Here is a 56,271-nt window from a genome sequence, read left to right as displayed (position 1 = left end):
TTTGTAGTTTTAAAAAAGGCCCAAGCTGTTATAGACACAGTTGTTTTGCTGGTTCTTTACTGTATCTACCTGTCAAATCTCACCTCGTCTTCCTCTCTTGTCTTTATCTTTGCCCTGCTTTTCTCCAGCCTGACCCAGGTAACTATACGTCTCCGTGACAGGAATGTTATATATGGAGGAGCGTGTCTCAGCAGGTTGGCGTTGCTTGTATTGAAATGTTTGAGTAAAATTAAGATGCATCCATCATCACTGCAATGTAGGACAGTGTAACATCTGAGGGGCGGTGGGTGAAGTTTATCAAGTTCCTGCAGGAAAGATGATTTATGAAGCTCATTCATAATGTATCAGTTTGACTCATGAAGTGTGTTTTTATGAATTGGCAGCCTCATAGTTCAACTGATGCTGCATGGTTTAACAGTAATTTGTATTTCACATACAGGGGAGAAAAGGTATTTTACAGGGTCAGTTCACCCAAGAACATAGTGATACTTTCAATGGCATTTGGTTTGTGCTCTTTTTGTTCCCTAAACTCGCTATAAAAAACATTTGCACAGTCATAAACCACAGATGTTGTTTTGAAACTGTCCATCTCCAAGGAGAGATCTTTGAATATCATCTTGTTATACTGAGACTGCTGCAAACTTACTGTACCATTGCTGAGCCCCTTTGTGTTTAGATGAATTATATCCAATATCTTTATTCTCAGCAAATCCGTCTGAAGCTTTTTAGATACTTTGATGTCACTTGGAAAAAGTTTTATTGTGTTTGTGTGTGAAGAGACATCACAGAAAGCAGAAATACTGTACTCTTAACTCTTATTCCACCTTGACCACATCTCTTCTCCCCAAGACCTTGAGGGTCAAACACGCCTCAACAGGCAGAATCATCCTCAGTGTTAACGTACAAATAGCAGGTCTTTACTCCTGACCAAAGACATTCCCTCCGAAACATGAAATTCAATGTTTGCTGGCAAACTTGAGGAATTCCACAGTCCGTCGACAGCTTTGTAAGGACCATAAGTCATTTCGTGTTGATTAAGGCTCACAGACGGCTTTGCTGTAGTTACAGAAAGCATGAAATGAGAGTTTCACAGAGGATAAGAGCAAGTTTAGAGCATTACCTCATGTGTTGTCAAGGAATGTGCTTCCAAGGTGAAAAACCCTTTGCCTCGAGCCATATTATACAGCAACGATTGAAAAGGAGGAATGGGGTGGGCGAGAGCTGCACGACAGACCTCAAACCTTTTAATCAAAGTCCGTAAGACTAATGTACGTGCAGCTATTTAATCTGGTTCATCACTTCCATAACAGAATGTTGTATCTGCTTTGACTGCATCTTTTCTTCTCTCTTACACATATGCTTGCATTTTCATGGAAATTAACACTCTTGCTCCATGCACATACACACACACACACACACACACGCACACATACACATACACACACACACACGCACATATAGCACAAACACCTGCCTGTGGAGCTCCCTGTTTTCTTGCTGAGGTAATGTAGGAGGGAAAAGCATTCCTCAGCCCTTTCTTCTTCTCTCCTCCCCTCACAGCATTTCATGTCTTTTCAGACATAAACTCACTCTTTCTGTCTTATCTGTGTCATGCAGCTTACAAGCACTGAATCGCCTCAGCTGGATATTTGTGTCCCTCCCGCTTTCTTCAGGCTGCTGCGCTGGATGTGTTCTCGGATGATACAGCTTCTGTACAAAAACATCTGGTATGTTGAAATATGAATTCTGTGTTTCTTTAAAACTTCCTATAGAATATTTTTGTCAAGAAAATGTTCAACATGACAAATGCCCCTTTTATGTTAATTAAATAATTATTGGCATTAATTGAATAACAGTTACCATGTGACTGTACAGTAATATTTCTCCACAGACTGGCTGACACATGGCCTGGGAACAAACATCTCTTTGTTTGCGAGTGTGTACTATGAAGCTCTTGTAGGAAAGGACTCGTATGTTTTTTACACACACATGCCGTCTGAGCTGCAGAGTTATAGAATTGTCCAGGATTTTAAAACCCACCACTGTGTGTTTGAACGACAAAGAAAACATGTCAGGCAAGGAAAGGGTGTGTTGGCTGCGGCCAAAAATATCCACCAGGAAAAAACAATGTGTTTGAGCAAAATGCATTTTGTCAAAAAAAAAAAAAAAAAAAACTGTGACAGCTACAGAGTGGTGCGCTGTGCGGTTGTTATGAAGACGAACTTTGTTGACTTTGGCGTGAGCCAATCACATTGACATTTGTGGTTTTTCTGGCCCAAAAAATTATATACAGTACAAACTAGAGCATCACTATTTCAAAATAATGGAAAAATTACAATTAAGATTACATTACATTAAAATCATTAAAAACATTTTTCGTTTATGTTTTGCATCATAAATATATTTTTCTTTACAATTTATACTTTATACTTTAGCAAATTCAGTATAATGAGCTATTTTTTTTTTTTACAAATTTATTTTAAACTTTACTGCATCTAACGACAGTAGAGTTGAAACCCTGCAGTAGATTGTTAAACTGGAGTACAGAGCCACATCTCACTGCCCAGAGGTCTATATGTTTAGAGACAAGAATGATTGATTTAATGGATAGATAAATCTGCCTAAGCAGTAATTTAATCCTTCTTAAGCAACACACTTGAATCCAGGCTATTTACCCATTTACCACGAACACTGGATTATACATGCATATATTCTTTAGTGTGCATGTGTGAACATTAATCAATTTGTCCAAATTTACATTGGGTCTCTTTCTGTCTCTCCTTCTCACTCCAGCTCAGACATCAAAGGAATTTTCTGGGGGATTCAAATATGGGCCAAAGTGTAAAATATTAACCACTCATAGCTTCATTTTAGCAGCTGCCTGATTGATCAATTCATCAGGCTCAACATTAGAAATACAGAAAAGAACTTCCGGATGAGGACTGGTTCCCTCGTAATGCATGAAGGCCCAGTAGCTGCACTGCCTGTTCAGCAGCAGCCTGACAGGCATATTTACCCCCAGGCTGTGGGTGACCCTCTGGATGACCTCCAAGGTCAAGTTCCCCTCCTGATCCAAAGCTCCAACAACCACAGAGGAAGCATGTCTGAACCTGTTCCTCTGCTAAGTTGCGCTTTAGATCCTGTGGCCCGTCATGCTCAAAGATGGACGGAGCTGGAGACGGACAGCTGCTCCTCTTGTGATACAACTAAGCCTGATTTCAAGCAGAATGGACACTGTGGAAGCAGCCAGAGCTCAGACAAGGCTCCTGGAAGAGGTCAGGACATGGAGGTGTCACAGGGTGACGGAGCTGCTGTTGGCAGTAAATCTCAGATGGAGGCACATTGTGGAGCCACACTACCTCAGCAACAAGAAGGGAGCCCCACAGAGACCTCCTGTCCTGATGAGTTGCTTCCTGCCTCTTTACCAGCTCTGGATAAAAGTAGCCAAAGCCATCTGCCAGCGTCTGTGGATGCATCAGAGGACTGCTCATTGGATCTGCTCAGAATAGTAAAGCACCACCCGAGCGCCATTGTGTTCTGCGATTATAAAAACCAGGCGAGCTTTGCCAGTGGCAGCTCTGATGGTGGGGAGTCCTCCTCATCCAACACTGAAGAGGGAGAGGATGACGATGATGATGAGGATGAGGATGATGTTTTTCAGGAGACATTACAATATAAGGAATTCCTGGTCAGCCGTCGCCGTAGGAACTTGAGCAGGAACAGGAAGTGCTTGAGGAAGAGACAGGATGCCCAGCCTAACAGCTCTGCTGCATCTGGCTGGCAAAAGCCCACCGACAAGGGCAAACAGGAGTTCACAGGTAGCCAGGAGGAAGAGGAGAACAATGGCAAACAGGTAAGAAAAACAAGACAGGAGCAGTGTGATAACACAGACAAAGAAGTCTTATTCATTGTGTAGAACTGCCAGGCAAAGCACTTAAGTGGCTGCATGTCTGTGTTACAGATTGGCCGGTTTCACAGCTGGACATCTGTCTTGTCATTGTAGGAAAAGCACAGGTTTTTACATTAATGATTCAGGTTTCCCAGTAAGCCATGACGGTGTGAGCCAGCAGCGCGCTCAATATCAGTGATTTTATTATTGACACCTGTGCTTTTCTCACTGCCACATGCCAAGTATGTAAAAAAAAAAATCCAATTCTGCAAAACCCTCCCTGCACCACCAGAGGGCAGCAATGTCAAATTGTTTCATTTGTTTTGATCAGCATGAGCTTGTTGTGAAGGTTTTTTTTTTTCTTTTTTTCTGCTATCTACTGAATAGCAGATGGTCTCCAAATACCAAATCACAGCTATGACGTCTTTGCTGAAATGAATTTACCCGACTTAGCAGGATATTTTTCCTTTTTGCAGACATGGTCACAATGTCCCTGGTTCTGACTGGGCATCTCATAATTATCCTATTCTCATATTCTCCTCATGTTTCCTATATGTCTCTACTGTTGGTCTGTTGCAGGAGCTGTAATCCAGTGCAGACACCCTCTTGTTTTCTTACATAATACATATTATGCTGCTAAATGTGGAGATAATAGCTTCAGTATCATTTGAATTCTTTGCTATATGAGTAAACTGTGTGTTTATATGTTGAAAAAAAAGCAGTACCTGAACAAGAGGGAATATTTTGGCAGAGATACCCTCAATCATAAATTCCTCTCATTTCTTTTTTTCTCCTGGCCCACGCTGGTATCTCCACCTCCCAGCATGCACTTCACCAGCGGGCATCGTTTAGTCTGAGCGTGCCCCCTGACTGTGTTCTCACACCTGTCAGTGCAGCCCTCAGCCTCTGGCACGTTCCCATAACGGTCCTCTGGCACTCTGCACACTGTTCTCCCTCTCCTTGGACTGAAATGAAAGGATTTGTTCTCCCCGTGCTCCTTTTGTGATGTCGTTCTCAGAGTTTGACCAAGTAGCTTTTAAAGTCACTTATGGACAGGCTTAGGCCAATGCTCATTTGAATACCTGTTAAGTCAAAGAGGCCCCTTTGTGCCTCCGCATTCTTGGAATATCTTGGCTCGGGCACTTTCGTCACACTCCTCGATGTGGGTTAACAACTTTGCCAAATGAAATAATTTGAAGAATTTGGAGTAAGAAACAAGTTATTAAACAGCATTTAAAGTGAAATGAGGCTTAGGATCTTGGCTGTACTGCTAGAGTCTCATCTCATGACAGTTTCTCTGTCATGTCCCAGATCTGTAGCTTTCAGCCCTGCTCACTGGGTGTTTGGCCACATTACTGTAAAACCAAGTCAGCTTTTCATCAAATCAAAAAAAATGTTACAGAAAATTGATTATTTTTTTCTTACTTGAGTATGATATGTTATAATAGTTGAATAAAGGCATGACTAGGGCATCTTAAAGGGTTGTCCTCTTATTTCCATGTGATGTGGTATAGTTAGCCTCATAACAGGAATGTGCCACATGATTCTCTGGATTTGGAAATCATCAGAATTAGTTATACATATTTTGGCAAATGTCTATTATATATTCGCAGCTTTATAACAGGCAGTACGACTGGAGAATTCCTGTTTTGATGTTTAAATCCAGTTGATGATTGTGTTTGAGGTTCTGGAGGCAGAAAACAGCTAACCCTCAAATGACAGAATAGAGTTTTGAGTGGAAGCTGGTTTAATCCTGCTTCAGACTTGGACCAGGTTGCTGATTTGATTTGTCAGTTTTAGTTCTTACCTATAGTCTTGACCGTCTTTGAACTCGGTCTTTAACATGTCTTGGACTGGACTTAAAGGTCCCATATAGTATAAAGTGAGATGTCCATGTCTTTTTGGTTATAAAGCAGGTCTATGTTCTATATTAATACTGTGAAAGTATCAAAGTGCTCAGTCTACAGAGAAATGCACGCAGCTTGTATTCAGAAACTGAACCTTAAAATGAGGCGTCTGGACTTTTGTAAATTTGTGATGTCACAACAAAGCAGTCAATGCCCTCAGTCATGTCCCAAGCTCAGCCCATCCAGCCCCACCATCCAACCTCACAGGATTTGGTTTGTCTTGAGTATATACCTGAAATCTGCTATATTTTTATTTATTCACTCAGAAAACAGTCGGCCAATCAGAGAGCCTCTCCTCCGATTGGCTCGCCGACCTGTTACTATAGAGCTCCAGAGAAAAGCCTGAGAGAGGAGATGTAAAACTACATTGAGATGGTCTTTGGTTCTTAAAACAACAAATATATCTTCTTATGGATCAACACTTCAAATAAAACACAGGGAAAGTGTAAAATAAGGGACCTTTAAATGGTGCTGACAGTGGCTGCTGCTGCTTTCAAGATCACAAAGAGTGAGAATACTGAGTAAATTATTTCACCTGGATTCAGCTGAAGGAAAAACTCTGTCATTCTTGGTAAATTCTACACATATTCTTTTCCATGTTTCCTCTCCTCTGTAGAACAAGATGTCAACGTAATTATTAGTTTCACTTCAGAGCACTAATAGACTGAGGGTACACTTCTTTAGCTATTCATACTGAGATGCATCACGATAATAGGCGCCCCAGCCTGTCCAAGACACTTCAGACAAATAATGAAATGCTCTTGAAGCGTAGATACAGTGATGCATTAAGAGCTCTATCCTCTGTAAACACTTTAGACTGAAGCCTATTAACATTTCATGAACTTTGAGAGCACTGTGCTGTCAAAACTGAATGTGTGCAAGTGTGTGTCTGTGTGTGTGTACGCAGTGGTGTGCACTTGTGTTCACATTTGCACATTTACTTGCAGCTCTCTCTCTCTCTCTCTCTGTGTTTGCGAGTGTTCATGTTTGCAGTCACTCGTGCCACTGAAAAGCCTCCACTCCCCATGTTCTCCCCTGGCCCCGGCTCTGTCCCCCATAGTGAGGGTAAAAATAGCACCCTGCTGCACATAGGCAGCCTTCTGTGTTCCTGTGTGTAGGAATCTGGAGATGTGGGGGCTGTAACGCACAGGAAATGGCTTCACTGCCAAAGCCGTTACTGCAGATATTTTTTAAACTGGTCAACATGATGGGGTTTTGGGAATAGGAGTGGACAGAAGGGTGTGTTTGTGTGTGTGAGTGGGTGGGTTGGTGGGTGGGTGTGGGTGAGGGCATGCTTGTGTGTATGCATGTATGTGTGTGAGTGAGGGGGCTGTTTTTGGACTTCAAGCTCCTCAAAGGGGCCCTATGTGCTGCTATCAGCCACTGGGACTCTGGGATTGGCAGCACATAGGGCCTAGAGACAAAGCAGTTTGTTCATTTCCTGGAAGGCCAGTGAACAAGTGTTTCAGTCAGAGTCCACGACCAATGGGTGGAGAGGGAAAGAGAGGGAAAGCGAGGGTTTAGGTATGTGCATAGCTATGACATGGACAGTTACAACAGATTTACATGACGTACATTGGGTACGTTGCTGTTTTTAAATGTAGCAAATGGCAGCTTATTCTTCACTAGCTGCTATCTTTATCCATATGCTGTATATTTTTCTCGTCTCTTCTCTTCTTGCTCTACAATAATCTCATTGAGAAGGTATCACCCCCTCCTCCACAGTGTAGGGTACACTGTGTACCCCTAGGCAGGCTGAAAAAGCCCAATGTTCATCTGCAAGGAGCCTGCAGGCAATGAAGGGTGGAGTAGGTGGATGGGGAAGAGGAGTGTGTGTGTGTGTGTGTGTGTGTGTGTGTGTGTGTGTGTGTGTGTGTGTGTGTGTGTGTGTGTGTGTGTGTGTGTGTGTGTGTGTGTGTGTGTGTGTGTGTGTGTGTGGAGTGAGGTTCAGCAGATCCCTCTCTCTCAGCACACATGAAAGGCCTTGGTGCAAGGTGTTAACAGAGTTTCCCCTTGAGCCATATTTACCTGCGTCTGTGTCTCTTGACCCGTACGTTCAGGCTGCTGCGTGTGACTCCATGACCCTGCTGATGAACAAGTTGGATCAGCTCAGTGAGGGGATCCGAGAAGTCCGAAGCGCTGATTCCTCCCACCCGGACGAGGCCTGCGCTGAGCAGGAGCAACAGAGCACCGTGGTGAGTAAAGCACAGTTGACCTGAAGGATAAAAAATAGTGATAAAAAATTAAGATTTAAAAAAAGGTTGAAGGAACAATTAACAGACAATCACAAAGATGATGTATACAGATATCATATGTAAGGTTCCTTAAGTTAAGTATAATTTGAAAAGAAGACAACATGAATTGGACAGTTTTTGAACTTTTTGACGAGCAAATGCATTGACCCACCTTCTGAGTAACCAATACAAATATTTTATGACCATTACTCAAAGGGGATTAATCATACCTAAATGGGGAATCATAGCTTAATGAAATTAAGTTTTTAAATGTGAAAACTGTATGTATATTAATTTAGAAAAAAGTTAGTTAATTTTATACAAATATAATTATAGACGAGTGTGATTTAGAACTTCCTTATGAGTTGCTATAACATAATTAATCACCACTTGAAAACCAAATGAAAATCTCGTAGGACCTCCACATGAGTCGATCAGACAGTTAGAGTGGCTGTCTGACGTGCTGCTGTCAGTTTTAACTGAGGGCACCTTACGTTTAGAAATCACATAAAAGGATTGCATGAAATTTGAATTAGAATCAAAAATGAATGATGTCTATTATATAGTTTTGATCAGACTGCAGAACAGTCTAATGAAAGTACCAGAGTGCCTTTATTTTCAGCCATACTGTATGTTGGCTACTCACACACCAGCAAAATTTACCATCAAGTCAAACAGCGTACCACACACATGTTGGACAGAGAGCCTACTCAGGAGAATGGGTTGCTAGGCTTGCAGTCTCTCCCACTATTTAATATGGGGTGGATTCATTAAGAAGAACAGTTTGGATGGTTTCCAGGCCTGTTGTTTTTCTGCCATTAAAGCCTTTCATAAATCAGGTAGTTTCTGATTCGTCTGGCATCCATCTGGAAATAAGCGCTGAGCTTATTCCAGCATATTATTATTTAAAGGTGTATTTAACATAACTTCTGGAGGAGAAACAGTCTGGAGATGGCTGCTGTGCTGTGCTCCTCTGTTCTCCTCTCACAGGGCATTCCAGCTGCCTCATTATGCTTACCAAGTGTAAATCTGGTAACCTCAAATAGCTCTTAAACCAACAGCACAGAAGTTTAGGAATTCGTATAAAAAGACTGTATTTAATCAAGCTAATCTTAATCAAACTGTCTGGCAAGCCAGAAAAACAGCCATAAAATAGACATGCTTAGCTGTGTGTATCACATTCTCTGTATTTTTATGTCACAGTAAAGTACTTTTTTTTTTCTTTTTTTTTTTTTGTTGCAGTAAGCCATCATGGTAAAATACACAATACAGCACAATATGATGATGAATGAAAAGGAAAATCAATAAAAATGACCAGAGGAGGAGAAGAGCAGCAGAGAGACCATTTATTCCAAAAATGTCAAATATTTATGGGGTAATTAAGATTAAATGATCTCAGCCCAGAAGAGTAAGACAGCAGCAGCAGAAGCAGGAGAAAGCTTTTCTTCTTTGGCAGTAGAAGACATTCAGGGTTGGGTGCAGGGCAGAGTGATAAGGAATTAAGATTTGTTTGAATTCACCAGTAGTGAAATATCAGAAGTTGCTCTTAAACACCCTCAAGATAGTCTGTTTAAATACAGTAACAAAGAAGTTTCAGTCAGAGGAAGCTTAACATATAACAACTCTTTAAATAACACAATCGTTCCAAACAATGTTTCTGATTGTCTTTTAATTCTTTCCTCACTCACTGCACTCAGATCAGACAACATCCTTTAACCACGCCTTTCATTATGCTAATTACATTTTTAAATAAAAGTGAATTCTTTTGTCATTCAGATGTAATGTCTGTCTGTCAGCTTTCAACTTTGGTCTAGACTGAAATATCTCCACAGCTCTTGGGTGGATCCCTGTGACATTTTGCACAGACGGACATGGTTCCCAGACAATTAATCATCATGATGTGATCATCTGATTCTTCCTCTAGCGCCACCATGATGTTCGCGTGTGAGGGTTTTAGGGAAATGTCTCAATATCTCAACAAATAGTGGATGGATTATCATGAAATTTGGTCCATACATTCATGCCTCCTTCTGGATAAATAACTTTAGCGACCCCTTAACTTTTCATCTAAAATTTCAATTTATATGACCTAAAAAAAACTTTTCCATCAGCCTCTGCTGTACTTTGTGATAATTAGTGCTAGACAGAGATAGATAGATAGATAGATAGATAGATAGATAGATAGATAGATAGATAGATAGATAGATAGATAGATAGATAGATAGATTGGACATGGTAAACATTAGCCTATACCTGCTAAACATCAACATTATTCTGAGCATGTTAGCATGCTAATGTTTAGCATTGATTTGGCTCAAAGCAACACTGTGCTTCAGTACAGCCTCTCAATGCCACCAACATGGCTGCAGACTCCAAGTCTCCTCTGTTACATGGACTTTCCACTGTGGGAATTTTCTCCATTAAATTCCTATTAGTTGAATGAGAACAAATGGAACAGAACACTTATTAATTAAAAGTAGCAAATAGGGAAATACAGTTCAGATGAGACATTCACTAAGTTTCAGTTTGAACTGCACTTTGTTTTGGAGACACAGTGTCCTTCATGTTGTTATCTAACTGTGACCGCACAGTTAGGAAATTAGCCACAGCACCATGCCATCTCTGTGATGGAAATGCTCTACAGGGTCAGAGAGGGAGCTTTCTACACAGGGAAGCATTGTATGTATGTGATGAAGGGAAAATGTGTCTCTCCACGCCTGCATTTGTGGATTGGATTCTTGGTTGAGAAAAAAAAGCATGCTGTTTACAGAAATTAATGCCATTCCTCCTTCACTTTCAGTTACACACACACACACACACACTCACATTTGCACACATATCCATGTTATCAGCTCAGTGTGGGACGGGAGGGGAAAGCGGGAAGCGCAACGAGCGCTGAAGTGGGTACAGTAGTTGAGTCATGAGGTCAAGCCGGGACGGACTTTCCAATGTTGCTACTGAGCTGACATACAGAGGGGACGAGGATGGTCAGAGATGATAAGGATTTTTCTGAATGAGAGGAGGGCAGGCACGTCCATCGTCAGCAGTGTCTTATATCGTCAAACAATCCCCACATACACCAGCTCCAGCTACACCAGCTAGATACTCCACAGAAACCACACAGAGATACAGGGAGCTGCTGAAGAGGCAGGTGACATGAAGACAGGGACTGGGGTAAGAGACTGAAGGAGACACAGCCGCATAGAGACCGTAACTAAAGACACTGCGGTGTGTGTTGAATTAGCATAAAAGCATTCATTTTGAGAGACAGCTGCAGCTAATATAAGACAACAGAAGAATGAACAGCAGCAACAGATGGAGACTGATGTTCTTACAGCTGTCACAGTTTCTTACATAGTGAAAGTAAATAAATTCAAGATGTTCTGTTTGTATTTTCATGACCACTTGGCAACTTCATCTGCTGAGTAAAGATCACGCCTCCAGAAGAGATCCTGAGTGAAACTCATGGTCACGTAGATTTTGTCAGATCGAGAATGAACTTTCAATCTCAGCGTCTCATGTGGGATTCGTAGGATCACATTTGACTAATTCTCCTCCGTCCTCCCAGCAGGGTGCTCCCGCTGTGAGCAGGATGGCGAGCCGAGCCCTGAGCCAGGATCAGGGAGCCATCAGAGCTTCAGACATACCTGAACCACTCACCAGACGGCGCTCGCGACCTCTGACCCGCAGCAGACCTCTGACCCGTTCGTCCCTCTCGTCCCCTACACACCTCCATGCTCGACGGACCAGGGTGAGCCACACTGCGCCTCTGTGTGTGTTAGCCGTTTAGCTAGCTGTATGTTTGTAGTGGCCTTCAGTATATGTGGTCGCTGCTTCCTGGTTATCCCTCTATACACATTATAGATAAGATGGTAGAAAGCTGTTTGGAAGGAAACAATTGCGCATTCATTTGTCAAAAAACTTTTTGTGTCCTGATTCTTTGTTTAATCACAAATGCAGTTGCACTACAGTCTCCTGCACTTTCTCCTGTGGGAAACCACTGTGGCCCAGAGTTTACTTAGATCACCATTACAAGCAGATATGATGGTATCTGCAATGTACCTCAGTTTGATCAGCTCACAGATTGAGTTCAAACCTGAAGTCTTGGCCGCTGTTAACTAAGTCTTTAGAAACAACGTGCACGTTGGTTTGGAGCTAAACCAGCGTCTAACACTTTGCAGCTGACCAGGCAGACAGGAGCTTCAGAGGCATGTCTGATTGATATAAGTTGATCAGTTGATCGTCTGAGGAAATGTTTTGATGTCTACCAAACTCAATTTGAAACGTCTTCTGAAGGCTCAGACCTGTTTTGTGCAGTGTGATTGTGGTCAGCGATCTGTTGTTTTTTCAGGCGTACTATGCTGAAAGGAATGAGCATTTTATTTTTGCCTTGTCAGAGCTGCTTCTCTCTTCCTAAACATGTGGATCTCTCATTCCCCTTTGCACTGCCTTGTTATATTTCATGTCTGTCCTATGCTCTTTCCAGGAAAGTAGGTGTTTTCTTCATTTTCTCTTTTGACTTTTTCTTTAAAAACCTCAGTTTACTTCCTTCCTTTCGTCTGTCATCGTCCTCCCTTTCCCTTGGCTCCTGTACAGTCTGCATGTTTCCTGCTGTTGTGTAAATAAGGTGAAAGTAAAGGGATGTGGCAGCTCAGTATTACGCAAGGTCACCTTTTTCTGAGTCAGCACTATGGCAAACAACAAAAACCACCTCAAATAAAAAAACAAACAAAAAAACACAGACAACAGTCAGACAGATGACGGGAGGTAAAGAGCAAGAAAATGGGGAAATTAGTTTAATTGGTGACAGGGTTCAAAAGTCCACCAATCATGTTTTATCAAGAATGAATACACTTTGGAACTGACCTTGGAAAAAGTAGATTGATCAACCAATCCCAGCTCACATGGCCTTCATCAGCATGGAGTTTTGTCACTTGTCCTGGATCTGCTGTCATGCAAACTCAGGAGCTGTTAGCGCTTCTAAGGCTTCTCGTCCACGTTGTCTTAAAAGTTATGTTCATTTCTGATCTTGCAAATAGTAGTTTGACAAAACGTGTTACTGAAAACACTGGGAAAACAGAGTAAGTGGACGTTGAGTTGAGATAGTTTTGCCAGACCATAAAAATAATATCTATATGTACGATATATATCAGGAGCATTTCATTATTAAAACATTTAATTTTCATCCTCAAAACAGAAAGAAAAAGAAAAGAAAAGTTCAAACCAAACCAAACAAACATGAAACAAACGTGGATGTTCTCAAAGACCGACCGTGCTGGGAAAAGTGTGGAGCCAGCTCTCTTTGTTTCTCAATAGAGGCGTAGTAGTAAAGGCTCACTGTTCTGCTTCCACAAGAGATGGCATGCCTCTGCAGAGTATAGTGGAACATGCCTTTGGTTGGTGTGTAGTTGGTCCTGAAGTGTCAGAATTATTGGTCCTGTGTGTGTGTGTGTGTGTGTGTGTGTGTGTGTGTGTGTGTGTGTGTGTGTGTGTGTGTGTGTGTGTGTGTGTGTGTGTGTGTGTGTGTGTGTGTGTGTGTGTGTGTGTGTGTGTGTGTGTGTGTGTGTGTGTGTGTGTGTGTGTGTGTGTGTGTGGGTAGGTAGAGAGAGCAGCAGGGGCCGTGGGATCAGACTGATGCTAAGGAGTGGGTTTATTTTTCGCCTAACCGTGACTGATAAAGTACAGCTGTCCAAACTGACATGGACGCACACACACACGCACACACACGTAGATACGTAGCTGATTCTCAGCTCCAAATTTAGACCACATTTTGTGTTACAGGAATTTGTAAAAGAATTGCAGTAATTCAGCAGCAGCAACATTTTTTTAATATTGTTGTCCTTGTTTTCTTATTTGTCACCGTGTGTAATGAATGTTTCGCTGTTCAGTTTTCATATTGTCACTTCACAAGAGCAACATTCAGATCAAAGACTGAGCGTGGACTTATAGGAAGATGTAGTGTGTTTGTATAATCCAGCAGCATGAAGTATTTGCTACTTGTGCACCTTCAGGCTTTCAGTGGGATGGGAAGATTAGATGTGTAAACGATGAGGCTGTCATGTCTATACAGTGTTAGGAACTGACAGATGGGGAGTTTAACTGGAGACTGAGACATTTTCGAAGGATGTGACCTTTTCTTTTGTTTTCCTCTGGTGAGATCTTTGCTATTTTACAGCCGCTGTTTGCTGAACCTCTCTATTATCCTGGACCAATGATGTTCACAGTCGGAGTCCGTCAGCGCTGCTGCAGTGGTTACCTTTAGTTGACTAAAAGTTGAAACCCAACTAACAGCGCAGATGACTCTCCACAGATACTGTGGTGGTAATTTTAGGGCTGTGTCTGCTTAAATATTGATACAAAATGAAAGATTTATGAGAGTGAGATATTTTGTCATTTCCTGCTATTTAAAAGAACGGCTTAAAATTAACACCGGAAGTTTCAGACTTGTGAAACTAAATGTAAATCATTCAACTTTTTGTCCTTTTTCAACCTTGAAATGACAGGTGATAGTTTGTGTGGTAATTTACGGCGTACACTATGACCTTGAGGTAAACCTGTGTGCATCATGCAGAGTTTCCTGCGCAATTGCGAAACTAAAGGTGGCTCGTTTGGTAAAGCCCAAGCTTCTTTGTAAGGATGTGGGGTTTTTCCTGTGACAGTGGCAGCATTCATGATGCCAAATCTGTGCTGGGATAATGTTTCATACACAGGTTAGGAAATTAATCTGGCCCAGACATAAATTCCCTGATCTTTGTCAGTTCCTGTGATCATGAGGAGTACATCACAAACACACATACATTTAAAAAGTCCCAGAGTCCAGAGTCTATAAGCTTCAATTTCCTGTGTAGTTTTAAGTCATGTGGTTGTTGCTGGTGGATTTTACTGTTCTCAACCTTATTGTCCTTCACTCTTTTTTCTTCTACCCTTGTTATTTATTTATTTATTTTTACCTCAGTTAGCACCATCTATTTTGATTGACCTTTTCTGTTGCGTCCTCTTTTTCTCCTTCTCATCTTTCCAAACCAGCTCACAGACTCTCAAGAGGACGAACAAACACACACACATAGACACAAACACACACACACACACATGCAATATCCTTTCCAATTTCCTCTAATTTAATCGCATCATTTATTATGATTTAAGTTGTTTTTCCAGAGGGAGCTTCAGCCTCATTCATCAAGCGGATGTCACCCAGTTAAACAAAATAATATTCACATGTATTTTTTTCTCTTCTTTTGATTCCAGTGAATCTGGTTGATAGTGCAACAAATAAGCCGTTTGGGTCTTGATAGGTTTTCATATGATCGAGCGAGATGAACACTCATGAAATCTGTTTCTGTTGGTTGAACCAGATTTAGAATTTGAGTCATTTTCCCAGTGTAGCTGCGTATGAGGGAAACTGAGTCATTGTCTTTGGCGAATATTGAGTTTACATTCTCCAAAACTCGAGTCTTTGTGTTCATGTATATTTTATTGCTTTTATTTTGCTACTCACTGTGTTTTCCTTTTCTTCCTCTCTCTCTTTTTTCATTTCAGGCGGCTGCAAGGATCACCAGTGGATCAGCAGGTATGATAACCCTTAAGTGAAAGTGTGTGTGTGTGTGTGTGTGTGTGTATTTGTGTGACAGGGGAGGTTTGTGTTCATTCACTATCCTTTCTGTTGGATTGTTTGCATTCCCACTTTGGGATAAAACCGGACTTCTGGGAATGTCTCCCACAGGATTCCTAGCCTGAACGTCAAACCTCAACCACCCAGAAGTAATGATATAGTGTTTCTACTATAACACACACACACACACACACACACATACACACACAGCCTCGCCTGGACACATACACAACATGTGCATATTCAGGTGCATAAACACAGATATTTGGGTGAGTTCATACAAAAAAAAACAAACAAAAAATAATAATAATATGAACGCCCACAAACGCTTTGTGCTTTGAAGTCATGACTCGGTGGAATTCGTTGATAACACACAGAAGCTTATCTTCTCCTTCACCAGAACAAAAACAAAGCTCTTCTGATTGAAAATATCAGTCATGTTAAACGGAACATTAATATAATGTTTCCCCTCTGGTCCTGATTTTTTTTTTTTTTTTTTGTCTTTACTCTCTTTTCCTTCTGGGACTCAAGTTCCCAGACACTGTGATAGAAGAGTCTGAGAAGATGATTAATGAGTCCAACTCTGACCCCCTGTCCATATCTCCTATCCTCAGAGTGTGTCCCTTTTGATTGACATGCACAGGCGTCATGGCGACTGTAGTTAAGTGCAACCTGGGGAGATGTCTTGGCGACAGGCTTGCATTCACTGCGTTGCCGGATTGTTTATTTTTGTATGTTTTGTCTGCGTGTTTGTGTGTGTGTGTGTGTGTGTGTGTGTGTGTGTGTGTGTGTGTGTGTGTGTGTGTGTGTGTACATGCCGTAACAGTTGGGGTGTCTCCGATGTTGCACCATCTTCAACAAGGGTCACATTACTGTCAACGGGAGTCCACGGAGGAGAGGTGCAGTAGGAGGGTGATTGGGGGGGTAATGAGGCCCCAGAGAGCTGCAGGGAGGTCAGAGGTGATGCCGTCTGTGGCATACGATGAGAGTGAGAGTGTGTGTGTGTGTGTGTGTGTGTGTGTGTGTGTGTGTACGTGCCCTAGAGTAAGACATGTTGCATCCGAACACGACAGCGCTCAGGGAGGAGTGTAGATTAGTTTCAGTGTTTGGGCTCTCGTGCTTCAGGTTTGTTTTCTCACTTGAGCGTGTTTATTTTCTCCTCTGATATGAGGAAACACTTTGGCTGTTTGACAGGAATCCCGTCTAATCAATCAGTGTTTGTCGGCCTGTGTGGTCTGTGTCTTCGCTGCAAAGCGACAAGATATGATATGCACATATCTGTGCTCACATAGTTGACATTCACTCCGCTGTCTGCCAGATAAACGTGGAATCCATACCTGTTCTCTGCACGGGGGTCTTCTTATTCTTATCTGACTGTATTTTTCTAATCACATATCTTTGATGTGTTTCTTTAGTGTGCCTTTTTTTTCTTGAACATGTGTGTGTGTGTGTGTGAAAGGGAATTCATGCCGAGACGGTATTTGGTTTATAAAACGAATCTGCCCTCAGGCCACTGAGGAAAATGTTTTAATCCCTGCAAAGATGAAAGGATTTATTTTCAATACTTTTTTTTTTTCTGGAGAATTAATGTGTAATAACAGATGAGTATTTTTGTATAGATGCTTAAGCGCTTTATTTGATCTCAAGTTTGTTTGTATTTCAATGATCTCTTAATCTGAGAGGTCACCCCCACGGTGCCTGTGCTGTTTTACCTCAGTCATACTGCACAATTCACAAAAAGGCTTACGACAATTTACTTCGCCTGCTTGATTTGGCTGCTCTGTTGAATGACCTGTCAAACATCTGTGGTGCCTCATTAGTTCTACATTCAGTCCTCATTTACTCTCCAAGTCAGGTTATTATTGTCCAACAGGGATAAAGGAAAAATGTCTTTCCTTACCAAATCAGCAAAGGTAAATCTGACTAGATTAACTTCTGCGTAAGATTCATATGGTTATGCTTTTTACTAAACACGCAACTGAGGGGGTTGGTGTTCTTGTATTTTGTGGAACATTTGTAAGTAATGAAAACCTGATGTACCTAGAACCTCAGGAGATTGTATGATCCCAGGTTGAGGCCTCACCCTCGTGATTTAGGACCCACCTTTAATAGTATGATTCGACCTAAATCGCTATGGAAAAAAAAGAAAATCACTTGCTCCATAACATGTAAAAAGTAATTTTTCACTGTCAGGGAACAAAGCAGCTGCTACTGAACACACTGGAAAGTATTTGTACTTGTGTCATGAGTAGGAGATATACAATATGATGCCTTCCTGGTTGTTACACATAGTGAACAGGACCAGCAGTGAGATGCTGCAGACAAAGGACTCACCTAAAATAACCTGGAGCCACATGCGCTGCAAGCAGATGACTAATGTTTTTTACACAGTATATCATAACTATAGTTTTCTGTAGTGAGCAGAGGCTGCTGTATGCTGCAGTAGGATCTGAGTCATGTACCAAGTGGCTACTAACTCGACTTTGACTTTGAGAGCAAATCATCTCTGTGTTTTTCTCTGAATACTTTGAATATTAAATTTCGAATGAATGTGACAGCAGCCAATCACAGTGCTCAAGCTGGAGGGAAAGACAAAGCGGTGTCGAAACACTCAACAAATCAATGAAGGTGCTCTGAAATAATACAAATGTGCAGGGTATGGAGCACTGGGTTTAGGGCTTGGACTTGGAGCTTTGCTCCTCTTTACTTGGGACACGACTCGGACCTCAATGGCCGAGAGTTGATACTGTGTTTGCAGTTTAACACATGTACATTCGCTTTTAAAGCTCTGAGACTTTGCTAGATTTCATTATTGGGTCTTTTGAATCCGGCGTGAATTCCAGCTCTCCATGTTTTCAGACGAGCTAGATGAGTGCACTACAGTACTACTGCTGTGGTGAACTTTACCACTCGCAGATATTTTAGATGTTGTGCTGCTATTTTAGAACAGCTGGTAAGCTACAAATGACCTTGGCCTGAACTAAACACACACATTCTTAACATTTTCACTCAAGTCCAGGATTATAAAAAAACATATAATCCGTCAGAATTTACACATTATTAGAAAGTGCTCGGGGAGGCTGCAGCTAATCTCGACCTATGGCCCGTGGATCCTTTTAGTGTGTCCCTTGCATGTCTGTAATATGTTTTTAATATGTTGGACTGGAGGGATTCAGCTGATATATGGCTCCGGCAGGCTTCTGACGCACATTTTCCTCGAGGCAGCATCATGCTGACATTTAACGTCCATTTAATGTCCGTCTCTCATTTTAGTGGAGTCACACACTTCCTTGATTTTCGTCTTTTTAACTTGTGCCCAAATTGACAGAGGTTTCAGTCTGTCCATGTGTAACTGTGAATGTGTGTGTGTGTGTGTGTGTGTGTGTGTGTGTGTGTGTGTGTGTGTATATGTGTGTGTGACTGTGTGAAGAAAACCTCTACTGTTGCTGCTGTGTGTTATTCATAAGATACCTGACACAGAAAAGCAGTTGGCTCAGTGATTAACTGTCAATAAATCTTTATAACTTAATCATGGTGACTTGTTGGTGTTAACGTGTGTGTGTGTGTGTGTGTGTGTGTGTGTGTTTGTGTGTATGCATTGTGTGTGTTTGTAGTTGTGATGTAGACCCACCAGATTGCATACATTAAAGATTTGTGATGCTCGGAGGGTCCTTATTAACTCAGTGTGTGTGTGTGTGTGTGTGTGTGTGTGTGTGTGTGTGTGTGTGTGTGGTAAATATTGCAGCAGTGCTTTAACAAGTCTGGAAGTGGATTTGGCTGTAGTCCCAGTCTCTCCCTCTGTTTCTTCCTTCACATCTCCCTTTTCATTTTTCCTCTGTCTTTCTGCCCTCTGCTGTCTCTTCTGACCATTCAAACTGTAACTCGACCCGCACTGTGATTTGTTTTTTTGTTTTTTTGTTTCCATGTCTATTTTCCACCTTGATTTGTTTCACGGTAGCTGTTTGCTGTATTCCAGTCTGTGTGATACTTAAACCTCACTATGAATCCTTTGTGTCGCTCGCATGTGGAAAGAACATGCGACAAGACTTGTAAATGCATCAGTACACAAAGTCAACACATATTTACTGTTGAAACTTTGACTTTACACCAAAGTCCCAAACCAGCATCTTGCTGAAACCTCGTTTTGGTAGAAAAGTTTTCATACACCTGTTTGGTTCCTTCTTATTTTGAATTTGCACAGAAAGAAACTGAGTATAAATAACAGAAATGTGAAAAAATTTATTGATGATCAATTTGATTTATCATTAACTTAATTATCAGAATAAAACAGCAACAAATGAAGTCCAGCTTTTATCACGGAGTTATTTGCTGAGGGAACACGTGCAGTCATTTGTAAAGTTTTTAAAGGACAGGTTCACAGTTTTCCAACTCTGTCTTAAATCAACAGTCAGGTGCCAATATGTAATGTTGTAATGTAATCTTTCCTCTTGTTCATTCTGGCCATTAAACTGCTCCTTCCTAACGTACTCATGTGGTCCTGCGCTCACAGTTTTCCTGTGCAGTGACGGGCTCTTTCTTTTACCTGTGTTATTACTGAGACGCCACAAGCTGTAAACGCAACAATGACATATTATTATCTTGATTTTTTTGGTGAACTTGTTAGCAAACAGTTTCCGGTTTACACACTCAGCAGACACGGAAAAACTTTAGCATTCCTGGCTGATATTCACTCTCATTTTAGCTCCGCTTTGGTTTCCTCCAAGTCCTGGGGTAAATATCTGTCACTCTTTTACTGCTCAACGCTGCACTATGTTCAGCAGCTAGTTGCTAACTTTGTCTGTCTGCTGTTTAGTGCTGAGCAGGTCAGGTACAGTGGTTAATCTGTGCTGTTTTTGACATCTGCTGTGTCGGGAAATAATGCTGATGAGAGCTGTGAGATTGAACCAAAACAGTGAAATTATGGGTCATAAAACCAAAACAAAGAGCTGAAAGACGGTAAAATTCTCCGTCGAGCTAATGGAAACTGCTGAGTCGGGTGACAAATCTCTGTGGGGTTGTAAATCATTTGATCCATTATTTGTGTGAAAATATTAATTATAGAAGCTTTAAGTGTTTTTCTTATCATTTAGCCTGTTTTAGACAACACAGCACCTGCACGGCAAAGAGGACGACCACGCACACCATTCACCTCCGAGGCCGTATTGTGCAGCAGTGAAGCAGAGTAGAAAGATACTGTGAGTGGAGTTCCACTTTGTTACAATAATTACTCTTCAGTCTTTATGCTCCACTATAATTACACACTACACTAATGTTTGTGATAATGGCTGCCATGTTCAAGTTAATCGTTATATAGAGAGCATTATAATGATAGTTTGATTGTAGCAAAAACACCATTATGTTTGGCATCTCTTAAGCACCACTAATGTGCACATGAGACTCTACCGCTTTGTGCGCTTGTGTGTGTGTGCGTGTGTTGGCATGTGTGTTTGGCGACACATGCATGAGTGCATATCTGTGTATTGCCTGTACACACGTGTGTTTGTGTGTGGTCCTGCACGGAGAAGAGGCTGGAGGAAGGAAGTCGGTCTTTGAGGATTTTCTTACTGAAATGCTTATTTTAACAGCTAAAAACCTCGCTATACGTACATCGCTCCTAAGTGCCTTTAAAATGAGACACTCAGCAACAAGGCCTCCTATCAGCATGTGATCTGCACCCCCGTGACCTGTGGAGTTTCCTCCGTGTCCATTAGCTATTGTTTCCCCTCCCCGGTCCTGCCCCAGGTCCTCCTGCTTCCATACCCACAGCCCACAGCCCCGTAGCCCTCTGCGCTCGCCTTTCAGACCCCCCCTTCTGTCTCCAAATGCGATGTCTACCCTTCCCCATTCAGCTCCGTGCTTCATACCTCAGGCTGTGTCTGCTCTCCACATCCCTGCTTTCCTTTCCTCTGTTTCCCATCCGTATCATCTCTCCTCTTGGGTCCTCAGGCGGAGACCTTTGCTTTGTGTCCTCTGGCCTCAGGCTGGCCACAGTGATAGCCATCTCCCGCTGTAGGGCCGTGCAGTGTCCTGAGCAGGAGGTGGACGATGTCAGCAGACTTATCTTCACGGGCTTGACAAGGAAAGTTGTTGTTGTTGTTGTTATTGCCAAGTGTGAGGGGACTGACACTCTGAATTAGCTCCTGACCCACTTTCCTCCTGGCCCATTTTTCCTAAGGATTGACACGAGCAGCATTCCTCACCGGCTCGTGCAGAAATATTGACACAGACGTTGATGCTGTTGGATTCAAGTCCATGTGAACAACATCGCCGTGATGTTGCTGTTTTAGTTTAGTCCCTTTTTTTTTTCTTTTCGATGACACATGAGAAGCATATGGATCCTACAAATAATAAAAACATGCATTATTTTTTCATTCTGCTGTACTTAAGTGAATCCTGCTGATCAGATTCAAATGTCAGGCAGGAAAATCTGAATCTTTTCCACTCAGGCATTCTCCTTCTCCCACTGGAAAATCAAATGTGTTCTAGCTTTGAACAAAAAAGGACTTCACGTCGTTGTTGCTTTAGTTTTCGTCTTAATTTGCGTTTGCCTCTTTTCTGATCTCGCGCGTCTCTCCCTCCTCATTTCCTCTCTTGTCGAGTCTTCGCTGGCTTTGCTTTTGCTTTTGCAAGGAACCCCCCGTCAATCACTTTGTCTCCCTGATGTATCAAAGTCAAGGGTGAAGTGAACAATATCACCTCTGAATGCTTAAACTTCCATTTTTCAGGCACAGATATGTTTTCTTTGTGCAATCAAGATTGTGTTGTTTAAGATTTTTCATTTTAGCTTTTATTTACCTTGTTGTAAAAGTTATAATTATATGGAAGGTATTTTATTTTATTAATTTGCTAAAAACACTGTTTCCAGCGTGAGCCACATATAGAATACTGCGTGAGATGACTAGGTGTGTGTGCATAGATGCGTGTGTGTGCATAGATGCATGTGTGTGTGCGTGTGTGTGTGTGTGTGCGCTCTCAGGGATCACTAAAAACAGATAGTATGAGCTAGGAATTTAGGTCAAGGTCACACTGTGCCATCTGCTCAATGGTTTCATTTAATCTGGATGTTTTCCACTTTAAGCAGACTGGTGCTGCTCACTGCAGGTTAACAAGCTGCTGGCGATTTTCTTTCTCAGGATGAGAGAAATGCTTCTGGAGTCTTCTTCTTCTTTTTCTTTTTTTTTTTTTTGCATGAGGACGATTCGCCATCTGGGTTCCTCGTTTGTTTAGCTTTGATTGACCCGAAGGTTTGAAGTGAGCAGTTTGTTTATTGATGGGAGTTATGTATGCGTGTGTGTGTGTGTGTGTGTGTTTCAAGCTCCAACAGCAGAGTCAAGTGAGCTGAGCAGCTTGGCCTGAATGACTGAGTGTTGCTGAAAATAGAAGACAAGAGACCAGGGAGACAGTGGCAGGGATGAAGAGGAGAAAAAAAATGAGCAGGAGGAGGAGGGGGAGGAGGAGGAAGGGAAAGGGTACATGGTAGCTGAGCAGACATGTGAATTTAAGGAAGCTGGGAGAGAGGAGGGGTCACGTGATCTGTTAAATCATTAATTAGTCTGAACCCGTTGACTCTGCATGCATATGACTTTTTATAGTAATACTAGACACAGTGGCAAAAATAAAAAAAACAAACCTGGAAACTGTAAGCTTTTTTTTTTTATAATAATAAAAAGTAATAAAACGTTCAGAGCAGTGAAATTTATTCCAAATTCACTTAGAAAATGTGTAGAAAACTATCTGCGGTCTCAGTAGATCAAAATACAACAGGAGTATTCGACGGATGATCTCGAGCCGCTGGAGACAGGCGAACAAAAATATGAGAGAGCATCTTTGTGACCATCACATGCAGTTTTGTGCAATATTTTTTGACTCTGGCTCGTCATTCTGCTCATTTGACACAATTTCCTAACCTCGGATGACCTGGCATTGGAGACAGGAAGAAGAGGGAGAAACTCGACCCCCCCCCGCTCCGCCACCTCCTCCTCCTCAGCCTCTATAGAAGACAGCAGCCTTGTCAAAAAAAACAAAACAAAACAGCCCTGTCCATTTCTGTAACCACTGCAAGATCTGGTTGCTCTCCCTGTGGAGACGCCCATGCTCTGCTGTGTATTTGTTCTGAAAATCAGATCCCGGGTCTGTCCAGAACATGTCCATTGTGCTGCTTTGATTGGCCGTTCGAGCCCTGGAATGTGTTAGGTTGCTGTTTTGATTGGCTGCTGCCTCTGCGAGACAGTGTTCCTGTGGTGTTCTCTCTCTCTGTCTCTCTCTCTCTCTCTCTCTCTCTCTCTCTCTCTGCCTGGAGTAGAGGTTTACCTCAAGGACCAGCTCACCATCCGTGTATCAGAGCCTTTAACATCACAGAGGAGAAACACAAAACTGACCCCGGATCAAAGACACTGGACGTTTTGTAGTTTTCCCACAGAAGTGTTTGATTTCTGACCTGCGACCTCTCTCTTTCACACTTGTTCTGTTTCTCAACCTCCACTTCATCTTTAAGTGCACATGTCTGTCACTGCAGTGGCTGGCGCAGTCCAGTTAGTATCTTTTAAAGGTGAAATATAATTTCAGTGTCTCTGGTTAGTAGAATTATTTTGCTAGGAGTTCTCTCACAAAAGTGTTTTTAGAGAATAAACAGATTGTTTTACTGCAGTCTGGGGGATATATGTTTTTTTACTTTTTATTGTTGTTTAACACCACAGATTTCAATTATATTTCCAGTTACTTATCAATACAGTTGGACGATGCAACATCTGATTGATTGGTGCTAATCGACATCGTTTTCTCGAGTTATTAAAAGCAAATGAAAAAGCACTGTGTCTAATACAGCAATTTTCTTGCTCTAATTAGGAGGTTTACTCCTTTTACGCCTTTTGTGAAAGCGTTGTCAGTGTTTGTGTTAATTAGAGGTTGCTGCTGGCCGCACAGGAGACCTGTTGATTGCTCGCTGATAGAGGTTGTAAAATCACAGCTTACCCACAGTATTTTCCCTTCTCGTGAAAATAGAAACAAAGAAAAGGGACCAAATGCTCGGGCTAAACCTAACCCTAGCCCCTTCACAGTTTAACAGCGTTGTGTGAAACTTAAAATACCGACCCAGCAAACGTCTCCGTCCTCCTCCTTTGCAGTGGTCGGATCCATTTCCTTCCTGTAAATTTCCTTGAGTTTTAAATGTTCAAAAAGGATTTAAGAAAACACGGAGAACGTCAGTGACACTTAATCCTCTGCTCCTCGGAGTTGTGTCAGAGTGTTCTGATTATAAGCCAGTTGTGTCTGTAGTTGGCCGTGATAATGTGTTAAAATCCCTTAATCCTGCGGCCACACACACGATAGCATTTGCACAGAGAGCACAGGGTCACCAGGTTATGAGTGTATGAGTGTGTAAAGTGAATATATGTGCGTCCACTTATATATAGATACATTAATGTATGCACGCTTTCTGTTTGTGTATTTTGTGCTTTATGTTACGTTTATGCTACACTTTGGTGTTTGCCCTGTGTTTGGTTGTAAAATACCTTATTTTGGTGTACATGCAAAAACAATCCGTCACACAGACTATATTTCTCTGACAAATATTGTTTTATAGAAAATTGCTAAGGCGTGCTCCTTTCCTTTTTGAGAACAATTCTGCGCTAATAATATTTATTTAGAATCACATCCAACAGGTGATTTGTTTCCATCTCCAGTGCTCCAAGACATAACAGCGCTCGTTTATTAAACACGCAGCCGGACTATATATCAAGCACACAGTCACACAAAGCAAAACCTCATCCTGACGTCCGTATTTTAGAAGGAGGCAGGGAAGCTCTCTGCTATTTAGCAACAAGCTGCGTGGCATTAACACATTTAACTTTTCTACTATCATTTACTCAAATATTATCTCAAATAGTGACTGTTATAGTGACCTACTATCCTGGATTTGATTTTGTGATTTTAGATAGAGAGAGATTTATTGACATTGTTCAGAACAATGAAATTACAGAGCTCGGAGCGACTGTGGGGGAGCGCGCCGCCATCTCAAGATCAAGCTTTTAAACCAAAAAGCCAACTTCAGCGCTCCTGAGCAGAGATTCTCAGAGTCTCTGAAACTCCTCTGGAGGTATGAAACACGTTTCTTCCCCGAGAGATTCCCTCTTTCTCTGCCTTGGTGATCGTGGTGGTGCATGTTCAAAATCTCATCACATAGGTTTTCAGCTGGGTTTGATATTCGGTGAGGGTGAAGGCCATAAAATATGATTCAAATCATTTTGATACCCCTGTGTATTGCGTCTGCATTTGCTGCCCCCCCCCCCCCCCCGCTTTGCAGGTCTTTCCTTTCATTTGTCACCTGTCTCTGTGTGACAGATGGATATATGTGCAGGAAGTGGTACACCAATTTTTGTCTCCTCCCTGAATGTCTGAGACATTTCATGCAATTTATTTTTGTTCTTTTGCTCTGCAGCAATCTGTAGGCCATATTATATATAAGAACGGAAGGAGTTGAAATGTTTATGTCAACGTGGTGCTGCGTGGTTGTGGGAGAGTTGACTTGCTTTGTTTGCGGGAGGCTCTCAGACATTACAAGTGACCTTGGATGTTGATGATGTATCTTCCGTGACTCCCTTCAAGGCCGCTGTCAGTTCGTCTTGTGCCATTTTAAAAGCACAAAGATGCTTCAGCTCCACAGAGTCTTATCCTCTCCTCTCTCCAATCCTCAATTCCACCGCCTCCTGTCTGCTGTTTCAGTCCTCTCCTCAACGTGATGAGCACTCTCCCACTCAGAATCCAAGCCTGCGCTGCCAGCATCCAATACCTACACCATCTTTTAAGGGAACGTTGGCATCGTTGCTCGCAAAGCAAAGCCACGTGCCTGCATATGTCGTGGTCTCTTGCCAGCTTCTGATCCAAACTCACAAATCTAGGCTGATTCAACCATTTCAGATGATTGCATCTGTTGTTATCCTGCCTTCCACTGTGAGGCTGTGGAGGAGAAGCTTGCATTCAGTCAGACTCGAGCTGGAACAACAACAATCGTGTAAATGATGAGTCGACTGACAGAAAACTAATATTAGTTATAAGAGCTGTCAGGAGAATTCACTATTTTCTTACATTTTATAGATTAAGTGATTAATCAAGGAAATAAACGGCAGATTAATCAATGGCTCAAATAATCGTTAGCTGCAGCTCTATATTTGACATTTGCATGTGTGATGTCTGTGCACAAACTTCAAATTAACCCTAAGGAGATTAAAATGTGTCATGACATTGGTGCGCATCTATTAGACTTGTACCTATGAGATGTATTGTAAGTGCAAAGAAAAACAAAGCAGAAAAGCTGCTTTTCTCTGGATCATATAAGGAGAAGGAACTTGTTTTAGAGTGGGGCTGTTTTCTGTCTTTTGAATTACGGGAAATTAAATGTGAAAGATGCGTCTGAAACATGACGTGCCACATTTGAAATTTGCCTCATCCCCTGTTTGCTCGTGAAATCCCATAATGCCGCGATCTAAACAAAAATAGGACATTTCAGTGGAATATTAGTGGTTTTGAAGTCTGTCATGTAGCATGTGTTCTTGCTGCCACTTATCCCACACCCCATGTTTGACATTTTGCTCGTCTTGTCAGTCAGTTCCTCGCCTCCTTCCTTCTTTGATTCCTCCTCCATTCAGCTCCTCATTGTTCATCAGTCTTTACCTCTGAAACGCCCCCCCCCCCCATCACTGCTGACTACAGCCATGAATCTCTCCCTGGTCTCAGCAGTGTAGTGCAGGGATATACGTCACCGGGTCTCTCTGCAGCTACAGTTTACTGTCACTGGACACCAGGCCGTTGCAGGGCAGGGCAGAGCAGGGCAGGGAAAGTTGGGTCATGAATTCCAGCTATAATAACCTTCCCCCCTTTAACATATGTGCAGTATATTTGAATCAATCAAACTGCAGAAGTCACATTTTTGGTTTGAATACTAAAGCGATTATTCATATTCCCCATTTATGAAAGTCAACCGTAGCAGTATCCTGTGTCCAGACAACCTCAGGAGTCTGCTGACTGCTCGGGATGTCAGACGTGTTTCGACAGGCTGAAATGTTGAATCAGGGCTCTTGCTTGTGGATCCACGCTGACCTGGAACTCAACACCACAAAACAGGACATCCGATGGTGTCAAGCGGACGGCAGCTGAGGAGCGTCCTGGCCGGTCTGATCACTCTGTCTGGCATTCCTGGGATAACACGGGAGAAACTCAGAGCTCAGAATGAGATTCCCAAACTCTTGACCTGTCAGGGGGTGGGGTGGGGGGGGACAAAGACAGACACCTCAGTTGGCTGATGTTTGTGCGTTTTCACTTGGGGTTTTCAGACAGTCGACCAACAGTCACATATTCAGTCATATTGTGATGCAATCAGCTAAAAAAAAAAAAAGAAAAAAAATCCACTCTTACACGTGGATGCCTTGGATTCCTTTGTCCATGTTGTTGTGTTTCCCTGTGGATAACAGGCAGCTCAGACACAGTTAACATCACAGCAAAAGATTTCCACTGCTGCAATTTCAAATTCCAAAAACATTTACTGCATCCAGCTCCTTAAATATGAAGACTTGCTGCTATTTCCTGTCATTGTAAACTGCATATTGTTCGGTTCTTGGCAGCGGACAAGACAAAATAATCTATTTTGTGACACCAGCTTGAGTTATGGTAACTTGTGGCTGGTATTTGTCATTATCTCTTGAAGATTTGAAGTATTAACCAACTGGGGAGGAAGGGAGGTACGAGGGGAAATTAAGGAAAATGATTTCAGTCAGTCACTATAATGAAACCCAACGTGTCTGTCGGTACAGTTTGTACAGCTGCCATCTGAGGTCAGATTTGTAACTGAATGACCAGAGATGCTAAGAGAAGCTTTCCCTGGCAACACGACTCAGTTGCAAGTTGTGTGCACAAGTGTGTGGCATGACTGTGTGTGTTATTAGTGTGTGTCAGGGGGATTGAAAGAGATCCTTGTTTGGGTGAGTGGGTGGGTTTGGGTCGTGGAGAACATGTAGTTTTAGTGTGCGTGTGTGTGTGTGAGCGAGAGAGAGAGAGGGGGGGAGAGAGAGAGAGAGGGAGAGGGAGAGAGAGTCTTGCACATGGGGAGTGGGGAAACCGCCTCTCACATCTGGCTCGCCTTGTCAGAGGTCCAGCCTCTCATGCAGAAGTTGTGTTGAAACATTTCTGCCCCTTCGCCCCATAAACAGATGAGTCGGGCCGGTGAAGGGCCGAGATGCTGATTCAATGAAATCAGTGTAGCTTACATCTCTACTGGGTCCAAATCCTGCCAATAGGACCTCATCCGCCTCCGCTGGTGCAGGAAGGTGACGCAGCGCGAAAGGAGCTTATACCAGGTGAAGCGGTGACGACCATTGCGGCAGCCCGGACGCGGCAGCCCGGACGCAGCAGCCGGGGCGCACTGTCCCAGCCCGGTGCCGCTGCACGTTGGAATAAAGACACCGAGGAATAACGGGCGTTGACGGAGCGCTGGTTTTAGCCCGGGAATATGCGTCCGGCTGCGCCGCAATGACAAGCCAGCGAAAGTCTGCCAAGCTACAGCTGCGGCGGTCGATCAGCGAGCAGCTGAGGGACTCCACGTCCAAGGCTTGGGATCTGCTGTGGAGGAATGTCCGGGAGAGACGGCTGGCAGGTTAGAGAGCCAAACCCAGTGGACGTGAAACTTATGTGAATGTGCGGGGTATAGTTTATTCTCATTGTGACTGACACACGTCTGTCAGGTAGATCCATTAGGCTCCATACTCTAACAGCAGCGTGAGACGTGAACAGCATAGGCTCTTAAAAAGCCAACAGAAATATATCTTAATGTCTTAATATTGAATTCATGAATATTTGTATTTTGCCTGTCAGTGTTGGAGGTCATCATTTTTAATAATAGAATATAGACCTTGTGACAACTTTAATGTATTAGAAAGATATGAAAGACAAAAGTTGATCTGCATACAGCCTGTGTGTTATGCCCGTGGTGTCATGCGCAGCGCGCTCCCTGATATTTTGGGAAGGTCATTGTCAAATTTAGTGCTCAAAACAGCACAGGCATGTGCAGCCGACAGGACAGGAGGAGTCCGGCCAGTGTTTCAGATGCCAGCCGTCCAGCATTTGTTGTTCCAGTCCGGAGAAAGGTTTAATTTGCTCCTTGGACTGTCCAGAGCTTCGAGGGGGATTTAAGGAGTTTGGGTGTCAGATTTCTTATACAGCCTATCTGCACGGAGTCTAAATATTCTCATGTGCGCGCCAATGCAGCAAGTTTTGGAGGGTCAGCCAGTTTGCTCTGTGGCCTGGATGCGCAGAGTTAGATGTCTATCTGTCTCAACTGTGCGTCAGAGAGGGAGGAGGAGGAGGCGGAGGAGGAAAGTGAGGGAAGGCGAGGAGAGAGAGAGAGGGAGAGAGAGAGAGAGAGAGATGGAGAGATGCAGAGAACTGCAGCTGTCTCCTCGGTTTAATATAATTACTCAGATACCCGCCTCTTCAGCAAATTAAGCGACGAACATTCCCACATTCACAACGCCACTGACCAGCACAGGCCACGATATGTCGCTGAAAGCCGCTGCAGCCTGGGAGACCTATTCAAGTGCACAGCAAGTGAAAAATCACAAAACGCTACCTAAAGAGCGTTTTAACTATTGCATGATGGGTAATTACTAACTCTGATTAATATTGCTTTAGTGATTAATCAGCGAGGAATATCGGTCAAATGGAGCACCAGAGAACACCTGCTGCCCCAGTAATCCTCTTTCCCCTTATTTCTCACCCCCTTTATCCTGTCCTCTAGCCAGATCCCAAAACCCCCTTAAACCCACAGCCCCGCCCCTCACCCCACTGCTTAACCCATCAGCTCGCAAGGCACACAGTTCACATCTGTCTGGATCTGATTTGGAGATGGGGGGATCCTTAAAATGTGCACATCTGGCCTTACCGTTATGCTGGTATTCAGCAGTGAATGTTCCACTCTATGATTTTGTGAAAGCGAATGGAAAATATCAGATCAGGAAGTGGATGCTGAGAGTTAAGTCAGATGTTTTTAGTTTGAAACTGTTGAATTTATGTGTTTGTTTTTTTTATTCGGCATTTTGAGCATCGCCATAAAGTGAAATTAGAATAAAACAAAACATTTCCATGTAGAGACACAATAACAAATGGTGTACGCCAGACAACAGCTCATATAGCAGAGCACTTACGCACAAAAAGAAAACATATTAGAAACAATCCATTATTCACCTGGATTAAGCAACGGAACTGAAGTCACAAATGCACATTTGCTGAGATGCATTCATGGACACCAACGGACAGATCAGGGCCCTGAAAGGCTCAGTGCTGAAACTGGCTCAGTGGTGACGTTTATTTGATTGCGTTTATGGTTCCATTCAATCACCTGTGTGTTTGCGTGCGTGTGTGAAAAATGAGAGTTCACAATAGCACCTGGATTTAGTTGTAATCCCACTGACTTTTAGGTGAGCGGTGGGGGTCGGATCTCCCTTTGCGTGTGGGATTTGCGGGTCTTAGTTGCTTCGTTGTGAGTGTTTGTGTGTGTGTGTGTGTGTGTGTGTGTGTTTGTGTGTGTGTGGGTTTGTTAGAAACCAGAGATGCATCATTTTTCTCATCATATAGTTGTCACTGTGCCACCACACCTACCTGGAGCTGTCACTGCCACACTGAGAATACTCAGTAATGATGCTCTAATTGAATAATGATCAGAGCTGAGTGTCTTCTTATTAGTGGCCCTGAGTGCATTCAAAGACAAAGACAAATTCAGAAGCCTCTTTGTGCTTTCATAAATCATATCAAGGCTGAATCAAATCAGGCTTTTGGCAACTTTTCAAAAAGATAAATCTTCTCATGCTTCTCCCAAACAAATCTTTTTTACCTTTTGTTAGCAAGCAATTCTTCCTATACAGCTCCAGAATGTGCACGATGCTGCTGTGTGTCTTTTGTAGATGAAGAGAAGAGCACACATTTCAATATGTCAATTTTATGATTTATTAAAACATTAAAATATATATTTTTTAGTTTAGTTTGCTTCCAGTAACAATTCAGATATTTATTTATTTATTTTTTTAACTCTTTTGAGCCTGAGATACTCAGGCGTGGAGTCCCTTGGCTGTGTCTACGTCTAAGGTTGAAGATTGAAGGTGACAAGGGCCCTGAAGCTTAGAAATACCCCGACTGTGGAGCTCAGGTGTCATAACCTCATAAAGGGCTTTTCATAATGAGATCTGCAGCTTTTTTTCCTAACTGTCTCTTCACTTCTGCTCTTATCTTTGTCTCAAAATCTACTGTTTCACTAAGACGTTTCCTCAGATAACTGGTGCAGCTCTTTCAGTCCGCTCTTTAGTTTGCCTTGTGTGGTTTGTGCCCTGTCCTGGCCAGCTGTAACTGAGACAGAGCGATGGTTATTGTATTACTGACTGCTTACTACAGCTCTGCCCTGTGCCAGTCCATTTACACACATCTATTTAGCTCACTATCACTTTACTGTGTCAGCCTGCTGTGCCCTGCAGCGGGGGGGGGGGGGGGGGGGGGGGGGGTAATGTTTGCCCAGTGCTCTGTGTAGTGTTTTTGCCTTCATTTTCTTTTGTCAGTTTATCTAGACTGATATTTTTTTTCTGTGATTGCCTCCAGAGGGCAGTCTAATCCAATCCAATTAAATTACAGATGTAATATTTCACAACTTCACTGACTTTGTTTGACTGAGCATGACTTAATGCGCATTTCTATGATTTCAGACTGTTCAGCTGCAGCTTTCTGACAGCGTATGACCCACAGACAAAAAAGCCTCTCTCTAATGCCTCTCTACTGTGAGATCAGGTGTGCGTGTGTGTGACTGCTGACCTAAAATTGACTTTGCCATGACCTACTTTTCATGTGCAACTCCATCCTTCTCTTACCCCCTGCCTATCACGTCCCTAAAATGAATTAAAATGACCCCCTACACCCTCTAGTCCTGGCACCATCACCATCCTACCAAACTAGGTCACAGTATGAACTTGCCTCCTCCTTTCACCACATTCCATACATTTATCCGCTAACTCGGTTACTGTATGGCAACGTTCAGCCACACCTTTCAGACATTAGCATTGCTCCTTACAGCTACTATACGACTGATTTCTGTTGCTTTCTGAGGCCCAAGCAGGGAATGTGGGTGGTGTATATGTGCTGGACCAGTTATAGATAGATAGATAGATAGATAATTTGTTTATCACCAAGGGGAAATTCATGTGTCCATTGGCTCATTGTGGATAATAATAATAATAATAAAAACATTTAATAATAAATAAACAATACTAATTAGATTAGTCCATTTCCTGTGGCTGAGGTGTTGTATAGCCTCAGTTATGTTAAATGTCATGTGATTTGAACGTGATGGTGTGGAGTTAGAGAACAGTTCTCAATGGCATTACAGTCTTACTCTGCATTAGCAACAATAGCTTTGGTCCTACATACATTCCTCGGTGCAGAGTCACACACCCACATACTCTCCATTGTTCTGCCCTTTCCCTTTTCACATTAGGATAGGGCCGTTGGGACAGTGGTTTTCTCCAAGCCTTTCCCCTCTCTGATCAAATCTCCCATCCCAGATATGCCCCTTCTCACACACACACACACACACACACACACACACACACACACACACACACACACACACACACAAGTACATATGCCCCAGGCATGTACCAAATTGTGTCTTTGGCAGAGCTTCAGGAAGCAGAGCAGTGCTCCCTGAGCTCTCATGCCATTGGCCGCCGGTCATGTGACCAAAGGAAAGACTTTGTGGAAGCAAGAGTTTGTGATTCTTCCTCCCATCTCAGCTGAGAAGTCAGCATGTGTTAGTGTGTGTGTGTGTGTGGGGGAGAATGAGGTCTGTCATCTGAGTCAGGTGGTGTGATGAGCCTTGTGTGTTTGTTTGACTGTGGTGAGCTGAAGCGAGGAGGCGGGCGCGTGGGGGAGCTGATCCGGCTTCCAGTGAGAGCATGTCAGAGGCAGGAATTCACAAGGAGTGCTCACACAACAACTCATCAGGGTGAGAGGGAGGAAGGCTTGTAGGTTAGCGAGGATTATATTGTTATGTTAGGAAGTTGTGGACAGCAGCGTGCTCGTTATGGATGATGCGGACTCTGCAGTAAATCTGGACAGTGTGGCTACCTCAGCACACTGTGGAGGTGCAGACCCAGCAAACGCTGCCAGAAACGAAGAGACAGTAAACTACAATATGGACAGTGTGGACAATGCAAACGCAATAGAAACTGCCAAAGATGAAGATATTACCGGTCCAGCCATCATGGACAAGGCGGGGGACGACGCCCCGTGTGCTGACACCGTCGGTGCTGAGGGGAGCACGGACAGTGCTGATGTTACAGACAGCAGGAGCGTGGAAACTGATGACACTGTGGACAGTATGGATCAAAGTGCCAAGGGCGACAGTAACGGCTGCGAGAGCGACGGCGACAGCACCAGCGAGAGCACTTGTCTGGAGGCCATGACGCCTGACGGGCAGGACTACTACCTGAGGCTGGGCGATACCCCTCAACGCCGCTCTGCCCTGCGTCTCTCACGCATCATTGCCCGCCAGCAGCTGCTACGGAGGCTGGCACAAGGTAGAAAGAGAGAGAGAGTAATGGCAGAGTTATAATGTGTTATAATGTTTGGAATATCACTGTGAATAGATTTGTGCCTGGTTTTACAGTCTGTGACCTGAATTTGACTTAAAGTTGGACGTTTTCTCAAGAAAAAAAGGAAGAAATTGTATAAATTTAATCAACTGATGTCATATTTTTTCACATTGCTTGTATTTCTTCCTCCAGATGTGCTGCGTTTACAAGCGGGAGATGGAACATGAGTTTTTTTTTATGGTTTTAACCTTACCATTTAATTTATGATGCTTCTCATGAATGTTTAGTTTTCTTTCCTTCTGTGGATGAACTCAAGAAACCCCCTCGTCAGCTCGTCCCCTCAGACATAGAGAAGAGATGTGGGGGGCGGATTCTAACAATGTAAGCTTCGATAAAGAAAGTGTGAAACAGGAAGATTCTGATTGTAGCCTTTTCACGGAAGATCGTGTCTTTTCTCACTGAGTATTCTTTATGGGCAAAAGCTTGCACACTTAAGATTCTCAGTACTCCCACTTCCTTCTGGTTTTACTCAGTGAGACATTTCCCCCTCCGAAGATATTTTTCATAACTCTGAAAGAAGTCACAACAAACCCTAAAGGACTGTGTTATTGTGTTATTCTTTTTGTCTGTGTCTCCTCTACCAAACTCATCAGCTTTGTATTCGATGGTCACTTCCTCAACTTCCTGTCACATGACTTATGTTTCCCTGGGAACGAACAGAACATCCTGATGGAAAATTGGAAATTGCCACAGCATAGAGGCTTTGGGCTGTTCCACACGCTCCTGTTATGTGCGTTGAGTTCATTGCAGGGGATGAGCTGCTCTCCTCTGTGCGCTGAGGTTTTTCCCACGTATGATATTCGTACATTTAAAACACATACAGATACAGTAGTGTGTGTTTTTCGAATCACCATGATGACTGTGGTCTGTTGAAGCAGCAGTAACATGTCAAGTCTTGTGTTAGGTGGTTTTTTTTTCTCACCCCTGCTTATAAATTTGAGAGTGAGAGAGACATGAGTGTTTCGGCAGGTGAGGAATGTAGACGGAGGAGCAAGTTTATGCCTGTGCTGGATTTGGGTGATGGTATGACTTATTTAACTTTCACTCCCTTGCCTCTTACACTTGCACACACTTTTTTGCCTCCTCTTCTGCAATCATACTCTTTCTCTTACTCACCCACACACACACACACACACACACACACACACACACACACACACACACACACACACACACACACACATACACGCTCCGCAGTTGCATTCCACTTCGCAGCAGCTGCTCGACTGTCAGACAGACTTAAATAAAAAAGAACTCCGTGACCTAACCAAACCTACATCTGATTCTTCTTAAAAGCAATAGATTTTGATTCATATCTTATTGTACATGGCCTCTCCAACCATTTAGATTTATACATGCACATGTCTGTGTACTGACAGGTGACTATTTAAAGCAGCTGTTGTCAATATATTTACGGTCACAGTGGAACAATGACCATGTGTAACACTGCTACACAGCGTTACACTGTGTGCTGCCTGCTCTGCACCAAATGGCAAAATGACACAGTTAGCAACCAGCTAGTGAACAGAGTGGAGCAATTGGCAACTAAAAAAGCCTGTAATTTCCCTCAGGAGATGATGGAGACCAAAAACAGCTGAAAGGAGCTGTGAATGTTGGATTTAATATTCATCAGGAGGCCAGAAACACGACTCAAAATGAATTCTGATGTTGCTCTGTGTCTGCTGGATGTGAATATAGGCAACAAGCCACGAATAAGTTCGCTGTATCAACTTAGAAGGTGATATGTGTTGTGATCACAACTCCTGCCCCCAAGCAGCTCAGTTTTTGTGAAGTTAAAGGAAAATCCAACATAAGCTCTGTTTCCACCGCAGGAACCTCTGAGGAACTCAGTTTCCCAGGAACCATGGGTCTGGGATAAGTGTTCAGGGGAGAGATAGTTTTACCCCTAAAAACTCCCCTTACTTTATGAGGGTTTCAGGAGCTTTAAGGGTGAGGCTGATTGGTCAGGGATGCTTTTGTTTTCCACAGCATTGATATACACCTGGCATTTCCAAAAAACCCGTAACTGCAAACACGTTGTTTCACTTGGCCCCACTGTGGAAAAATCACAAAATACTGCAGGAACTTTTACCGCTGGGAAAGTTCCTGGACATTGACTTCTTCTGAAATTAAAGTATCTCGAACTTTTGGTGGAAATGAACCTATAGTTGTTGTGTCCAAAATCCATAATAAATATTAAAGCTAAGCAGGTTGTCAGTACACAGACTGTTCATGCTGGAAAAGTGGAAAAAAAAAAAAAAAAAACTGAGTCTACGCCAAACAGTCAGCATTCACGCTAAAAAAACAACTGATTTTTGAGTGTGCGGTTGATGGATGCTATTTTCCCATGGTGCAATGCACAAAGGAAATTGAGGAGCGCCTTTCAGCTGCAAAGAATTAAAACAAATAGGCCATTTTCTCAGGAGACATTTTGAGTTGTCATTGCAGGCAGGAAACGCACATGAGACACATTTTATTAACAGTGTAAGCAGCGCCAGTGAGCTAACGTGCACAGTGCTAAGACCCCGGCACTTGCTCACCTAAATGGAATATATAGTCATATACAATATTAGTAATTACACCAGTGTTTTTCTTTTTTATGGCATGTCTAAAGTTACACAAAGTGAAACAAATTACTATTATATTCATGTAAAAAAACACTTTGATGTCTGTTTGTAAAGTTCAATTGGTAGTGACATTCATCTGCATAAAGGATTGCATCATTTCCTCTTAGTATACATTTACATATATTTATATGCTGGTATATAATATATACATTCAGTGTGCAGTATGGAAGCAGGGCACACTGATGCTGTTGATGCTGTTTCAGCACGAGCCTCCAGAACAGGCTCACTGCTTCTTGCCATAGATTCTCTCAAAATCCACTGGAACGATGAAACATCATTTATCCAAAAGATATTCCCTAATTTGGTGTTTTGGTGATGATAGAGGTCATTGTCTTACACCATGACGCAAATCTCCTTCAAGTTTTCATTTGGGTTGAAAGGCAGAAACTGTGATTCAGCTCACTTTCATACTTACTGCTGCAGAGTCCGAGTCACCGAACGGTTTCTTCAGCTCGTTTATTCGGATGTTTTAATTCTGACTTGTCACCTGTATGTGTTTTATTTCAACGGAAGCCTTTTTATGAGCAGCTCTCACTGAATTGAGTGACAGTTCGCTCTCTATCACTCACGGCCATTCTCACCACAACCACTGGTGCTCTGCCAAACCACAAGGCTGCACTGACTGCTGCTCCAAGCCGAGCACCAAATGTTTTCCATTCAAGTCAAATCACTGAAAGGCAAAAGGAATACGATGCGGCACATACAAACGGTCACTTTACATGCCATAACCATAGCCTGAAGCCATATAATAATTTGACAGAAATGTAAATGCACTTCTGTCGCATGTTGCTTTAACACCCTCTGCTGGAGAAAAAGTGGCATAACCAAACACACAGACGGATCACATTCAGTCTTGTCTCATCCAATCTCATCATATCCAACCTTATTAATGCAGTCTGGTAACTCACCATAACCCCCGGTGCTGTTACTAATTATGGCTAACTGCTAACCTTCAGCAGTCCTGCCAGGACCTGTCATGTTATATCCCGGGCTGTGCTGTCCCGCAGTTAGTGATGCGCAGGAGACTCTGTGCCTGAACCTGCACTGATGTGATGCCAGCGTTGATTCTGTTTTACAGTACATTCCTTAGGACTCAACATCATCGCAGATGAACCGTGCGGGACAGGACAGACATATTCCCCCCTCCCTTCCTTCCTCCCTCCCTCTCTCCCTTCACTCCTCCTCTGCCTTCTTCACTAGTTTTTTTTTTCTTTCTTTGTGACCTTTAAACATGAAGGAGTAAGTGCTTTAGCTTATGTGGGAATATGGCTGCTTTCCAGGCATCCTGTGCGTGTATGTGTGTGTATGCATGTGTGTGTGTAGTGTTGTAGAGACACTCAGTTCATGCTTACGCAGTCTCCTCTGTCCCTTTTTTTCTGTGATGTTTATATCTTAGTTATTATTATTTAATTGATTTTGACTTAAGCAACATTTAGATATGACTTTGTAAAATGAAGTAACTACTCTCTGGTTCTACTCTCTACCTCAGTACAGTTATCCCAGCTGAGTCCCACTGACATGTTCAGTCCAGGGACTTCCTGTTGCTGTTCTTAGCTCACATGCCGCTCTGGACGCTTGGGAAATTCAGAGCAGGAACTGATGTCATGCGAGGCACTTCAGGGTCCTTGAGACCCAGTATTACACAGACATAATACTGAGAAAAGCCTGTCAGAAAGTCAAGGTTTCTGCCGCTGGATAAAAGGGAGAAAATGAAAGCTAGAGGAAAGAAAGGTGAAGGCACACTTTCAGAAACAAAAAAAAAGCTGTGAGGACATTGGGGTGCTTGTACTAGATGTATTATGTAACATAGTGGGCACCCTGTTAAGTAAGGAATTGCCTTACAGCCCCTTTTGTCCCATACATGGACGTCCATATTCACACACCCACACATAGTCAAACGCACACTCACACACATACCATCTGTCTACCTTCCCTGCTGTTGTTCTAGTGGCCTACTGCCTGTTGTCATATATTCTACGCTGCAGGAAAGCAGCGACATGGAATAGGCTGAAGGAAAAGCACGGTAGGCAGCTCGGATTAGCTCTGCCCGACTGTGCGCATTGGTGTGTTTTGTGGTCCACTAATAACATGTTTGTGTACTAATTAATCTCTTGATTAAATTCTGCACAGATGAATAGCAACGCTTTGTTCCCACGTTGACAGGAGCTTTGCCGCTTGGCACCGTTGTGCACAAACACAAAGACGCATCACCAATTCCACATGCACAAACACTATGATGAAGTGCGCCACTCTGTGCTTATTTTTTTTTTCAACCTTATCTCAGGACCACAATGGCTTCATGAGTAGTTATTACGTTTGAATGCGACACTCGAAAAGTCGGTGTTGGTGCAATTTGTTGATGGAAGGTTTTGAGGTTCTATGTAGGATAAGTTATGCATTTACAAGTACGATAACCCATTCATTTATGTATGAGGGCTGCAGTTAGTATTTCCACTGCTGCAAAGTGCAGCACAAAAACCTCCAGCCTGCAGTTTAGATGGAAACAACCAGAACTGATCTATGAAGATTTACAGCAGCATTTACCTGAATACTTACAGATGATCCCAAACTTTAGCTGTGGCGTCACGGGAGGAGGTTATGTGTTTGGAAACAGTTTGGAGAAAATGCTGTGATGGTGACTCTGTCATTTATGAGGCTGTTTCCCCCTTCGCCAGACTCTGCTGTAACTGAATCATCAACTTTGCATTAGATTACAGCAAATTTTGGTGTAAGGCTTTTTATTGTCAACAAATCCAATGAAAAACTGTGTTTAGTCAGTTTCTAAAGACTTTTTTTTTTTTTTACATTCCCCAGCCTGTGTTTAGCCCGCCTGTTCCTTCTAAAGACAAAAACCTTGAAAAACTAGTCATGAATATATAGTTTCTCATTTTCTAAAGCAGCTGTAGTGCTGTCGTTTTTAGCAAACCTTACTCAAACAGGAATAGACTGTGCATTTGTTGACTTTATGGCACCACAACCTTGTGTGTGGGATTGGCTCAAAATAAACTACAGCTCCTGCGTTCTCTGTACTGAAGGAACATGTTGACCTGTGCAACCTCACTGAAGTGTTTCTAATGCAGGTCTGTGGCACAATCTGGAATAATCAGGATCTTTTTTTAAAAAAAAACCTGGTTTCTATAAAGAGAGAAATCTTTCAAATCTCACATGCAGTGAATAAGTGGCTGCTGTGGTATGTCTTCCTCCCTGCGGTTTTCTCACAGGGTCTGTCCATCTCTACTGCCCTCCCCACCCCAGCTGTCTGCCTGTCTCATCCTTTTTGCATTCTCTCTGACTCACTGGGGGCAACATCTGGACTGTACTAAATGTCTGTGCTGGTGTGAGTGTGTGTGTAATGTATGTGTGTGTTTTCACACTGCATCCTCCCACACTACTGATCTGGTTCCTGCAGTATTGTACAGTAAACTCGTAGAAAGAGGACGAGGTCAGAGTCTCCTTGCTATAGCCTGCCAGTCGGTTCAGCTGACATGTGAAGTTAGCGTCCACCAGTCGTCAGTCTGTGACCTCAGGGTGGGGGGGTGGGGGGGCTGGCTGATGCAAACGCCAGCTGAAATGAGCCATTTCCTCCGTGGATTAGATGTGGCAATAGCAGCTCTCAAAGAAGATGTGGAGTCCTGTTGGATCAAAGTGGAAGAAAGGATGAAAAGGTGTCAGCAAAAGAAACATGGACAGATGGATTAAGGAAAATGTGTTAGGGAGTATTTTTGTTTAGAGAAAGATAAGGTTAAGAGTAAGAGAAAGGGGAAAGCTATATTCAGGATGTAGAAAGAAATGGGCACAAGAAGGAATAAAAGGGAAAAGGCAAGAAAGTAGAACAAGAGTGAGGAGACGAAAGGAGAAGCAGAGAGAGAGCTGTAAAAATAGAGAGATATTGTATGTGGATCCTAACAAAGCAGAAAGTGCGAGAGAGGAGGTTGAGGAGAAAATTAGAGGGAAGAGAAAACCTGCATGGGGCAGGCTGGTAGAGGGAGGCAGAGTTGTAAACACAAGGGGTTGGAAAGGCAGCGAGGAAGGAAAGCACAGAAAGTTGCCACTTGATGGAAAGCTGGACGGTAGTGAATGGATGTGCGATGGGACAGAGAGGGAAACTTCAGTCTTGAGCAAAGGAGAAAGAAATAGCAGCATGTCATCACCCGCACCATGAAGGCTTCAAGTAAGTTTTCAGTTCTCTTGGGTTTCCTGCCTCTCACTGGAATTTCTCTTTTCTCTACGGCCTATTTTCAGAGTGTTACCAAAAAAAAAAAAAAAAAATCTTTTCACGATCTGCCCATGTGTTGCCTCATATGTGATTTGGAGAGAGGAGTTATGCTGAGAATGTTGGGAGAGGGACGTAATTGCTGGATTGCGGTGGCAGGATCATTTCCTGTGACCGTTCTCATCTCTGATGGTGAAGACGGAGGCTTTTTATTGCCATGCTGAACTTTGTCCCCTGTGTTTCTGCGGTGCCCTCTCGCTGCCTCCTTCACTTGCCAGCACCTCTGAACCAATGAATGAGACGAGTGAGAGGGAATGAGTGGGGCTTTGAGAAGAGGTATGAGATGAGGGCGGTGATTTTTAAGGATGATGCGGGATTACTGTTGTCGCCGGTGGTTTTTCACCTGCGTTTGTTTGTTTGTTTGTTTGATTGTCAAAGCACTGACCTGATTTGCACCTGATGGAGGGATGGGTCATGGGCCAGGGTAAGATTTTGGTGTGAATTCGATTAAAGGCGGCGGATCCAGGAATTTTTTAACACGGCAAGAAAGGACGTATTTCAACATTGTAAATTTCTCAGGAAATAATGTAGGCTATCAGTCTTAATGTAAAATATCTGACATATTACTGGTGTTGATATCTATGACATTTGGTGCAGATCAGGATAATAATCCGGATCTGACAGATGTGTGTAGGATTTTTTGGCCTTGGCGGAGGTATATACACTCTACTTAATGCCATTCTAGTTAATGAGAGTGATATTTTTGTGTTATATTTGATAGCTTTGTGTGAAGGTTGATTTTATTTTGAAAAACTGGTCATACAGCTATTTCTTCTTCTTCTTCTTTCTCCATTTCTGCTTTGAGTTTTTAGAAGATATCCCTCTACGTCTCTCTTGTCCTTGTTTTACATATACATGTGTATGTATGGGTGTGATTGTGAGGATGGGTGTCTGTATGTATATTATATATAAATTTATACTTCTGTATTTTTTTTTTTTAAATCTGCAAAGATTTTTTAAACCAAGATCATTCATATGTCTTTGTAAGCACAGAGCTCTGCAGAGCGGTTTAATCAGTGTCTGCTCATAAAGAAAATATACACACACACACACGTTTGAGAGCTGCCAGTTTAGCAGTCTGAGCAATACATATGCAAGCGGAAAAAAGTAGTAAAACAAATGCCTGTAAAACGTCTCGTAATTCTGGCGGCAGCGGCTAATGGGGTGTGGTGCCATGTGTAAGGCCTGTTAAATTTATGCAATAACAGCTGAAACCTGGCCGCTGGTTCATGTGAGTGGATATTGTTTGAAAGTACAGGATATTTCATGTTAAACTGTGTAAACTGTCCCTTTGTCCTCTCAGGATAATGCGCATCCCTCTCTGGCTCACGTCCAGCTTTTTCCAATCCCATCATTCCAGTGAATTCCCAGAGGAAAATGTAATTCCCTCAGATGTTCCTCCCCCATATGCTGAAAATGCTGGGATAAGGAGAACAGATGAATACAATGTTATGTTCTTCATTTTTGTCTTTGAGTCTAAATTTATTTATATTTTAGAGAGAAAATAATTAACACAGCCCATCAAGCTTGGCATAGAGAAGACATACAGTCCACTGGAATTCCCAGAGGGAAATTTAATAATGTGGGACTTTCCTCCTTCAACATGATGTGATATTAGCTCCCTTACTCTTAACTGTTTTCAGATTTTGTATTAAACGGTAAAACCATAAATGCCAAAAAATCTGTCTAATCTGTGTGTAATCAACATGCCCCTACTGCTTTATTTTTGCTTTGCAGAGATTGAGGCTAAGGAGGCTTGTGATTGGCTTAGAGCTGCAGGATTTCCACAGTATGCCCAGCTCTACGAAGGTAACACACACACACACACACACACACACACACACACACACAACACACAGTAGCCAAAGTCCAGAATTTATCCAGCTGCCTTGCTTCACACAAACATTCGCCTCTTCATTTCTCTCCGTTTGTTCACTCCTGCTTCTTGTTTTCTCTCTGTCTGACTCCTTCTGTCTTATTTTTTCCATCATCTCTGTCTCTCTCTCTTTCTGCAATCCCTCCATCTTCATATCCCCATCTTCTGGGCCTCTGTGTTCTATTTCCAGGCTTCAGTTCCTGTCCAGAGGGAGGGGTCATGGGAAAGGCCTTGTTATCACTGCTGGGACTCTCACACAGATTCTCTTTCTCTCTTCCTTCTTCCACCTTTCTCTCTGTCTCTCTACCCTTTCCTCGACTCGCCCACACTCTTTCTGTTGGTCATCTCCCTGTCAAAGCCTGCATTTTCTTGCTCTTCCTTCGTCTGTCCTTTCTTTCATCTTGCCCGCTTTCCACCTTTCTGGAAAAGCTACAGGCATTCATTCATGTGATGATCATCAAGCCTCATACAATTGAGACACAAACAGGAAATGGCCCCAGTAATCTAAGAAGTGGCTCTTAAAATCCAGCAGTCCTTCTTTAGCAGCACACACACACACACACACGCATACACACACACACACACACACACACACATACACACACACACGCACACACACACACACACTGCACTTCTCTGACAAATCCTGTGAGTTCCAGTAATGTCGGGTTATGGATGCTGGCCTCTGGGACTCTGTGGCGGCTCCCGGGCGCACATGATGCCTGCAGTCTGCCACCACACACAGAGAATCGCCAAAATAAAAGCCTTGAGTCATTTTGGCATTGTGCAGAATCCAAGTTATTTTGGGGGTTTGAAAATTTGTCTGAGTCTGTGTCTGTGTGTGTCTGTGTGTGTTCTGTAAACTCCAGATGCAGATGGCAGGTGTTCACTGTAGCAGCAGTTGTGCTGTATACTTCAGTTAAACTGTCAGAGGAAACTGCTATCTCCAGTCTCCTGTCAGTCAAACTCAGTCTCTCATTCTCACTATTTCTTCTCTCTCTCTCTGACTGTGTCTCATAGATTCCCAGTTTCCAATTGATATTTCCTCAGTGAAAAGGGACCATGACTTCTTGGACCGGGATCTGGTGGAGCCTCTGTGTCGGTAAGAACACACATATTCATACTGTACACTTACACACCGGACACACGCAGACCTCGTTTAACACCAGTAAAATCACCCCAGAATCCTTTTCTGCCCCCCAGCTCTATGCATTGACTTGTCTCTGCGGCCTGGTGCTAACAGGCTAATCATTAGACGTCTGACCCCGACCCTTAACGAACTCCCCACCCCCGTCTCCCGCTCAGACACCCAGCCTTTGATCTGGTCACCGCCCCCTCCCCACTGCCACGCTCTGATCTCCCATTCAAAGAGAGGAGACCCTCAGGGGGCAAAACACGGGTGGTGGTGGTGGTGGGGTAGAAGGGAGTGGGAGTTAAGGGGTGAGGGTAACGGGGAAGGAGTGAGTGGATGCCAGTGTATTCTACCAGATGGCTTTGAGCGGTGCCTCTGCGCACTTCTATGATCTCTCTGTTTCACATCTCCTATTCTCCTCCTCAGTGAAGTTTTCCCAGCATGCACAAGCACACGCCCCTCCCCACCCTTATCTTTTTGCCCCCAATGTCTATGATAGAGGAGGGGTGTGGTAATTATAGCGTTAGTGATTCCTGACAGCTATATTGCACGAGAATACACATCAGACCCCCCTGAGCTGTGTCTCAGGAGCTGTAAAATCATAATGAGGTCTCTCTTGTTCCGTGCATCACTCTTTACATTTACATTACGTTTTTTTTTTCACATTTTAGATTATTTAGCTTACTCGTGCTTGCAAAAAATACACATTGTATGGAACATAGACTTCTCAACCTGTATGAATATATGTGCAGTCGAGGATTGTTTGTACCATCCTGCAGCAGAAACACAGGGTGTGGAGACTACAGTGGCTCCCTCTGTATATTTTCCAACTTGAATGTTACTTTAAGCTTGAAAGACAGTTGATATGACAGCTCCATGCTTGCTGTTGGTGTTTTTTTTTTTTTTTTGGTACAGCAACAAGCAATCCCCCCTGTCTGCTAGTTTGTGTGAGAGGACAGAGAATTTTAACAGTGTACAAACAAGGATTTCCCAGAGGCTGAAATCTTTTAAATGACAGAGGTCACAAGACCCAAAAACATGTTTTTAATGATCCAATCATGAAAGGCACCAACACAGACACCACCCTGCTATCCAGCTTCTGTTCACATCCCATTCAGTTGCAGAAAGGGGGAGACAGTGGGTGGGAAGGATGGGTGCAGACAGCAGAGAGACGTTTTTTTTTTTTTTGTAAGGATGTTGCCCCCAGCACTCTAGAGTATGGAAGTAAAAGAGGGGGTGGGAATGGGTGACAGATAAGGGGAGGAGGGAAGGAGCCGGCTGCGCTTCAGCGTGAGGATGTCCCAGAAGAGTGATGCTAGAGAAGGCGAGGGAGGAATAGGGAGGAGAAAGGGCACGGACGAGAGGAGAGAGGCAGGGTGAGAAGAAAGGGATAGACAGAGTCAGAGAAGATCAAATAGGAGAAATGAAGGGGCACGTCTGAAAGACTCAGAAGAAAAGAAGGAGAAGGTGGTAGTGAAAAGTAAGAGAGGAGAGTGAAAGTGAGCAGCGTAGTGCAACAGACAGAATATATCTAACCTACCAGCTCTAGCATGTTTGATTGACACTGTGTGTGTGTGTGTGTGTGTGTGTGTGTGTGTGTGTGTGTGTGTGTGCGTGTGCGTGTGTTGCAGACGTCTAAATACTCTGAACAAGTGTGCCTCCATGAAACTGGATGTCAGCCACCCCAAGAAGAAAGTAAGCCAAACTTTTTTTAACTTTACATTTGTTTGTTTTTACAAGGAAATACAGAGAACGTAGCCAACGGTCAGGAATAGACACATTTTTCTGTAATATCTTTGTGGAGATTTGTTCATCACTTATTATATGCCCTTATTATACAAATGAATACTTTGTCTTTGCAATATACATCTGAAAATGTGATTCCATGGGGCTGAAGGGGGGGGGGGGGGGGTGATGTCATTTAGACTGTGTTCACATGTCATTCTGGTGCATTTACATTCAGTCCAACTGATTTATGGCAGATGGGAATGTTGTTATTCAGACTAGATCAATGGCTGCGCACTGACTCAAAATGGTCTTCACTCCCATATATATATATAATTACCAGTAGAGATGATGACAGGTTTGGTTAACCATCCCAACCCGCCCAGGGAGGTCGACATCTCAAAACAATCAACAATACAAGAAGCACACAGTGAAAACTCTATCAAGAATGTACAGAGACAATAATACATCAGATATATCAAGTATACCATCGATATCTCAAATATAATAAAAGAAAATAATAAATAGTTGTAAATTACATGAAATGAGACATTAAAGTGTTGTACATTACAACCGGGAAATCTCCACTCATTTTGTTCTATTAACTTAACTATTAACTAACAGAGATGTATGTTTTCATCGTATCATTTCGCCAAGAAGCTGCACCCAAAATACTGTAGCCTCTATCCAAAATTACAATTGCTACATTTAGAAGAAATGTTCTGTTTCATAGTCTCGGTTCAAACCTCAAAGTGAGACTTTGAAGAACAAAATTTGTTTTGATTTCACGTCACATGTAGTGCTGATGAAGGGTATCTGTAATCTGTCATTCCATGTGTTTACAACCCTGGATTTATTTGTTGTAAATCTTAAATGGACTAGAAGTAAGAGAAAAAAATTAGTCAGGATATTTCTTCTTACACCAAATCAACTACCTGTGTGAACACAAACACAAACTCCTCATGGACTGTGTTACCTAATGCTTCCTTCATCCTTCCATAGGGTGATGACTCTGATGAAGATGACCCGTTGGCTATCAGCAAACGTTGGACATTCGAGTGGAGTAGCCGACGCTGGTCTCGCCTACAAGACTTCCTGTTGGACAGCACCAATGAAAGCAGCCCGACGGGTCAGGGGGAGGAGGGTCTGCGCAGCACAGTGAGCAGTGAGAGCGTGCTGACGGACCTGAGCGAGCAGGAGATCACAGAAATCTCCTCGCTGCACAGTGAGGACTCCGCCTCCGCCATGCCTGACTCTATATCTATGGCATCCCTTTCCGCTTCCTACCAACCGCCAAGGGAACTCCCACACTACAACTCCCTGCCAATCAAGAGCAGCCGCCATGGGCAAGGAGGGCGGAGCAAAGCCAAAGAGTTTTTGCGTCGAATGGAAATGATGCGCACTTGGGGGCCATCCACAAGGCGGAAAAGCTCAAATCGCAGGCCGCCGCTGGTCATCAGCGGGCCGGTGTTACAGGGGGAGGAGCCTCAGGCACTGCAGATGCTTCAGTGTACTCCCATCAGCCAATTAGAGCACAGCCCTAAACACATCCATGAAACTGATGGAGACACTTCTCCTGTCAGCCTTACCAATGATTGTAAAGACCAATCCATGGTGAGTGTGAGCCCCAGCAGTGAGACAGTGGCGCCCAATGTAAAGGCACCTGTGTGTACAAAACCCCGCACTGCCAGCAAGAGAAGCAGCATGTATCTGGAGGATATGGAGCTGCCTTCTCAGGGTAAGAGGACTGAAGGGCAGAGCCAGTTTGGCAGAAACCAGTTTCACTCATATGAAAACCTCCTTATTCACATCCCCAAAGACCATAAGCCAGGCACCTTTCCAAAAGCTCTATCCATAGAGAGCCTGGCACCTTCCCCTGGCGACAAGAACAATGGCTCTCAGACACAGGCCCAGACTTCTCCACCCAACAATGGCCTGGGTGAGCCCTGGTCTGGTAAACCTCTTTCCAAGCCCCCCTGTCCTGGAGCGCCACGGGGCAGCAGGGCGAGTGTTTATGACAACGTGCCGGGCTCCCACCTGTACGCCAGCACAGGAGACCTGCTGGACTTAGAGAAAGAGGACAACCTGTTCCCTCACCTGGATGACATCATCCAGCACGTCAGCGGCCTGCAACAAATAGTGGACCACTGGAGCCGCAGCGTGCTGCCCGAGGGTGAGACAGGGGAGGGGGAGGAGGAAGGGGAGGGCAGGACCACCCCCAGCGAAGGCGAGAGAGATGGCGTCTCCTTGAATGACACCGATTCAACAGGGACCAGTCGGGAGAGGCGGGACTCTGGAGTTGGGGCCTCACTGACAAGACCACGGTGAGCAGCTGCTCAGATCATTTGGGTTTATTAAAACTTGGGTTGTGTTTTCATAGTTTTGGCCCTCATTTTTATTGGTTATGAAAACATTGTGAACACCAAAGTAATCAGTGAGATCTTGGAACATGCACACATCACTACAGCAAAGTCTAATAAGGCAACAAACAAGCTGTCAGACGGTCAGACAGGCTGTAAACAAGCCTGATCATTGAAAACACTTTATTTGGAGGTAAAACTGAAAGTGAGGGCCCCCAAAATATCACTGATAATACTTTCATTGCAGAGGAAGACTGTAGTACATATGGTTGGCAAAAGCTGAACCAGTAAGTTGGTCTACAAGCTGTGAGGGATGTTTACAATGAACGGTTAATAAGGAATAATTTAATAGCAGCTACACCTTCATTCTCTTTGCTGGAGTTTGCCCAAACCTCCAGCTTTGGAGCCAGGATGGGGCAGTTTGATGGTTGTGTTTCCCGCATTGTTGTATTTTTCTGTCTGTATACCCAGATCTACAATCTTATTATCACAGATGAGAAACAATGAGAATTATCCTTTAAATTGACCTGATCCGGCCTCTACATTAGCTGAATCACTCTGAGTCTCCTGTTCTTTTCTCCCCCATCCCAGTCTGCGATGGCCCAGCTTCAGAACCTCTGATCATCTCAACCAGCCAGCTTCCTCACTGCAGATCGGCAGCCAATCAGCAGGCCAGCTCAGCCTGCTGCAGAAGTTCTCTTTGCTCCGCCTCACCGCCATCATGGAGAAATACTCTATGTCTAACAAACACGGCTGGACATGGTGGGTATCCGCGCTGCCACACACCACATCCTGACAGAGATTGTACCCCGTCTTTGTCCATATGTTTTTCTCTTCTTCTCCACAAAGTGGCTATTAGCTCATATTTTATGCATGAGTTCATAATTCAGGGAATTTACAAGATGTGATGTCAGACACTTTGACATGGAAAGTGTCTGGAACCTCTGGTCTTACTTTTATTTTATTTTTTTCACTGTATTCTCATTTAAATTATATGAACAAACTTTCTGTTTTGTTTTTATTGCCTTATAATTTCCAATCTTCCATGCCAACTGAGGAATATGTGCTCTGTGACAGCAATAGTGTCACAGCTATTACAGTGGCCTCTGTTACTTACAGCTTCTCTTCATCAGAGCTGAAATAGCAGGACCATATGCACAGTCAACACAACATCTGCTTCACGTACTTCACTGATCCTTGCAGCAAGCACGGGTTTGTGCATACTCAGTAATCAAAGGCTCCAGTGTTGGTCAAAAAAGAGGCTTTAGATTCACATCCGCAAAAAAAAAAAAAAACCCACCAGTCTCCATGACCCGCAAACACAAGCACATCCTTGTGTTGTTAACGACCGGTCCTGTTAATTTTTTATTATCCCCGAGAGGGAAATTCTGTTGACCAGCATCTACATGAGGAGAGAGATAATGAAAGCACAGGCCGCTCTTTCTCCCACACACTTCCCTAATTGTTTTCTGTCTATCGCTCCCAGGTCTGTGCCCAAGTTTATGAAGCGCATCAAGGTGCCAGACTACAAAGAGAAGAGTGTGTTTGGTGTTCCCCTCATCGTCCATGTCCAGCGTTGTGGTTTTCCGCTCCCTCTGTGTTTACAGCAGGCCCTCAGCCACCTCAGAACACACTGTCTGGACCAGGTTAGAAAACAGCTTTTACAGGACTGGATTAGAATCTGTACATTTCTTCCTCATTCTGCTAATTTTGGTTGTTTAAATCTGAAATACGAGTCAGCTGACAAAAAGCCTTGTGCTTTGTTTTTTTTCTCTTCATCTCTCGCCGCTGGCGTTCCCCTCTCAGGTGGGATTGTTCCGTAAATCCGGCGTGAAGTCTCGTATTCAGGCTCTGAGGCAGCAGTGTGAGCTGTCCCCTGACTCTGTGAGCTACGAGGACCAGTCGGCCTACGACGTAGCCGACATGGTCAAGCAGTTCTTCAGAGACTTGCCTGAGCCTCTGCTAACAAGCAAGCTGGGGGAAACTTTCCTGCATATTTACCAGTGTAAGTCGCCCTCAGGAGCCGTGAATCCCGTGACACGTCGTCACGGCAAACACACAAAATCACACAAAATACTGAAGCTGTCGCAACACAGCTGATGGTATCTGCCTCTGGCCAAGGAGATCATTCGGATGTGGATTGGTTCAGCGAGCCAATAAACTGATGTTACTTTCATGAGTTGAATTTCAAACAGTTTACATTGCAGCTACAGCAAGTAGAAGAAATAAGTGACACATATTTTTCATGTCTAACAACGACTGTTTGATACTTTTATTTCCTTTAGAATAATCGTTTTTGATCACATCCAAAATGCTGCAAATTACCTTCTTTTTTTCAGTCATCAAATATATCAGCAGCACTAACCAACTCTGACCAAAATAGTAGTATAGTATACTTCCTGTATATATATAATTTTATGTTTGAAATGTGCATATGTGCTCTTAAAGACATCAAATATTTGGCGTTGGGTCATCTGGTGGCTAAATGGTTAAAACACATACCAATTGTCAACTATCAAAATAGAAAATTGCCAAAATGATCATCTTTAAAATATATATATTGGGTTTTGGTAACTGTGACTTTTTCTTCAATCCATCATTCAATTCCTCTTTTCTTCAGACGTCCCAAAGGAGCAGAGGTTGCAGGCCGTCAGAGCGGCCATTTTGCTGATGCCAGACGAAAACAGGGAGGTCCTGCAGACGCTGCTCTGCTTCCTGCGTGACGTCACTTCCTTGGTGGAGGAGAACCAGATGACACCAATGAACCTGGCCGTTTGCCTGGGACCTTCGCTCTTCCACCTCAGCATACTGAAGAACGAGACGCTGTCGCCAAGGTGCGCGTCTGAACTGACGAGGGCACCGATGCTCAAACTTGGTGGCCGAAGTCTTATGATTTATTACGTTGTTTTATACCTGTTTTCACCGTTATTACATTTGTGCCTAGCAGTAATACTTCTTATAATGGCAGTAGTATAAGTAAAGTCACTTCTGCTGTCATTACTATTATGGTCACCGATTTCCCTCTATGTAATTTTCCACCATGTCAATATCAAGCTTCCCCCGTGTTATTATTTTATACTGTTGTTTGGTGGAGGTCCTCATGATAGAATATAGCTTTTACTCCGATAAGTGCGTTCTTCTGTTTCTCCATGTAAACACTCACATGTTTTATGTTCTGCGTATTTCTGTTCCTCAAGGTCAATCCAGAGGAAGTACACCACAGGCCGTCCCGATCAGAAAGACCTGAATGAGAACCTGGCCGCCACTCAGGGCCTGGCGCACATGATCACTGAGTGCCAGCGTCTGTTCCAGGTCAGGATTGACTATTTACAGCAGTTAGATTGTTCTTGTTTGTTTCCATAACAGTAAAAAAATTGTAAATGACTGACCACAGTTTTACAATTCATTGTGTTGACAAAGAAATAATGCATGACCACGTCTTTATGTATGAAATTAACAGACAAAAATAACATGGAGCGGGGTGACGTTTCCTCTGCTGAGTTGTTATTATCCAAGGACACTCTATAACTGTGTCTGAGCTCATTTCTAAAACTGTATATCATCATTACCTTGAGGCTGTCAGCGTGTACAGTGTATTTACTGCTGGTGTCAGCGAAAACCTCTAAAGGGACTAAGAAAACAGGCTTGATTACCATGTGCTTCTGCGTTTAATGTGGTTTGAAGAGTTTTCAGATAAACAAGAGTGGATGACTCTTCTTGACTCAGGATACTGTACTGTACTGATAATGTACTAATATACTTCCAAAACATTAAAAAGGACCAGTGTTGAAGTTTAAAGGTTTTTATATGATGGTGATTTTTGAAAGGCAGTGAGTGGACGCTGGATATTATAATTTTTGTACCAAAAAAAAGTGTATATGTTATTGATGTAATGGTAAATAGAAAACCCCGTTAAATTGCACTTATTTGTCAAAGTGTATTTCCTGTTTCAGACTTGGTAATCTTTAGCACAGAGCTGATGTGATGTGATGTGATGCACGTCCTCTGGCTGTTCCCCTAGATCCCAGAGGAGATGGTGACGCAGTCTCGCAACTCGTACATGGAGGCTGAGCTGATGGTGCCCCCGCTGGACGAGCTGTGCAAGGCTCACGAGGAGGAAGTGGATGAGGAAGAGGAAGAGGAGGATGAGGAAGGATCCTATCATACACACCTAGAAAGCCTGGTCCAGAACCTGCTGAAAGAAGCCAGGGATAAGAGCAAAGGCTGGGTGTCTCGCTCAACTACTGACCACACCGAACTGGCATTTAAAAAGGTGTGTGGTCATTGAGATGCTGGAATATGATTGGATTTTGAGAGGGGTGGGAGGGAAAGACACAGGGGAGGGAAAACAGGGAATATGAGCATCATTATAAATGTTACCTAGAGGTTTAAAGGGCCAAAAGAAATTAAATTAAAGGAATCTTTTTACACACATTTCTGTGCGCCCACTTATACATTCAAATTATACATGATAAGATAAGGCATAAAGCTCTTTTGTACCCACCCTGTCACAATAAATCTAACACTCCCCATGTGTTTGTGTGTAAGGTAGGGGATGGTAACCCTCTGAGGCGGTGGCGAGTGTGTGTGGAGGTGTCCGCAGCTCCCAGTGAGGTGCTGCAGCGGCTGCTGAAAGAGCGCCCTCTGTGGCAGACCGAACTACAGCAGGAGAAGGTTCTGGAGACGCTGGATAAACAGACAGACGTGTACCAGTACTCCTGCCGCAACATGGCGCCTCAGCCCAGCTGTGACTACGTGGTACTAAGGTCAGGATTACTGAAATTCATTCGGAAGTGTTTGTGTATGTTAGAGGCTGTTATCTAAAGAATGTTTTCCATCACTGAGCAGTAGGTAGCACTCCAGGTACAAACAATACCAACTGATACATGAAAAGCTTGTATTTTAAGACTATTCAAAACAACCTGCTCAAATATTTCCCTTATATACAGGAACATTTCTGAAATACCATACTGTATAAAAAAATTAATCTCTGTCTATTTTGAGATTTAAATAATTGACAAAGTCATTTTCTCAAACAGAACATTTGCTGCTTGTATTGGTCTTACAGTAAATTAGTAAATTCAATCGTAAACTGAAATCACTTTGCACTGGGATACTATTACTGACATTTTTCATCGTTTCCTGATGTTATATGTCGGTATAGATCAAGAAAATATTTATTAGTTTCAGTCCTAATAAAAAGGTTATCAAACAATATATCACATTCCTACATTCAATGTCTGACTGAGCTCACAGCTTCTCTATTTTGTGTCTCTCCACCCCCTCAGATCATGGCGTACAGACCTGTGCAAAGGCTCATGTGCGCTGGTGTGTGTGTCCGTCGAACATGACGACAGCCCACGCGTGGGAGCGGTGAGGGGGGTTGTGCTGGAGTCACAGTACCTCCTCGAGCCCTGTGGGACGGGGAGGACGAGGCTCACCCATATCTCCAGAGTGGACCTCAGGTGTGGGCGGACTTCAAGTGCTCTTATAGTGAAGGTTTTGATAAACGTTGCGATCAATAATGTGCATTGTTTTCTATTCTCGCTACAGGGGGAGGTCTCCAGAATGGTACAACAAAGCGTTTGGTCACCTGTGTGTTAATGAAGCCCAGAGGATCCGCTCCTCTTTTCACCCTCTCGATCAGACGAGCACTGAGGCCAAGAGCTGAACCCCAGAAATGAAGCTTTTTTTTTCTTTTAAATCTTGGGTCACACTGCCAGAGCAGCTGGGCAAGACACCCAGTGACCCAGGAGCGGGAGTCATCCAGGCAACGGACTTTGGTGTCTTTTCATGCTGCTGAGCCACACTGATCATTACTGTACCATACTGTGCTGAGTTACAGTCATTCACACACAAAGAAGAGAGGGGTATTTTTCTCATGTATTCCAGTAATTCTGAATATCACTACTTATTTATTTTCCAAGCCATTTTTTTCATACCATAGAACAAACGTGGGTTTCCAAATATGAAACAACTTATTGTCTTTTACCAGCCGCTGATGTTTCGTATAATTGGCTCTTAACCATGTGCATTATTAGATGGGGTATTTTCAGTATTTATTGCTCTGGCTCATTCTTCAAAATCCTCACCTAAAAATACAATATCTTGCAAAAAATAAAAATAAAAAAGGAAAAGAAAGATGATCCAATGAATCAGGCAGCATCAGCAGGTTGGATCATGAGACTGTTTTTCTATAGTGTTGGTAAATGTTTAATCTCCAACACCTTCATTTGATATCACTTTAACTGTTATTGTAATAGATTACCTACCGGAAGCTTACACATAACTATAACTGATTTTGTAGAAGACTATGTGTGATCCAAGTTGGCATGAAAGTTCTCATATTTAAACTAAAAAACCTTTATTTGTATTGATTACTCTGAGGAATCTATCTTAACCCCATCTCTGTAAAGTGCCACATGGCCTGCCTGCAATATACATGAGCAATTTGATTGAAACTGTTTAGAACAATTTCTCTTCTCAGATGTTTTATTGACTAGAAGTGAGAAAACAGATCCTATTCACCCCTGATCTGATTTAATCATTGTACATTTTAGAAAAGCAGCCACACAAACAACATCATCAATATCTGATGATTACATCATATACACGATTATTCATTGATTTAAACTGGACCTCCCTGACCTACATCAGCACAAATCTGTGGAGCCTGCCACAGATGCTGTAAAGACACAAATCCCTGTCTACAGGAATAACCAGGATCAGTACAATATGGGTACATGACAGCACAACATTGTGAAAAGTGCACTAGCTTCAGGACAAACAAGTACGTGAGGGATCTGGATCACAGAAAGGGGAAACACTCATCGGGTCCATAAATGTGCTTTAACCCTGTTATGGATACATTGTGTTGGATATCACTGTTGATTTAGTCCTCTGTCATTATTTTCACTATTTTCAGTGTTAATCTTATCTAAATGAAATGTTATTTTAAAGTTATTATTGTCAGTATATCTCTGTATATGGTATCATTGTTGCTTTTCTTTTATTATTTTTGCTGTCATGTTATACAATGTCTAAGACATGTGACCATTTCACTGCTTCTGGGAAGCATGTTTGAAATTTTGCATGTGTGGGTGTGTGCATGGATGTACCTGTGTATCTGCGTTTTAGATATACGTACAGCCTGTATTGTAAATATATATAAATATATATATATATACATGACGCTTTCTGTGCCAGCAGATCAAACATCATAGCTTTTCAGGGTCTTCCTATCATATTGATATGCTGACATGTGAACTTTCCACACAGCATCCTACTAAAGCAATAGCAGACTAAAGCTTGCAGCTTTTTTTTTTGTTTCGGCTGTAGGCAGCGTTGCTATGGTGTTGCTATGATACAGTGTCTCTACACTGCCACTAAAATCCTGTGTGGATGCTGTTTCCTGGAGAACAGTGTGGCGTATGTGTGTGTGTGTGTGTGTGTGAATGCGTGAGTGTGTGCGTGTGTGTGTGTGTAAATATGTGTGTAGGAGAAGGACAAAAAGACAGACAAAAGAATGAATGAGTGACTTTGACACGAGCCCTCGGCTGTGTGTGGAGAGGCTCCAGATCGAGCTGAGTAGCTGATTTATGCTTGGTTATTTCTGACAAAGTGACAGAAAAAAAGAACCATTGTTTCTAAACAAGACAATAAAAAAAAAAAAAAAAAAAAAAAAAAAGAATTCAACACTGTTTTCTGTTTGTGGAAATGTTCTTCAGTGTCACAGTAGCTTAAATCACAGTAAACACTGTGTATCACAAATATGTTTTTACTTTGTTCTGTGCTCTTGTGTCCATTGAGTGGTGCTGTTGCCCTGCTGAAGTCTGGAGGTCATGAACGAACATGGGGAAAGTATGCCATCGAAAATATTTTGAGATAACTGAGTGAATGAAAAGTCATCACAACATCAGGGGATTCTCCCTAAGGACGTTTTCACTCTCTGTGTCCTTT

General features: G+C 43.0%; 2 protein-coding genes across 4 annotated transcripts; both read left to right on the top strand.

Moving 5' to 3' along the window:
- The first annotated feature begins 1,414 nt into the window (after positions 1-1,414).
- On the top strand, positions 1,415-21,779 carry LOC130182772 (uncharacterized). The gene is made up of 6 exons (XM_056397916.1): positions 1,415-1,727; positions 2,794-3,853; positions 7,857-7,991; positions 11,599-11,781; positions 15,570-15,600; positions 21,589-21,779. Exons 2-6 carry the CDS (start codon positions 2,936-2,938, stop codon positions 21,777-21,779), a joined length of 1,458 nt encoding a protein of 485 aa, XP_056253891.1. The 5' UTR covers positions 1,415-1,727; positions 2,794-2,935.
- Positions 21,780-28,754: 6,975 nt separating this feature from the next.
- On the top strand, positions 28,755-55,503 carry LOC130181988 (stAR-related lipid transfer protein 13-like). Of its 3 annotated transcripts, none has more exons than XM_056396487.1 (14): positions 28,755-29,284; positions 42,957-43,028; positions 44,116-44,197; positions 45,859-45,922; positions 46,955-48,276; positions 48,904-49,074; positions 49,799-49,958; positions 50,119-50,317; positions 50,933-51,146; positions 51,510-51,624; positions 52,334-52,585; positions 52,861-53,078; positions 53,601-53,777; positions 53,866-55,503. In XM_056396487.1, the coding sequence occupies exons 1-14, from the start codon at positions 29,161-29,163 to the stop codon at positions 53,981-53,983; spliced, it is 3,288 nt and encodes a 1,095-aa protein (XP_056252462.1). In that variant the 5' UTR covers positions 28,755-29,160; the 3' UTR covers positions 53,984-55,503. The 3 variants fall into 3 exon arrangements, with proteins under 3 accessions (XP_056252462.1, XP_056252461.1, XP_056252463.1); XM_056396486.1 differs by lacking the exon at positions 28,755-29,284 and adding an exon at positions 33,376-34,244; XM_056396488.1 differs by lacking the exon at positions 28,755-29,284 and adding an exon at positions 40,490-41,117.
- Positions 55,504-56,271: the final 768 nt, after the last annotated feature.

The sequence above is a fragment of the Seriola aureovittata genome, chromosome 15, assembly GCF_021018895.1.
Source record: "Seriola aureovittata isolate HTS-2021-v1 ecotype China chromosome 15, ASM2101889v1, whole genome shotgun sequence".
NCBI classification, from domain to species: Eukaryota; Metazoa; Chordata; class Actinopteri; order Carangiformes; family Carangidae; genus Seriola; species Seriola aureovittata.
The sequence above is the reverse complement of the archived record's forward strand: the minus strand, read 5'-3'. Positions and strand labels throughout refer to the sequence as shown.

Bases quoted from the DNA above. Each gene is read 5' to 3' on its own strand.
- LOC130182772 (XM_056397916.1), top strand. From the start codon at position 2,936: ATGAGGACTGGTTCCCTCGTAATGCATGAAGGCCCAGTAGCTGCACTG. The intron at 7,992-11,598 runs GTGAGTAAAGCA...CCGTCCTCCCAG, and splicing joins AGGAGCAACAGAGCACCGTG to CAGGGTGCTCCCGCTGTGAG. The intron at 15,601-21,588 runs GTATGATAACCC...TTGGGTCCTCAG, and splicing joins GATCACCAGTGGATCAGCAG to GCGGAGACCTTTGCTTTGTG.
- LOC130181988 (XM_056396486.1), top strand. From the start codon at position 33,749: ATGGATGATGCGGACTCTGCAGTAAATCTGGACAGTGTGGCTACCTCA. The intron at 48,277-48,903 runs GTGAGCAGCTGC...CCCCCATCCCAG, and splicing joins GCCTCACTGACAAGACCACG to TCTGCGATGGCCCAGCTTCA. The intron at 49,959-50,118 runs GTTAGAAAACAG...TTCCCCTCTCAG, and splicing joins GAACACACTGTCTGGACCAG to GTGGGATTGTTCCGTAAATC.